A 66,677-nucleotide genomic window follows, 5' to 3' on the forward strand; every position below is an offset into this window, starting at 1 on the left:
ACCAGACTGGCCTCCAATTCACAGAGCTCCTCCTGTGTACTACCATATCTGGCCAGACCACATTTTTGTAAGTGTTTAATTAAATGTTTTTCTTTTGTGTTTAACACATTTACAGCCACTAACACTAGCTAACTCAAAGACATTTCCGAGCCGGGCGTAGTGGCACATGCCTTTAATCCCAGCACTTGGGAGGCAGAGGCAGACGGATTTCTGAGTTCGAGTCTAGCCTGGTCTACAAAGTGAGTTCCAGGACAGCCAGGGCTATACAGAGAAACCCTGTCTCGAAAAACCAAAAAAAAAAAAAAAAAAAAAAAAAGACATTTCCATCCCCAAAAAGGAAACCCTATTCTAGCTTATAGTCCTTTCTCCCCACTCATCTCTGTCACCAGCAGCTGATTGTTGTAGAGTTACCTATTTGGGGCATTTCATATACTAAAACCCTTCGGTGTGAGGCCTGAGCCTGAGTCTGGATTCTTCCGTTTACTAGACTCCTCCATGTAGTGTGGGCCATGTATCTTTCCATGCACACCCCATAGTTCACCTATTAGTGGACATTTCAAAGGTTTATTATTAGGACTGGTTCTAACCTGTTTCTGGCTTTGAGTGGCTCTGGCTGGCCTGGGACTTGTTATGTAACACAAGATGGCCTCAAACTTAATGTCTATCTTCCCGCGCTGGGTTACAAGTGATTGCCACCAAAACTGTTGATTCCAGACCATAACACCTAGTCACAGCACCAAATACCTGTCTTATTTGACCTTGACTGACTAGGATTCTCAGAACCCAGGGTAGTTAAGATCCTTTTTTTAAATGAGAAAAGTGAAGCCTGAAGATAAGATCTGTGAAGGTCCTGCAGCTTACAAGAAAATAGGACATTTTTTTTTCTTCAGAATCGGGGGCGATGGGAAGACTGGGACATATGTATGATTTCCCAAAGGAGGCACCAACCAGAGCTAAGCAAATCGTCGACGCTCCTGACTTCCGGGTTTGGGAGGTGGAAGGGAAGAAAGGTTCTCCCGCCTCCTTCTTGCAAGTGGGAGTGCTCAGCCAATCGGTGTAGGGCATCTATAGTCATGGCAACAGAGGCTTACTCTCTTAGCCGGTTGAGCAGCCTTTTGCAAAACCTGAAGCTTATTTCCACCAAATGGCTAAGCTGGGGGCATACTCCATAACGCCATCTACAGGAATCCTCCGGCTCCGGGAGGCAGAGCTGTTGGAGAGCGCCAGGATAGGCTGGAAGCCTCATTGTGCCGTCTCCATTGTGGGATAGGGAGTTCCAGAAGGTCACAAACGGCCTGGATTCCTATGCCGTGACCAGACCTAGCTAGAGAACCCGGCTGAGTCACGTGACTTGGAATCAAAGCCAGGCTTTTGTGCCTGGGAACCTGCATATTTCTCAGTTGGGCAACAATGCGTTCTATATTGAAAAAGAGACCTGGAGAAGAGACAGTCAGCTGTCTGTCCCCAAACAAGTTCGTGGCAAAGGTTTGCAATTTGAGAGGTGGAGGGTACAAACAAACAAGAAGAGTTGGATGCCAGAAGACCCATGCTCTCCGAAAACCTCCTCCCTGCCCATCTAATGCTTCGCAGTGGAATGCTGGTCTTTCTAGCCACCTTTCCAAAGCACACAGTCAGAATGTGGCAGAAACCCTGGCCAAACATAGTGGGAAGCAAACGAAAGCATCCAGGTTATGGGAGGCCCAGAAAGCCGAAGAGAGAAAAAATCGTGTGACTTTCAGCTTGACCATCACAGACGTTGGTAAGTGACAGTGCTCTTCATGGAGATGGAAAGTGTCTGGAGGACCTGGTTAGATGAGACTGGAACCAGGGGACACGTTTAATCTTAGTCGTGGACACCTAAGACCCTGTAAACTATAGAAGTGAGATGTTTTCAGAACAACTAAGATGGCATGGTTGTGCTGGAATGGGGGTACTCAGCACGGAGGTGAGTGGGAGAAGCTGTCTGGTGTAAAGTGTTGACACTTAGAAGAGTGACCAGGACAACAGGAGCCCAGGATGACGGCCAGAAAGGAAGGCAGCAGCTGAGGTGTGAGTCAGGGAAGGAGAACAAGTGTGTTTTCTGAGGCGAAGTGAGGGCCCTAAGGCAGGTGCTCCTGGGAAACACACAAGAGTCAGTAAATGGGGTTTTAGCCAGCATTCAAGGCTCACAGTGAAGTTCTCTGTGTTCCTGGGAATGTACAAACAGAAGCAAAGTCAGCCAGTGACAGCCAGTGACATCAGAAAGTGTACCTGTGCATGCAGGAGTGGAAATTCAGCACTTTCTCTTCCAACTCCACCATCTCTTCTAATGACAGGATGGTAGCCTCAGCCTGTCACTGCATGGTCATAGTCCTGAAGAGCACTAGAAAGAAGTGCTGTGAAAAGTGAGTGGGTGGTGAGCAGGCCACCGGCCTGCAAGAGGGTGGCTGGGATAACACCTGATAGGCTAGTCACTGTTCTTTGCCGTGAAGAGAGACAAGGCTTCAAGGCAACTCTTATGAAAGAAAACATTTAATTGGGGTTCTTGCTTATAGTTCCAGAGGCTTAGTCCATTATCATCATGGCAGGGAGTATGATAGCAGACAGGTATGGAAAAGTAGCTGAGATTCATACCCTGATACACAAGCTGAGAGAGAGAACACCTGATGGGGTTTTTAAAACCTCAAAGCCACTAGGTACTGGTTGTTAGCCTTTAATCCCAGCACTCAAAAGACAGAAGCAAGAAGATCTCTGAGTTCAAGGCCAGCCTAGTCTACAGAGGTAATTCTAGGACAGCTAGGGCCATACAAAGAAACCCTGTCTCAAGAAAAACAAAACTCAAAGCCCACCCTTGTGACACATTTCCTACAACTAGCCCTCCCCTTCCTCTTCCTCTCCCTCCCCCTCCTCCTCTTCTCTTCCTTCTCATCTTTTCAAACAGTTCTATTTCCTGGTGACTAAAAGTATTCAAACAAAAGAGCTTATGGGAGCCATTCTTATTCAAATTATCACACCCTTACTGTGGACCTCAGAATGGGTAGGGCTGGAAGAGAAACCTCAAGGAATACCTTACCCTTTAGAGCACACAGCAACTGGGTGAATGGAACCCAGGGGTCAGGTAAGGAGCAAGGAAATGTGACTGAGCAGAAGCAGCAGTGTAGAAAAGAGGACAAGGTGGGTGTGACATCCTGGGAGAGAACAGGGGCCAAGAGCTTTAGGCCACAGCAGGAATGAGTTAACTCCTTGAGCACCAAGAAGCCAGCTAGCTGTCTTAGGGTTTTACTGCTGTGAACAAACACTATGACCAAGGCATCTCTTATAAGGGCAACATTTAATTGGGGCTGGCTTACAGGTTCAGAGGTTCAGTCCATTATCATCAAGGCAGGAACATGATGCAGGAGGAGCTGAGAGTTCTACATCTTCATCTGAAGGCCACTAGGAGAAGACTGGCTCCCACATGATTAGGAGGAAGGTCTTAAAGCCCACACACACAAGTGACACACTTCCTCCAACAAGGCCACATCTCTAAGTAATGTCACTCCCTGGACAAAATCTACTCAAACCACCATTCCACTCCCTGGCTGCCATAGGCTTGTTCAAATATATGAGTCTATGGGGGCCACACCTAAACATAGCATAGTGAAAAATGCATTTAGTCCAACTTCCAAAGTCTCCATAGTCTATAGGAGTCTCAACAATGTTAAAAGTCCAAAGTTCAAAGTCACTTCTAAGATTCATCCAGTCCTTAACTGTAATCCTCAAAGCGAGACTGGAAACCAATTAGGCAAACTCCAAACTCTGCATCTCTATGTCTGATGTCAAAGCAGTTTTCAGATCTCCAACTCCTTTTTCATCTTTGTTGACTGCAACGAACTTCTTTCTCCTGGGCAGGTTCCACTCCGTTAGCTTTCCTAGCAGGTATCCCAGAGCTCTGGCATCTTTAACATTTTGGGGTTTCCAAGTCAACTTTAGATTCACAGCTTCCTATTCCAATGTCTGGGATCCACACATGATCTTCCAGGCTCCTCCAAAGGGCACACCACATCTCCAACTCTGCCCTCTGTAGAACTCTAGACTCTGGTTGACTCCACTCCATTGATGCTGTTCTTGGTGGTCATCTCATGGCACTGGCATCTCCAGTATACTGGGGTCTTCTGCTGCAACTAGAATTCACCAATACCCTCTCATAAGCTCTCTTCATGGTGCCAAGCCTCAACTTCTTTGCATGACCCCCTTAGCCCTGTGCTGTCAACTGCAACTAAGGCTGCACTTTCACCAATGGCCTTCCATGGTCCCTCACAGTGCCAAGGCTCAGCTGCTCTCTATGACCCCTTCATATCTTTCAAAACCAGTACCACCTGGGTGATTTTTACACATTACCAAGTCCAGCTGCAGCATGGGGTACAACTTTGGCTATCTCTAGAACATAGCTTCTTTGTGCTCTCAGAAAACACCAGAGGATTTCACCTCAGTGATACGGGTCTCTTCCTAATTACCACTAATTTCTTAGCTACAGCTAACCAGCATCAGTTGTCCCAGTAGTCCCTTCTGTTCTTGACTCTAAAGCCAGAGCCACATGGCCAAAGCTGCTGAGTTCTGCTCCTTGCTAAGGCTGGAACATGCCCCCCTTGTTCTCTTTCTAGCTTTCTGTTTCCCAATTGCCTCACTGCCTAAGCTTGGCTGTCCTGGAACGTGCTCTGTAGGTTGATCTGCCTGACTCTGTCTCCTGGGATTAGAGGTGTGTAAATCCATCACACCTGGATTTAAGCTTTTTTTTCACCTAGAACTTGCTCTGTCGCAGGCTAGCCTTAAACTCAAGAGATATGCTTGGCTTTAATCTCCTGGGATTAAAATTGTGTATCACCACGCCTGAACCTAAATTTAGCTAGGTGGGATCTTGCCCCAAAGTCCCACTCCTTTAATCTGTTATCTCCTAGAACACAGGATTTGATTCCATTCTACTTCCTGGTGCCCCTTTAATACTTGAACTATATATTTTGTATTTTTCCTTTTTCAGCTTGCTCCTTTTCATTAAAACGTTTTTCATAGGGGTGAACTTTAGGAACCACGCAACACAATTTATACCAGGCCGTTTTTGAGACTTCCTTTTTCAAAGCAATTAATCTGAATCTCTTCACCTTAGCCTCAGGCAGACTCTTAGGACAATGGCAAAAAGCAGTCACATTCTTCACCAAAATGCCAGAAAAAGAGTCTCTAGACCACATACTAAAATTCTTCTCCGGGCTGGTGAGATGGCTCAGTGGGTAAGAGCACCCGACTGTTCTTCCAGAGGTCCAGAGTTCAAATCCCAGCAACCACATGGTGGCTCACAACCATCCGTAACGAGATCTGGCGCCCTCTTCTGGAGTGTCTGAGGACAGCTACAGTGTACTTACATATAATAAATAAATAAATCTTTAAAAAAATTTTTTTTTCTCCACTGAAACATCTTGGACAAGGTCTGCACAGTTCAAATCACTCTCAGCAACAAAGTCTTCTATATTTCTGCTAGGATATCCCATTAAGCCTCAAATAAAGGCTCCCATTGCTTTCCAAACCAAAGTCCCCAAATCCACATTCTTCCAAACAAAAGCATGCTCAGGCCTAGCCCAGCAATACCCCACTCCTGGTACCAACTTTTGTCTTAGAAGGGTTTTACTGCTGTGAACAGACACTATAATCAAGGCATCTCTTATAAGGACAACATTTTTTTTTTTGAGGCAGGGTTTCTCTGTATAGCCCTGGCTGTCCTGGAACTCACTCTGTAGACCACACTGGCCTTGAACTCAGAAATCCACCTGCCTCTGCCTCCCAAGTGCTGGGATCAAAGGCATGTGCACCACTGCCTGGCATAAGGACAACATTTAATTGGGGCTGGCTTACAAGTGCAGATGTTCAGTCTATTATCAAGGCAGAAGCATAGTGCAGGAGTAGCTGAGAGTTCTACATCTTCATCTGAAGGCTACTAGGAGAAGACTAGCTACCACATGTTAAAAGAGGGGTCTTAAAGCCCACTACCACAGTGGCACACTTCCTCCAACAAGGCCGCACCTACTTCAACAAGACCACACCTCCAAATAGGGCCATTCCGTGGCCCAAGCCTATTCAACCCACCATACCAGCCTTGGTGGTGAAAGTCTGTCATCCCATAATTTGAGAAAGAAAGGCATCCTGGACTACCTGATGAGACCCTATCTCAAACCATGCTATGGTGGATCTAAATGTAGGGGCTGTAAGGGGACCCAGAGAGAGTGGAAAAAGAGCTGGGAAGATTTCAAGGGATGGTGGTACCTGATCTGGGTCTGAAAAGTAAGTTAGAGATAATTGTGTGAAGGAGCAGGAGGCAGTATATGTCAGCTAGGCTGCCTGTGTGCAGTACACCAGGCTGATCTATTGGTACAAATGCAGGTGAAGGGCCAGTTACATTGCTCTGTCCAATCCCCAGCACAGGGATGGGGGATTGATGGTGGCACAAAACCATTTAGAAATGAAAGCCTTGAGACATGAAGATCAAGTGACAGCTGAATAAGCAAATAGCTGAGATCTTGGCTCTGGGGGTTGGAGAAATGGCTCAGTGGTTAAGGTCACTGCTCTTACAGAGGTCCCAGGTTCAGTTCCCAGCACCCACATGGAGGCTCACAATTCCGTCATCACTCCAGTTCCATGTAATTCAACACCTTCTGGCCTCTGTGGGTACTGTATACATGTGGTGCACATACATACATTCAGGCAAAACATTCATACACATAAATTAAAAAGAAATCCTAAAACAAAAGTACTTGTCTATGGGACTAATTAAGCTTTGCTAATAATCAACCCAGTGACTTTGGGCCTCTCTGAGCCTCAGTGTTCCTATCTGAAAAAGGTGCCCAGTCATAGCACCAACCCTATGTCTGCATCTTGTCACTCATGAACTGTTTAGTGAGTTCCCATTACATGTAAGCACTATGGTGGAGCCAAGACTCCAGAAGAGAATAAGAGAGTCATAGGCGGGCTGGCGAGATGGCTCAGTGGTTAAGCGCGCTGACTGTTCTTCTGAAGGTCCTGAGTTCAAATCCCAGCAACCACATGATGGCTCACAACCATCCGTAATGAAATCTGATGCCCTCTTCTGAAGTCTCTGAAGGCAGCTACAGTGTACTTACATATAATAAATAAATAAATCTTAAAAAAAAAAAAAAGAGAGAGAGTCATAGGCAAGGGTGTGGTCTTCATGGAGCTTTTACTAGAGAAACATAGGCATTGCACCAGGAGTCACAAACAGGGCAGTTATTAAATGAACTGAGTTTAGCCAGTAGAAAATGTGGGAAGCAAGACAGGCCATGCCCCAGTTTACAGTACTACAGCTGGAGACCTTTAAAGTGTCCAACAGTGTGAGCGCTACCAGTGTGCGGCCCAGACTGCACGCAGTGGTGTCTTAGTCACTTTTCTATTACTGTGAGAAAACACCATGACCAAAAGCAACTTGGGAAGGAAAGGATTTATTTCATCTTACAGCTTGTATTCCATCATCCAGGGAAGTTGGGGCAGGAGCTGATGCAAAGGCCATGGAAGGAGTGCTGCTTACTGGCTTGCTCCTGGTAGCGTGCTCAGCCTGCTTTCTTATATCACCCAGGACAACCATCCCCATCCCATGAGTGGCCCCACCCACAGTGAGCTGAGCCCTCCCACATCAATCACTAGTCAAGAAAACACAACACAGACTTTTCCACAGGCCAGTCTGGTGGGGACATGTTCTCAGTTGAGGCTCTCTCTCTTTCTCTCTCTCTCTCTCTCTCTCTCTCTCTCTCTCTCTCTCTCTCTCTTTCAAGACAGGGTTTCTCTGTATAGCCCTGGCTGTCCTGGAACTCACTCTGTAGACCAGGCTGGCCTCAAACTCAGAAATTCGCCTGCCTCTGCCTCCCAAGTGCTGGGATTAAAGGCGTGTGCCACCACGCCCGGCGAGGCTCTCTCTCTCTTATAAGGGCTCTAGCTTGTGTCAGGTTGACATAAAACTAGCCAGCACAGATGAAGGTGACCGTGGCATGGAGGAACATATGGGTCAAGGTATGCAGAGTCGCCGTGGGGCCCCAACTGTGAGCTGGGGCGTGGTCTAAGGCTGAGAAGAGGAGGGGAAGGAGGAATAGGAAGAAGAGGATAGAAGATTCAGAGCAGAGGAAGCAGCAGGTAGCAAAACTTTAGACAGGATAGGGCTTCCTTCCATCACAGAGGGGACAGGAGGGGCCTAAATGAGCTTGGGCCACTGGAAGGAAAAACTGGATAGCCTGTAAGTCTGTGTGGGAGTAGATAAGGGACCTCTTGTACTGAGAACTGCAGCTGTCTGGGGAAAGGCTTCATGATGAGAAAGTAGATTTTGTCACCAGGTATTCAGGTCTGTAACCTGCTGCCTGAGAACTCCTGTGTACCAAAGCAAGTTAAGAAACAACCCAGCAGTAAGAAAAAAAAAAAAAGGGTTTATTTACAAGTTAGTCAAACTGGAAAGAGGAAATACCTCTCTCTCTCTCTCTCTCTCTCTCTCTCTCTCACTCTCTCTCCCTCTCTCTTCCTGTGGTGTGTGTGTGTGTGCACGTGTGCGTGCGCACAGGCATGCACACATGTGTGCAGACTTACAAGTTCTAGAAAAGCATGAGACAAAAGACAAAAGGCAGGTTAGCTGTGAGACTAACCAGCCAGTCCTTTCTTGAGAGGAGAGTGGCTTGGCTCCAGGGTGCCTGTCTCCATTAGCAGAACAGAGTCTGCTATAGCCCCTATGCAGATGGGTGTTTTGCCAGCATGTATGTCTGTGAACAATGTGCGTGCAGTGCTTTTAGAGGGCAGAAGAGGGCAGCAGACTCAGTAACTGGAGTTGCAGGTGGTGTGTTCACTACTATGAAGATGCTTAAAATCGAACTCACATCCTCTGAAAGAACTGGGCCATCTCTACAACTCATTTTTTTTTTAACATTTATTTATTTCAGCAGGTAGAGAAGGGCCTGTGCCATGATGCCTTTGCCATGTGGTCAAAGGACAATTTGTGGTAGCCTGTTCTCTCCTTCCACCATGTGGGTTACAAGGATTGAACACATATTGTCTAACTTGGCAGCAATCACCTTTATCCACGGAGCCATCTCACCCGCCTACCTGATATGTCATTATAAGTTGGGGCCGGAGGAACATAGTTCAGTGGCACAGTACTGCAGCAAGCATAAGGCCTTGGGTTCAAGTCTTAGCACCATGAAGAAGAGAACTTATATGTAGTGAATGTAGATGTGTATATGTATGTGTGTATGTGGATACATATATAACAGCACACTGACTACAAAGCAACTCTGATACCTCCATCACCTGATAAATTAGTAACTATTATCCCCATCTTATGGAAGAGACTGAAACACAGGCTAAGCAGGAAACAGTGTTGAAGTTTGGCCTTTTGCTATATATTGTAATGTCCAATGTAATGTAATATAATGTAATGTAATACTGTCCCCCAAGGCCTGGTTGCTCCCAGGGATAAGAGAATTCAAATGTTCAACATGACCTGGCTTCTTAATTTAAAACTATTGGTTAAATAAAGATGCTGATAGTCAATAGCCGGACAGAAGAGACACAGGCGGGGCTTGGGGTTCCCTGGCATAGTGTCAGAGGAGAACCATGGGGAGAGAAAGAGAAGAAGGTGAGGATGGAAGGATGATGACTCAGTGGTTAAGAGCACTGACTGCTCTTCCAGAGGTCCTGAGTTCAAATCCCAGCAACCACATGGTGGCTCACAACTATCTATAATGAAGATCTGATGACCTCTTCTGGTCTGTCAGAAGACAGCTACAGTGTACTTATATATAATAAATAAATAAATCTTAAAAAAAAAAAAAGAAAGAAAGAGAAGAAGGTGGAGAGGGGAGGAAGCTGCCATGGGGTAGGTGAATCATAAAAACATAACCATGAGGGCTAAACAGTTGGAGTTAAGAGCTACCCAGATGGAACATGGCAAATTATGACTTGGTTTACTGAAGGGAACGTAGATTCTAATAGCATTGATGGGATATCTACCCGGTTCTAGTGCTGATTGAGGCGTTATAAATATAAAGGTTGTGTTTCTTTTATCTGGGAAGAGGATAATCAAAGGCAGGGTAGAAGCCCCTGCTGGAGATTGAATACTTTCTACAGCAGACCAGCACTTAGACCCAAGCTCTCTGGCTCAGAGCCTTTGCCCCCACCAGAGGGTGCTATGATACCTAGGATGCTCAGACAGGATGAGGTGGATTCTTTGGAGCACATGCAGAGTGTAATAGGAATCAGACTGTAGAAAAGCCCTTGGCTTCATGTCTTCCGTGGATGTGTGCAGGTGATGTTAGCTAACACCGTTTTCCTTGCCATTGTGATGCAGTGATGCAGCCAGGCCAGGGACCAGGCACCCTGATACACAACTAGTTCCTACAACAGCCCCTTCCCTCATTTCTTCTTAGTTCTCTTCCAAAAGGGAACTCACCCTGTAACCTTCTTCTCCCAAGGGTCCTACCACTCTTTCACCTCCATAGATGATGACCTCGATGAAACCCCCAGCAAGGTTCCTGTCTTCAAACCTGAGCTAGTCACTGCCCATTGCTTCAGGCGGTTGAAGCAGAAAGACTTCCGTCTGCCAAAGAGCCGCAGGAGGATCATCATTGTGCCTGGCACAAAGGACCAAGTGCCAGCCCCACCCACAGTCCCGCCTGAAGCTCCCCTCCCAATCATGCCTAGCTTCAGAGTTCTGGATACTAGCGACACCCAGGAGCTACCAGTGGACAAGAAGGTCTGGCTGAATCAGAGGGCAAAGCTTCGGAGGCAGCTGGAGACATTCGGTGATGTCAAGACATGGCTGGACAATAAGCCCAACATCACATCATCAGAGTTCAAGGTTCTGTCCATGATTCGCCAGGAGCAGAAAACCCCCAAACATACCTTGATTTCAATCAGGAGAGCCAAGGTGAGAAGTCCTAATGGCCAGAAGGTGCTGAAGGCGTCAGGGGAGTTGTTGTCATTTTGTTTCCTTGGATTAGACACGACAAAGTGGTTTACCCCCATTTTACAGAGGAGCAAAACCGAGTCCCCAAAGGGAAGTGTATGAGTGATCTATTGCTGCATAACAAATACTCCAGAGTGACTTTAAAAAGAAAAGAACCAAATGACTATCATTCTATACAGCTGTGTCTGTGATTCTGGAATCTAAAAGGCTTTGTCTCCATATCAAGAGACTGCAGGGCAATACAGAGGATAGCCTCTGCCTCCCAAGCTTGTTCACATGGCTTCAGTGCCTACAATAAGAAGGCTAGCTGCCCACAAAGGGAGCCTTCCAGTATGGAGAGAAGGGGAGTCAGTGCTGGTTACACACTCGGCTCTGGTCTTGTTACTGCGTCGTATCAGGATGAGCCACTGAGTCCTGGCCGCACCATGGGAATAGAAAGAGTCCATCTTGGCAGGGGGAAAGTCAGGGACCACGTGGATGTGATTTCAAAGCACCCTGTCTGGGGCACACTAGCAGTCTGTCTTGATGATGGACACCTGTCTGCTGGCGTGAGCAAGTGATAAACCAGTGCTTGTGGGCTGATTTGAAGATCAAGGCTATCGGGTTAGGGAGAGGAGGAAGGCCACCTGTGATGTCATTGCCTAACTTGGAACCATGGTTTTTACACTGAGAATGGAAGGTCAGCCACCCATCCTCAATAAGTCAATGAAAGTACCCTAGTAAGAACAGGGGAAAAAAAGGAGATTTATTCAGTATGGCCACATTGAGAACAGGACAAATATATGCAGTGCATCCTGACCTTCAGACCATCTTTGGGCTTCGAAGTGAGCTTGAACTTTAACAAGAGGGGTAGGGATATGCACATCTAAGCGGTCCTCCTCATCTGCCTCACTCTTGCTTCTTCTAGGACAGAGTTCTCAGACATGTCCGCCTAGCTGCACCCCAGCTGCGGCTGCCTAAGCCCCCTGTCCTGTCTGACATGTACGCCTACCTTCGTAGTCGAAAGATCAAGATCCTAGAGATATTTAGCAAGGGGGAGCGGGGCGAGAACCAGCGCATCTCCAGGGAGGAATTTCTCATGGCTCTGAAGGCAGTAAGTATGAGCTTCTCAATGGGGCTTGGTGTATGGCCCTCCCTCCCTTCCCCAGGCTCTGCACTCCTGAGGGGCATGCCGCCTCCTATTTGCAGAACCACACTAGGAAACATGGCACGACCCACTGTCAGATCACAGCCTTAAAACAACCTCTGCACCAGGCTGACCTGGAGAGATGGCTCAGGGGTTATGAGCCTGGCTGCTCTCACAGAGGACCCAGGCTCAGTTCTGAGCCACCCACACTGCCACTACCAATCACCTCTAACTCCATCCGCAAAGGATCTAACATCCTATTCTGGCTTCCAAGTGCCCTGCATGCACAGGCTGCATAGATACACATGCAAGCAGGACATTCATATACACACCCAAGATAAGCTGCATACATTCTTTTTTTGTTGTTGTTGTTTTTGTGTTTTTGAGACAGGGTTTCTCTGTGTAGCCCTGGCTGTCCTGGAACTCACTCCGTAGACTAGGCTGGCCTCAAACTCAGAAATTCACCTGCCTCTGCCTCCCAAGTGCTGGGATTAAAGGCGTGCGCCACCACCGCCCGGCTTGCTGCATACATTCTTAACTGCTGACCCAGCCCTCTCGCCCACAGCTGTCTCTCCAGCTGGGGCTTCATACACCAGCAAGCTCTTTACTACTGAACTATATATATCCAGACTTATACTTTCAACTAATTAATTTCCAAACATTTTTATGAAATACAATTATGTGAACATCCAAAACATTTTTTTTTCAGAGCTGAGGACTGAACCCAGGGCCTTGTGCTTGCTAGGCAACTGCTCTACCACTGAGCTAAGTCCCCAACCCTCAAAACCCTTTTAAAAAGTTAATGTCTTCAACTACTAAAACAAACAAACAAAAAGTTTAACAATGAAATCCTGGGCCAGGAGAGGTGGCTTAGCAGTTAAGAGCACTTACTGTTCTTGCAAAGGACCGAAGTTCACAGCACCTGATGACAGCGCACAATCCCGTGTACGCCAGTTCCATGGTATCTGTCACCTTCTTTGAAACTCTGTGGATACTAGGCATGTTGGTGGTGCACTTACATACATACAGTCAAGACACTCATACACATAAAATAAAAATAAATCTTTTTTTAAAAAATGCTTAAGTATGAAATTCTTTAGCACCAGGGCAGTTCTGAGCTGACCCAAGGACAGCTAAGTAAGCAGCGACTGTTGTCTAAAGAGAATGGAGATATGATTATGCTCATAATCACGTTTCCTTTAAAACTTGGCTTTATGAACATTCATTGTTTCTGGGTAAGTACAGCACACCTCCAAAGATGTCTATTGTCCTTTGTATTAGCCAGGGTTCTCTAGAGAAACAGAACTGATTAAAAAATGTATGTATGTACTGTATGTATGTATGTGTGTATGTGTGTATGTTCGGTATTTATTAGGGCAGCTTACAGGTTATGGTCCAACTAGTCCAACAGTGGTTGTATCCAGATGGAAGGTCCAACAATCCAGTAGTTGTTTGGTCTAGATGTCTCAGCTGGTTTTCAGTATATGTTGAAATCCCAAAGGGAGAGGTAGCCTTTAATGCCAGTGAAGGGATGGATTTGCCAGTGAGAGTGAGGGCAGGCAGAGAAAGAGCAAAGGCTTCCTCCATCCATTTCTTCACGTTGGCTTCCTGCAGAAGGTGTGGCCCAAATTAAAAAAGACCTCTCCACGAGTATACCCAGCTACTTAGGGTTTAGTTAATTCCATATGTAGTCAAGTTGACAACCAAGACTAGCCAACATATCCTTAAAATAAAAAAGTATGGATTTCTAATACTTTAGTCAAGGAGGGCGTACTTGTTCCTCGTGTATAATGATGGATGTACGGCTTTCTTCCTGACTAGAATGTTAATCAACTGAAAGAGACTGTGTAAAGATAGAGGCTTATCTGGCCTGAGTTTTTAAGGAGGGATAGGAGTTTTTCAGGCAGAAAGAGGGAGCTGCCTGTGCAAAAGTCAGGTGTGATAAATTCCAGAATGCATCAGGGGCCTGACAAGGGCTCTGCACTACATAGCAGGGAGTTCAAGAGTGGAGCCCAGCCTGCTGGTAAGGAGGAGGTGGGCCTTGGTAACTTCTTGTGCCTCCTCAGGTAGGAGTTCCTCTGAAGAACCAAGAGCTGGAGGACATCATCATCTACCTCGGCTCTCTTGGCAAGCAGAACGCCATCACCACAGAAGCCCTGGCCAGTACCTACAAGCAGTGGTCGCTGGCCCAGCAGAAAAGCACCATACCTAGTGCCAAGGAGTGTGCGTGCCCCCCACCCCCAAACCCCGCCCTGGGAACCAGCCTGGCTTTCTCCAGCACTACATCCTCTAGTGGCTCCTCCTTCTCTGACTTGCTATAGGTTTGCCAAGCTCTGGAGTTTCCAGACACAGAGACCAATGAGGAGATGGATATTTTCTCAAAGGCCCAGCTGCCCTTTTGTCTATTCAAAGATGAAGTCCAGCCCCTGTCCTTAGAGGGTCATGAACTATTGCTTTAAAACAAAATGGAGGGCTGGGCATGTAGAGAAGTTGGTAGAGTGCTTGTCTAGCATGTTGGAAGTCTATTCCCAGCACAGCATAAACTAAGCTTTGTGTTGCATGTCTACAATTCTACAATTCTAGCGGTCGGGATGGAGGCGGGACATCCTGGGCTGTGTAGAGAGTTTGAGGTCAGTGTGGGATACAGAATAGTTTATTAGAGAGAGAGGTGGGGAGGCTAACTGAAATCTCTTGCTCAGAAACTGAACATGTTTGGCGTTAGCTGCTTTGGGCTTCCTGTCATCATGGGTTCTCTGGGTTCTGTGCATTAGGCAAGCATTCAACCAACTGAGCTACACCCCCTCAGCCTTTGTCTTTTCTTTTAAAAATTTTATTATTGTTATAGGAAGAAGAAAAAACAAACAGTTGCAACACTCCCCATCCCAGCTCCCATTCAAATAGAGCAACATTATTCTTTAAATGGAATGAATAGGTCTTGCTCTGCCCCTATCCACCAGGCTGGCAAGAAATTAACTTCAGACACATTTTAGGGACAGGTGGGGTTCTCTCTCCTTTGAGATGAAATAAAAGTTGCCAGGAAGTAGTGGACGGGTTTTCTTGCAGGGGTGCCAAGCCCAAGCAGGGTTTCTAGGGTCAGGGTGAATGGCCACACCAAGAGTGTGTAACATCCTCCCTGGTATGTGTCTTAGGCAGCTCTTGCATGGTGTGTATTCCCCATTTCTAGATGTCAGACTTCCTGTCTGTGGCTGTCCTACAGACACATTGGCACCCAAGCCCAGCCCACTCCCATGAGGGTCCCTGACACATCAGAACCCAGGAAACCCAATCACCCTCACAGTTCTGATGGCCCAGGGTCAGCACCTCGTAGATTGCACTTTCCCCCTCTGCTCCTTCCATAATCTTATGACTGTCCAGAGCTGCTGTGATCTCACAGCTGGCTGGAGTCACTAAAGCACAGTTCCTCTTATCTTGATTTGAAGTCAGGTAGCAGTTATTTCAGCATTGTCAGATGCCACCCTGGAGGGTGGCAGTTGCTAAGACAGGTGGACTTGTCTAAAAGGAGCAAGCATCTGGGGCCCTGGAATCCGAGGAAAGGGGCACCATGTGGGCTGGCAGCATGAGCTGCTTGTCTGGAGTCTCAGGAGGAAGGGAGGCCAAGATTTCACCTCAGCATGAGGCTGCCACCAGGGCCATGGCAAGGTGTCAGAATCCTTTCGTTGGTCCCCATTTGGCAGTGTCTTCCAAATAGGCCCACTTACAGGAACTGTGAGAGTGCAGTGGACTAGCCCAAGCCTGGCCTTCATCAGTTTACACATGATAAGGTGCTTGCCCACAGAGATGGTTGCCTTGGAGTCAATTGGCCAGAGTGCCAGGATGATAGTCGGGCAGAGCCCTGAGCCGACCGTTCAGTGCCTGGTGCACAGTCAGGGTCTGGAAAGGGCATCCAAGGCAGGTGGAGCTGCCAAGGACTTTTGAGATACAGTAGATGAGGATGGCATGGATGAGGGTGACTAGTGGGTTGACAACTGAAGCAGATTCCCACTGGTGCTTGTGGTCTAGGGAAAGGAGTCTGTTTTTAGTGTGTGTTCCCTGGGAAGTCAGGACTGCGTTGAGTTGATCTTGTTTACATTTGTTTGTTTGTTTGTTTTTGTTTTTCAAGACAGGGTTTCTCTGTGTAACAGCCCTGTCCGCCCTGGAACTCACTTTGTAGACCAGGCTGGCCCTGAACTCACAGAGATCTGCCTGCCTCTGCCTCCAGAGTACTAGGATTAAAGTGTGCTCCACCATTCCCAGCTACCATTTTATAAGAGTTCTGTTTGCCGCTTGGTGGGAACATGGTCACAGAGGATGGGAAAGGTGCAGGAAAGGTGTGTGGGGTGTGCAGATGTGGGGCTTCATAGCAATGGAGGAGACAAACTTACAATGCCCCTCAGACGGATACTGGCTGGACATGAGGATAAGGAGCACAAGAACGTCTGCCCACTGACATCGCGTGTTGAGGTCCACAGCTTGGTTGCCCTCTTAGTCCCTCCTTCATCTTTCCCTCCCACCCTAGATTACAAATTGTCTGCAAAGAGAACTCCCCTGAAGCACAGCCCTAAAGAGCAGCAAGCTACTTCACCCTCACAGCCTCGCAAGATGGATCTGCTGAAGGTGCCTGAGGTTGATACAAAGATGGAGGGGCGGCCCATGTCAGAGGAAGACATGGAGGATGTGGGCAGACGGTACCGAGAGAGGCGGAGGCAGTACAAGGTACCTCTCTAGCACAGGCTTGGGTGGGGGGCAAGCCAGGGTTTAGGACTTGGCACTGACACCTGCTAGCTGAGGAGTCCTCAGGAAGGCCTCACCGCCCTCAGCCCTTGTCTGTCATCTGTACAGTCAGCTAGGTGTGCCAAAACACCTCTATAATCCAATCACTCAGGAAGTCCAGGTAAAAGGATTGTCAGTTTGAGGGCTGGTGAGATGGCTCAGAGGTTGTTCTTCCAGAGGTCCTGAGTTCAATTCCCAGCAATCACATGGTGGCTCACAACCATCTACAATGGGGTCTAATGCCTTCTTTTGGTGTGTCTGAAGAGAACAATGGTGAATACATAAAATTTTTTAAAAATTAAAAAAAAAAAAAGACTATGAGTTTGAGACCAGCCTGAGTTATATAGAAAGACTCTGTCTCAAATACCACAAATGAGGTACAGACCTTTAATCCCAGTACTTGGGACGCAGAGGCAGGTAGATCTTTGTGAGTTTGAAACCAGCCTGGTCTACATAGTTAGCTCCAAACAAACCATTAGAGTCACACGACGAGAGTCTGTCTCAAAAGCAAGCAAACAAACAAAACCCCAAAACAACCCACATAAACAAACCAAACAACAAAACAAAAACAAAAACAAAACCCTCAACAGCCAGCGATGACACTGCTGCACTGGCAATGTGACTCAGGATTACACACAAATGTAATCTACCTGATTTAGAGTCCCCCTGCAGCCAAAGACTCAAATATCACTTTTCAACAAGACACCCCTGGGGCACTTACTGCTACTGTGCCTTTTTATAGATATTACACATTACAGAGCACATGGGCACACCCAGTATGAGCTTGTTCTGAGGATTCATGAGCCAAGTGCTCAGTGCCCCTGAGGGGGTAACCTTGACCTCCATGCTGCTCCTCTAAGCTGATAGCTTTGGAACAGGAATTGAAGCCCCGCTATGCACACATTATTTTTCATGGAGGCCTCTTTGAGGAGGTAGAGAAGGTGTGATGCTGCCTCCTGGCCAAAACAAATGTCACAAAGACACAAGACAGAGCATCTTCTGTTCTCTCTGCAGCTCTCTCTCCCCTCCATTCAATACATGGAGAACTGCCGGCTGGTTCGATCTGGGACGAAAGAGTTTGACAATCACTGCCTGCCTACTACCATCTCTGGGGAGATGGAGGAGTTGCTCAATGTGACCCGCAGGGATAACTTCCTGGTCTACCTGCAGTGCTGGGAACTCTGTGAGGCCTACGGGCTCCCGCTGACTGAAGAGATCCTCATGAGAGGTAGGGGCTTGCTTCAAGGGAGAGCCTTGGCTATTGTGCAGTTGGCCCTGATAGTGGCTACCCTATCCATGTACCTAGCCAAGCCACTGTGGCCTTTGATGGGAACACTGGGAAGGAGGAGGAAGAAAGGCAGACGTCCTGGCTGCTAGGCGGGCTTCCTAGGACACAGGCTCTGAGACACATGGGCTTCTTGGGTGAGAGTTGGGAGCTCTGCCTTCACACACATGTAATTTACCTACCCATCTGTCCACCCCACATGTACACCCCCTCCACAGCTATGAGACAAACTCAAAACAATGAGAAAACCACCATCAAAATAGTGGAAGCAAGCCCCTACCCACTCATCAAAGTAGCTCTAAGGGCTGGGAGTGGCGCTCCGTGGGAAACTCTTGCTTATCAAGTATGATGTCTTGACTTCATACTTGGCTTGTGCGAGCGCACAAATGCATGCACACACATTCATGCAGACACACACACACAGGCATTAATGCAGGCACATACACACACACACGCGCGCATGCGCACATTCATGCATGCACACACACGCGCGCACATTCATGCAGGCACACACACTAATTAACCTAGTGAAGTGTAGTTTGATTCTTCCCACCTCCAACCTCAGCTTGCTAAGTAGCTCCATCCTGATTTGCTGTTCCAAATTGGTCTCCCTGCTCTGTCCCCTGGTGAGCGGGGTCCTCCGAGGTCCCTTTTGATACGGAGCTGCAGCTGTACGCCATGGTGCATCATGAGGAACTGTGGGAGAGTTCAGGGGAACGGTATATCCTAGTATATTTTGCAATTTCCAAGGAACCTACTACCAACTAAAAATAAGAAGTTGGGCTGGCAAGATGGCTCAGCAGACAAAGGCCGTTGCTGCCAAGCTTGATAGCCCAAGTTCAATCCCTGGGACTCATGTAGTAGAAAACGAAAACCCGCTCCTCCAGGATGTCCTCTGAGCTCCACGTGTGGATGGGGGTGTTCTCTGCTGTTTCTCTGTCTCTGTCTGTCTCTCTGTCGAGTAGTAGCAGAGAGAGAGAGAGAGAGAGAGAGAGAGAGAGAGAATAATCAAACCAACAAACATATATTTACAGAGTTTGGAGTGAGCTGGTTCAGTGGAAAAAGGCCCTTGCCACCAAGCCTAATGACCTAAGTTCAATACCCAGAATTCACATAAATGTAGAGAGAGAGAGCCGACTCCACAAAGTTATATTCTAGCCCCCACATACACACTTTGCCACTCTACCTGCCAAGCCATCTTGATAGCTCAGAAAAAAAAAAAAAAAAAAAAAAACAGAAGTGGGAATTGTTTTAAATAGTTTCCACGTGGCCCTAGAGTAGGTGGTAACTTTGGCTAATGGACTCTGCTGTCTTCCTTGCTTCTGCCCACAGCACTGCTGTATCCAGGAGACAAGATCATTACTCTGAAAGAAGAGGTCCGCCCAATCCGGCAGCCTGGAGGCTATTATATAGACCAGAGGATTGTCTACAGCCTGGCTGCACGCAGGAGCCCCCGCAGGCATGGGGGAAAGAAGAGAGACAAGCTGAGTTTCAAGTTGTCCCTTCAGTTGCTGTGGCTGGGACATTGGCATGCATGTAGTGTCGGGTTACGCCAGTATCTGTGTCCCTACCTAGTCACTTCTGGCTGGCCAGTCCAAAATGTCACCCTCAGTGCATATCTTAGGTTCACATAGCTCCCCTCCTGACCACAGGCTTACATAATCATAAGGCCCGTGGGAAAGAGCCAAAGTGGGTGTTATCCTGCCCTGTTATCAGAAGTTGAGGAATTCTGCAAAGGACAAGGACTAGTCCCTTCCCTGTGCTGCCACCCTGTGGCAGGCACATTCATTTTCCAACAAGAGGCAGGCTGGTAGCCCCTGGGAAAACAAAATGTTGCCCTAACCATTAGACTATCCCCCTTTGAAGTGACCCAAAGTCACTCCCCCTCCATTTCCACTGGATGTGGGCCAATCAGAAGGCAACCACTGAGAGTAGCATCAGTGGTGACTGCTGAGGGGAGGATGAGATAGCATCCCCGCAGGGGGTCAGGTGGAATGTGGTGTGGTGTGGTGTGGCAGAATGCCCAGGGCAGGCTGCAGTACAGTGCAGTGGATGCTGTCTGGTCAAGAGGCAGGTTACTGCATTCCAAACCTCAGCACTTTCATGTATAAAGTAGACACAGCACTCCTAACACACACAGAGGGCTTGACAAGGGCCGCAGGTTGTCCTCAGCACTGCCAGTGTGGCTGTTGCTTTTCCTTGCATTTGTTCTTATGTTTCTGAGTACAGGGCCAGTCTAGGCCCACAGCAGTTGTGGTTTGCAAAGTGCTGAGTATGATCCAGCCAAGTGGTAGCTTAGAGGGCCTCTGAAATAGGCCTTCTAACCTGTGGCTGGCTGGTACCAATTACTAAGCCATGAACCCAGGAAGTGGGTTTGAGGACCAAGTTGTCAAATACATAAGCCTATGGGGTACAAGGAAGAGAAGGGCCGGGCGTGGTGGCATACTCCTTTAACCCCAGCACTTGGGAGGCAGAGGCAGGCGGGTTTCTGAGTTCAAGGTCAGCTTGGTCTACAGAGTGAGTTCTAGGACAGCCAGGGCTACAGAGAAACCCTGTCTCGAAAAGAAAAAGAAGGAGGAGGAGGAGGGGGAGGAGCACACTGGTGAATGAGCAGACAGCTCACTACTGCAGCTTCAGGATTCACTGCTGGAAAACTGCCAGGAGAATTGGACTAGACCCTGTGCATGCCAGGTGCCCAGCAAAGAGATTTTTCCTTGTGTTTGACCAGTCACATCTGTAAAAGAGAAAGAAAGGTCCCTTAGCTAAAGGAGGCACATTGACTCTCTCTCACCTGTAGGAACTAAATTGTAAAAGATCCTGAAGCCAGGTGCTAGGAGTAGAGAGTGGACAGGCTCACAATTCAATCCTTTGTTTTCTGTTTTGTTTTTGTTTTTGTTTTGTTGTTTTGTTTTGTTTTGTTTTGTTTGAGACAGGGTTTCTCTGTGTAGCCCTGGCTGTCCTGGAACTCACTCTGTAGACCAGGCTGGCCTCGAACTCAGAAATCCCCCTGCCTCTACCTCCCAAGTGCTGGGATTAAAGGTGTGTGCCACCACTGCCTGGCCCAATTCAATCCTTTGTATCAAAAGAAAAAACCCAGAATTCTGAGGCCAGATGTGGGCGGGCTTGGGAAGGAATCCAGTGGTCAGTTAGGGAAGTCTGCCAAGCAGGCCAGGGTATGGAGGGTGAGTCTTTTATCTTGCTTGCCCCACAGAGTTTGGCCTCTGGCAAGGGAAGTGGAGTCAGGCTCCGCATCTAGCAGCTGCTGAACACATCTAACTGTTTCAGAGGCCTCCATCCCATGAAGAAAGGGAACCAACGTCAGGGTTTTCCTCGCCCTACCAGCCAGAAGTAGGAGACACAGCTAGGGCCTCCACAAAAGGAAAACGTTCAGAGCTCTGCTCTGAGACTCAGAAATGCATCTCTAAAGCCCACTTTTCCTGATGTTTCTTTTTTTGTTTGTTTGGTTTGGTGTTTTGGTGTTTTTATTTTTGTTTTGTTTTGTTGACACAGGGTTTCTCTGTGTATATCTAGCTGCTCTGGAACTCTTTCTGTAGACCAGGCTGGCCTCCAACTCACAAGAGATCCATCTGCCTCTGCCTCCCAAGTGCTGAGATTAGAGGCATGTGCCACCACTGCCCGGTTCCTGGAGTTTCTCTTTCCTAACGATACCTCTCTCTATTCCCTGGTAGGAAGACATCAAAAAAAATGAAGAAAATGCACTTTGACGATTTCGAGGAATTAACTGGGTTTGTAGTGGTCCTTCGTGTCTGCTGGGAGGGCAGGGGATGAGGATGGGAGGGCCGGCCTCTCCTCTACTCAGAGGCAACTCTGGGGCCTATGCATATTGAACAAAATCCCAGCATTATCATGGGGTTCACGCCAAGGGCCTAATGGGCAACAGAAGAGTGTTCAGAGAGTGCCTGGCATGGCTGCTCTGGAGCCTCCCGGGAGTGAACTCAACTATATTGTCACCAACAAGCCTGAGTTACTCTAGACATATGGCTTATAGGAGACGACCCTGACACACAGTCCCACATCTGAAGCATAGCTAAGTGAGGCTGGCCCCAGAAACTAGATACCAGACCCAAAATCCAAATGCCTCCGTGGGGCTGGGCTGTAGCTTAGCAGCTGGGTATTAGCCTAAAACGCGTGAGTGAGGCTCTGGATTCTATCCCCAGCACCAAAAGGACCAGGCCAAGCCGGGGTGGGGGAGGGGCGGAGCGAGTCCTCTAGAACATTGGTTCTCAAATTGGTCTCAACATTGGACCCCTTTGAGAGTTGAACATCCTTTTCACAGGGGTCACCTAAGATCATTGGAAAATAGATATTTACATACAATTCCTAACAGTAGCAAAATTACAGTTATGAATTGGGAAAAAAATAATTTTATGATTGGGGAGTCACCAAAACATGGACTGTATTAAAGAGGCAAAGGGTTGCAGCGTTAGGAAGGTTGAGAGCCACTACTCCAGAGCTAGGATGGCACACGCCTTAAGTTTGGGTTTAAGAAGCAGTGCCTAGGGCTGGTGAGATGGCTCAGCAGGTAAGAGCACCCGACTGCTCTTCCAAAGGTCCTTAGTTCAAATCCCAGCAACCACATGGTGGCTCACAACCATCCTTAACAAGATCTGACTCCCTCTTCTGGTGTGTCTGAAGACAGCTACAGTGTACTTACATGTAATAAATAAATCTTTAAAAAAAAAAGAACCAGTGCCTAGGCACGTAGCCACTCATTCACTGTATGATCTCGAGATTTCTGGCTCTCCAGGTCCTCACTAGTGAGGAGACTAGAGGAGTTTAGTGTTTTTCACACTGGACAGAGTGGTCACGGCTTATGTTCTCTGCTGAGAAGGAGCCCTGGGCCTGGTCCCTCTGCCACAGCAACCTTCCCTATGCCTTTTTCTTTTCCAGGAAGCTGAAGTTGCAGAGGTTAAGCCCCTCAGGCACCCATCCCAATCACTTCTGGCCCGGTCACCTTCTGGACAAGCTGAGGCTCTACCTGCCCACTGTGGCCAAGGACCAGAGCCTGGCGATCTTCAGCTGTGTGGAACGCAAGCCCCCTGTTTACCCTGCCATCTACCACTCTAAGAACTGGTGGCCCATGAAAAACTTTTCTTATATGACCCAGGCCTATTATGATGCAAACAAGGTGTACTCCATCAACTAGAGTGGCTTGCAGGATGCTGGACCAGAAGACAGTGCAGCCAGAAGCCCCCAGCTGCAGACATGAGATACCAAAGAGCTATACGGAAAAAAAAAAGCCAAAACATTCCCAGGGAAGGTCTGGGGATGTGTCCCCTGATGCCACAGTGTCCAGTGGGGTGTGGATGTGTCCATACACACATGCTGTTTTCCTATCTGCCATGACCTCTGCCATTTTGAAATAAACTAGGTTAGAGCTGAACTAACCTTCACTAAACTAGCCTTGCTCATGTGATTTCCTGCTTAAGGGCTGGAAAACTTGAAGGTGTGAGTATGTAAGAGACAGATTCCCCAGGACACCTCCCACCTCTCATCCTGGGACATTAATGCCTACAGGGACACAACAGACAGCAAGAGTGTCCTCTGTTAAATGAAGTAGCAGGCCCTCAGCTGGGGAGACCCTTAGACTGAGGCCCCCAACCCCTGTGAGTCTTCAGAAATCAGAGCCATACTCTCTAGTTCATGGGCCTCTGTATAATTCACTCACTCGCCTTTCTCTTTATGTAATGTACTCTGTAAGGTGCCATTAGCCACACACTTCCATGTTCCATTGGCCTTTGCATAGCCTGTAGGCCAAGCAGCATTTGGGAAGGGAGGGCAAGACACAGACACAGGAGAGCAACAGTCCTGCCCCGCTGTTTGTGATCCAGCCACTCCAGACAAGACACTCTACTTATTTGGGTCTCTACTCCCCCTTTACAGCAAGCACAAGGGTTGGGGCAGCATACCCAATTCAGCATTTATCCCCACCTCCTGGAGCCACTGTCAAGATCACCAGTGGTATCTCTTGTGTCTGAGTTTGCACAAGGTTTGAAAAAATTTTAATTTATTCTGCTGGGCAGTGGTGACACCTTTCATCTCAGCACTTGGGAGGCAGAGACAGGAAGATCTCCAGCCATCCTGGTCTACAGAGTGAATTCGACCACAGTCAGGGTTACACAGAGAAACCCTGTCTTAAAACAAAACAAAACAAAACAGGGCTGGTGAGATGGCTCAGTGGGTAAGAGCACCCGACTGCTCTTCCGAAGGTCCAGAGTTCAAATCCCAGCAACCACATGGTGGCTCACAACCATCTGTAACAAGATCTGACTCCCTCTTCTGGAGTGTCTGAAGACAGCTACAGTGTACTTACATATAATAAATAAATAAATCTTAAAAAAAAAAAAAACAAAAAACAAAAGGGTGGGGCTGGGGTAGGACCTGGAGAGATGGCTCAGCAGTTAAGAACACTGATTGCGCCGGGCGTGGTGGCGCACGCCTTTAATCCCAGCACTCGGGAGGCAGAGGCAGGCGGATTTCTGAGTTCGAGGCCAGCCTGGTCTACAAAGTGAGTGCCAGGACAGCCAGGGCTACACAGAGAAACCCTGTCTCGAAAAACCAAAAAAAAAAAAAAAAAAAGAACACTGATTGCTCTTCCAGAGGTCCTGAGTTCAATTCCTAACCACATGGTGACTCACAAACATCTGTAATGAATGGGATCTGATGCCCTCTTCTGGTGTGTCTGAAGACAGCTACAGTGTACTCATATACATAAATCTTTAAAAAATGAGATTTATTCTATGTGATTGAGTGTTTTGCCTGCATGAATGAGTATGTACCACATGCATGTAGCGCCTACAGAAAAGGGTATCTGATCCCCTAGGGCTGGTGTTAACGTTGTGAGGCAACGCTTGGTTCCTGGGAACTAAATGCCAGTCCTCTGAAAGAGCAACAGTGCTCCACCAAGCCACCTCTCCATCTCTGGTTTGGTTTTATTTCCTCCTAAGATTAGAGTTTTCACAATGATCTGAAAAACAAAAGATAAGCAAAATAGACTAAACTCAGCCTGCCTCTGCTTCCCAAGTGCTGTTACTAAAAGGCGTGCACCACCACACCCAGCCAATAGACTATTTTCTTAGCAATATTATCAACCTATCACTTTTTTTTTTCCCGAGACAGGGTTTCTCTGTGTAGCCCTGGCTGTCCTGGAACCCTCTCTGTAGCCCAGGCTGGCCTCGAACTCAGAAACCCGCCTGCCTCTGCCTCCCAAGTGCTGGGATTAAAGGCATGAGCCACCACTGCCCGGCTAACCTATCACTTATTTATACATTAGGTACATACCATAAGTAGAGAAGATTTAAACATACAGAAGTCGCGAGAAGGCTCAGTAGCACTTCATAAGCAGGGGTTTGCACATCTGTATATTTTATATTATATATAAGTTTTAGGACATTTGCTCAACCAACTGCCTAAGGATCTTCGAAGAGTCTCTTTTGCTACCTCCCAGCCTCAAGGAGGCACACTCGGGAACCAACAATTTAAAAAGCTATTGGGCTTCCACTTAGGGCGGAAATAAATGTCCACCTAGCAGGTCTTAGCTCAAAAAAAAAAATCCCAAATTTCTTAAGTAGTCCCAAGAGAAAAATAAATTTTAGTTCACTCGAAGATGTTAATGTCTACTACAGAGCACTAGTCCACTAGGGTTTTTTTTCAGCATCATTTCTCAGGCACATCTTAGTTTTCTTTAGAGGACCCAGAGCCGGAAGTGCTTCCCTTTTCTCTGCCAGGACCTAAGACTCCGTCCCATCATACCTTGCGCACCGCCGCCGCCTCTTCCTTCTTCCTCGGCGCTGCCTACGAGGTGGCTGCCATCTGTTTTGCGGTGAGTCTGCATCGGCGGCCATCCGCCGCCTGCGGCTTCGGCGGGACCACGACTCCGGGTGGGGAGGCCTCGGCGGCGGCCTCCGCGCCGGCATGATAGTGGCGAGCGCGCGTGGGCCTGGCCACTGGCGCTGCTCCGGAGTCTGCCCGGGGGCCGGCATCGGCCAGGGCGGGCTTGCTGCCATGCGGCCCGAGGGTTTCGGACCGCACCCGCCGCTTTCTGCTTAGCTTGTTAGCAGCCTTTTTCTGCGGCGAGTCCGAAATCCTGAGTCAGGGAGCTGCCGCCGCTCGCCGGTGAGCAGAAATGCTTTCTGAACGTGAGTCCGTCGGGTACTCAGTGTAAGCCCGGCGGAGCAGGTTGTCTGCGCCGGGAGCAGAGAAGGCACCCTTTGGTTGATGCTCTGAGACGATCCGGGAGGGACAGGCGGACTGGTGGCGTGTTAGGAGTGCATGGTGGCTTTGCGTATTTAAGGGCGCAACACTTCAAACATAACGAAGCTTAGTGGAGTGGGATTTGCCGCTCCTTCGCCGCCAGAGAGACCTGGCTGGGGTTCTGTAGGTCGGTTGCGGTTCTTCGAGGTTCGGAGTGGGTGAGATGACCCACTGACCTCTTGGGATCGCGTCTGGAGAGTAGCTAGTATTCTTCCAGCTTCGGAAGCAAGAGGGAGAGCAAGCCTAGCAGAGGTACCCATTCCATTCCCAGTTTGCTCGGTAGCTGGTGATTGGAAGACACTCTGCAACATTACTCACTGGAGGCCTGAGACGCAGTCTCCCCCCCCCCCCCCCCCCCCAGTTTCTTTACTAACTTGGGTCTGACTTTTGTCAAAAGGCATCATGGCTGCCCTCCGGCCTCTGGTGAAGCCTAAGATCGTCAAAAAGAGGACCAAGAAGTTCATCAGACACCAGTCAGACCGATATGTGAAAATTAAGGTATGTGGTTCTGGGGTGGGGGTTAAGACCTGAGCACACGTTTCTTGTTATCGCTTGTCTCCGTATTTTAAAACGTTCATTTTTTTTTTTTTTTAAAGATTTATTTATTATATGTAAGTACACTGTAGCTGTCTTCAGACACACCAGAAGAGGGAGTCAGATCTCATTTCGGGTGGTTGTGAGCCACCATGTGGTTGCTGGGATTTGAACTCTGGACCTTCAGAAGAGCAGTCGGGTGCTCTTACCCACTGAGCCATCTCACCAGCCCTAAAACGTTCATTTTTAAGATGACACTTTCTGTTTTATATTTATGTGTGTGAAGGGCAGGGAGAATCACTTTAAGGAGTTCTCTCCTTCCTGTCTTGTGGGTCTAGGTCAGATTTAGTTTATCTGACAGCAGGCACTTTTAAGTCAGCTCTGCACCCTGACCCTGTATTTTAAAGATCTTTTGGGGTTTTGTCTGCACACCAGGCACATGCATGGATGGAATTGAACCTCTGGAAGAGCAGCCAGTGCTCTCAACTGCTAAGACTTCTCTCTGGGTCTACAGATCACCTGTTGGCTGGATGGGCATGCACACCCAGCAGTTAACTGATCCCTCCTCCCTATCCCTTTTTTGAAACTTAATTGCAAGGGAAGATGATGTTGAAATTCCAGTCCAAGTGCTAGGGATGGAGCCCAGGGCCCTGTGCATGCCAGGCAGACACTGCTAACTGAGCTACACCCTCTCAGCCTTTGGTGTGTGTTTTATGACATGACCCCATGAATTCTGCCCCCTTCCTGCACACACATACAAGAGCTGCCAGTTTCCACAGAGACTAACTTGCCTGTGTGTCTTCAGCGAAACTGGCGGAAACCCAGAGGCATCGACAACAGGGTGCGGAGAAGGTTCAAGGGCCAGATCCTGATGCCCAACATCGGTTATGGGAGCAACAAGAAAACCAAGCACATGCTGCCCAGCGGCTTCCGCAAGTTCCTCGTCCACAATGTCAAGGAGCTGGAGGTGCTGCTGATGTGCAACAAGTGAGTTGGGCCCCTGGCCAGGAGTGTGCCTGCCTCCTGTGAGACTGGGGCCACTGCAGTGGCCATGCTTATGAGGAAAGGGGATGTGTTCCCTTGGTTGAAGCCTGAGACTGGAGAAGAGGGAGGTCTTTTTACAGTGGGTTGTTCAGTGTCTTTTATGGTCCTGTGTGGAACACTGCTATAGTATCATGAGACTGCAGGGGCCTGTGTCTAACCTGGGACCTAAGCTGTGCTTGGCTCTGCTCTGACAGGTGGATTTGCAAAGCAGCTCAGGTCTTTTGGGGCTAAGATAGAGAAAGAGTCTCCAGGCACAGCTGTAGAGAGAAGGTTGTGGGGTATTCTGGGTACTTTGAGCAAGTTACAACCCTTAGTGACCTCTGAGATGCAAGACCAAGGCCTCCCAGGAAATACTCTTGACATTGGATATGAGGGTGTGGTAGGAATTGTTTATTTTTCCCAAGTAAACTAGGACTGCAGAGAGTGTATGTGTTTTCTGAGGTGGTTGTCATGCAGATGGAGGAGGCCGCATGGGGAGATTATGTTGTGCGTTTAACCAGGCCTTGAAGTGCTACAAGTCCATTTGGGAGGATGGATGCAGTAGTGTGTGTGTGTGTGTGTGTGTGTGTGCGCGCGCAGGAGCAGCAGTCCATGAGGCAGTGTTGATGGTGCAGTGTTATCGGGGCTGCATTTCTAATGGGTACATCTGCCCCAGGAGAGCTGCTTGGCCTAGTTAGACCCTGCAGGTGCACCGCTCACTGAGTTCTGTCTCTGGGCATTTTCCTCTGTATAACTGGGGAGCAGGGGAAGTTGGAAGGTAGTTACAGAAAAAACATTGGTAGTAGTTCCTGAGTGGTAAGAGTCCTGGGGTGGGGTATGGCAGCATGTGACTTGTGAATGGTGAGTGTGCTAGATGGTTATAAATGCATGTGGCCCGGGACGGGTACTTCAGGTTAGAACCTGATGCACTCTGTCCCCAAATCTCTGTCAAGTGGGTGTTTGTTTGTATTCGGTATTTGCCATTTGTATGCTTTCCATAGCTCTGCCATCCTGCTTCTCTAGGGGTTTTTCCTCAGCTCCCTGTCTATGGCTTCACGGTCATCTCCATGCTGAGAATGTGTTCATTAGGACAGATTGTCAACACTTTGAGGGGACACGGGCTTGACGCTACTTGAACTGTGTACCTTACAGTGGTTGCCCTGGAAGCCTTTGGCTCCTGTGGAAGAATTCTGGGTTACTCACTCAGTGTGAGGAAGAACCTGAGCCTGCTGTGTGTGGATTAGCACCTGGTCACTACTGTAGACCACTGCAGAAGCCTCGGTGCCTGGGCCCTTGAGCCTTTAGTGCTCATTAAGCCATTTCCCTGGTGACCTTTCCTGGTTTGCTTCTCTTTCAGATCTTACTGTGCTGAGATTGCTCACAACGTGTCCTCTAAGAACCGAAAAGCCATTGTAGAAAGAGCAGCACAGCTGGCCATCAGAGTCACCAATCCCAACGCCAGGCTACGCAGCGAAGAAAATGAATAGATGGCTTGTGTGCATGTTTTATGTTTAAATAAAATCACAAAACCTGCCATCGTATTTTCTATCTTTTTGGTAACTGGAGATTGTTCTTTGCTGCTTGTTCTGGGGAGGCAGCAGGGTTCAGAATCCCATGCTAGTCTTGGTTGGCTGCAGGTGGAAGAGGGGAAAGCTACAGTGTAGGCACACGTGAGTCTGGGGACCAGACAAACCTCTGCTCTCAACCCTGTCCCAACTGCTAGCATGGGCTCTAGCTTAAGGCACTTTTTTGAGGAAGCCTTTGGTTTCATGGAACTGGCCTGCTTGTCCTCAGTCAGGATTGACAGTCCTGTCTTTGGAGGATTTAGAACTTCATGAGACTGATAAACATTTCTGCCACTGAGATACTACAAGGGCAGTGCCCTCTGTAGCACAGGCCAGTTTCTGGCTCTCTGGTCTTTTGAAACAGTAATGGAGTTCAGAAGGGCTGACTGTCAAGGGTGACACTTAAATGACTGGAGAGAAAGACATCCCAGCCTTTTTACTATTAAGCTTTTGTTCTCATTGTAGAAATACGGTTTTATCGTCTTGCTGTAGTGGTGGGGAGTGCTCTACAACTGAGCTATTAATAAACTTTGGTGTTTTGCCTGTATGTATGTCTGCCCTGAGGGCATTGGATCCTTTAGGACAGGAGTTAGAAAGCTGTTGCTACCAGGAGGGCCTGGAAGAACAGCCCATCACCGAGCTAACCTGCCCTGTTGCTTTTAGGTAGATCTTATAGTTGTTCACTACGACCCGAGTGTGTGGTCCAGCCTCAGCCTCCTAAGGAATTAGGATAACAGGTCTATGCCATTGGCCTTAATATGGATAAGAATCCTGTGAGGAGAGCTTTGTATATGTTATTAACTCAGATAAATGGCCTCAGCTGGCTTTAATTCCAGGTAGGTGGATCTGAGTCTGGGCCATATGTGGCTACAAAGAGAAACAATGTCTTAAAAATCAAAACCTGTCATTTATACTTAAATTTTCAGTACTAACAACTACATACACAGGAAGAGCACAAGCCAACTGTTACACTCCTGGGTGATGGGATTAGGGATGTTTGAAACAGTGGACCTACACCTGGCCAATGAGCCACACTATCTTCCCTGTAAACAGTTCTCACTCTGCTAATTAATGAGGCACTAAGTATAAATTGGTTCTCTACATACCCTACCCATGGCTAGGTTCAGGGTGCTGACATTTGGAGTTCAGAGTAAGTGAAGTAGGAAGTCAGCCCCCTGCTTGCCTTCTGGTCTTGGGCACAGGCCAATGCTGGCTTCTAAATGAGTGGAGGGGTGCAGTGTAAAGGTGGTGGGACATCACGCTCGTGAATGAACGTCCTGAGTTGATGGGCCCGGCTTTGGCACTGGGGCTGTGAGCAGGGGGCCCTAGCAAAGGCACTGAGGCTGACAGGGAAGGACAGGAGAGGCCAAGGCCTATTGGGATAAGAAGGGAGGCTTGTGTTGGGGACAGCTAGCTGAGTTCCATAGAGTCCGTGCTGGGGCCAGAGGCTGTGTCCTTTTGTATGCTCTCGAAGAGGGTGGTGAGTTCTGGGTTGGATCGGATCTGGGCAGAAAAGTCAGCTACAGTGGGGCTCTTGCGCACCTCAGGGTTGGTCAGCAGGGCAGCCACTGCCCGCATTGCTGAGCGCTTCAGCTCCTCCTGCTTCTCCAGCTCTTGCTTCACAGAACCAGCCTTGACCTGCAGAGGGAGACAGTGTCCTTACTGAGTCTGTTACCCATTTTAAACATAGGTTTCTAATAAAGGCCTAATTTCAATCTGATTCATAATCAGATTTCATTTTTTTCTACTACTGTGCTGCTATTTGAAGATCAAAACTTAGGGGCTGGGTATGTGGCTCAGTTGGTAGAGTGTTTCACCTGGCCCGCACAAAGTCCTGAGTTAGATATCCACATCTGAGTAGGGAAGAGGGGACCAGATCCAGCATCCACCAAATCTGCTGTACTACACAGCTGGTATTCCCAACACTTGGGGGCAAGGGCATCAGGGCCAGAAATTCAAGGCACCTTTGGCTGTATACTGAGTTTAAGGCCAGCCTGGGCTACCAGAGTGTCTGTGTTTTGTCCCCCCTCCCCCAATACCCCCTACATACACACAAAGAAAATGAAAAAATAACAATATGTGCCTCAAGACACAAGCTACATGGAAAGCAAGACAGGAGGAAGGACTCACTTAAGTTCAGGAATTTGATGCTAACCTGGAGAACAGTTTGGTTTTTTTTGTTTTTTTTTTTTAAAAAAAAGGGTAACAAAACCACTATTCTGAGTCTTGCCTAAAGACTGAAATTCTTGGTCCTTTAAGTAAATCTTAAAACTCCAATCAGGGACGAGGGAGATGGTTCAGTGGTGAAGTACTTGCTGTACAAACCCAAGTTCAGATCCCACAAGAGCTGGATGTGGAAGTTTGTGGGTGTAGACACAGGCAGATCCCTGCAGCTCATGGTCACCCAGTTTAGCAATAGTGGGGCACACCTTTAATAGGCAGAGGCAGTCAGATGTCAGTTCTAGACCAGACTGGTCTATAACATGAGTTCCCAGACAGCCAGGGTTACACAGAGAAACCATGTCTGGGAAGGGGGAAAGAGAAGGAAGAAGGCAGAGAGAGAGATCAAGGAAGACCACTGAAGTCAACTTCTGGCCTCCACAGATACACAACACATAAACACCACACACACACACACACACACACACACACACACACACACACACACACACACAGACACAGTTCTTTCATTCAACAGGTCTCCACCAGGACCCCGAGGGTGCCAGGCTGTTCCCAATATTACAACTTTCCAGAAGACCTTCCACACTGTGTTAGCAGTTGCTCTGTAGTAGCAGGAGTAGCCAGCCAATCAATCAACCATAAGAGGTAGGCCCAGCTCCCAACTGGGATCTGCATAGACTGTGTGGGGAAGCTAGCATGTGGAGTGTTATACCCTGGATCCCTCTCCCAGGCCAGCACCCAGGAAGTATTTAATGAAGGAATCTCACAGCCCAGCCCAGGAAGCTTTGTAGACTGGGGCAACAGCCAGCCCAGCACTGCAGTGCACATGGTCCAGTGAGTGATGACTAAAGCCAACAGGCACTCCAGGGTCCAGGCAGGGCAGGGCTTACCTTGGCAGTACAGGTGGCTCTGAGTGGCTCAATGAGCCGGTCCACCCTCTGCAGGACAGGTGCAGGACAAAGAGTGGCCAGTCGGGCCAACATGATGAAGGTCAGCATCTACCCAAGGAAGCAGATGGAACTCATGGTGAAACAGCACCCAGACAGAGCAGCAGACCCAATGGAAGCTCTGGCTTGTACCCCACAAACTGACAACCAAGTCCCTCCAGGCCCCTGCGCAGGGCTCCCACCTCTCTGGGTCTCAGGTTCCTATTATAGATGTACACCATGACGCTGAATGTTGCCAGCTAACTTTAGTTGTGTGAGGATGGCTGGATAACAAAAGGCACGTGTTCACATGCCTCTGGCACAGGCCTGGGCAGGAACTGAGCAGCTCCTCGGTTTCCACTGACACTGGCTTGGACATGCTGCAGTTGAGATACAACTTGAGTGTGTATCACAAAAGCCTGTGTATAGCAATGCTGAGGGGTGATGGAGTCTTCAGCAGGAGGTGGCTAGGTCACTGGAGGTGGTCCTGCTGGAAGGGGTTAGTTCAGGTCTCAGAGGACCTCAGTTCCCACAAAAGTGAATAATAAAATGAACATGCCTCCATCTTTAATCCCAGCACTTGGGAGGCAGAGGCAGGCAAATTTCTGTGAGTTCAGTTCCAGGCTGCTCTGATCTACAAAGCGAGTCCAGGATAGCCAGGGCTCTGTTAATACCAAGAAACCCTGTCTGGATAAAACAAAAACAAAAAACAATACAAGAACACGCCTCATGCCTGATTCTACCATGTGAACTTCTGCAGCTGCCGGCCATTGTGATGCCGCCAGAGCAAAAACAGATGCCAGCCAACACCAGATTCTGAGTCTCCAGAAAGATCTAAAACAGCCTTTTAAAGGAATACCCGGCCATAGATTTTTTTTTTTTAATAGCAACAGAAAACAGGTCAGAGCCGGGCGTGGTGGCACACGCCTTTAATCCCAGCACTTGGGAGGCAGAGGCAGGCGGATTTCTGAGTTCGAGGCCAGCCTGGTCTACAAAGTGAGTTCCAGGACAGCCAGAGCTATACAGAGAAACCCTGTCTCAAAAAACCAAAAAAAAAAAAAAAAAAAGAAAAAAAGAAAGAAAAAAAGAAAACAGGTCAGGTGTGAGAACACGTGCCTTTAATCCCAGAACTCAGGAGACAGAGGCAGGTGGATCTCTGTGAGTTCAAGGCCAGCTTTGTCTACATACTTCTAGGACATACAGAGCTATATAAGAGAAACTTTGTCTTAAAAAACAAAGCAAGGGCTGGACAGATGGCTCAGTGGTTAAGAGCACTGACTACTCTTCCAAAGGTCTTGAGTTCAATCCTCAGCAACCATATTGTGGCTCACAACCATCTGTAATGGGATCTGATGCCCTCTTCTGGTGTGTCAGTGACAGTGAACCATGTGGGAATCCCAGATGTGGACATGCCCATAATAAATGCATAAAAATAAATAAAAAACAAAGCAAAATGAAATAATACTAACCAGAAACAGACTAATATAATGGCAATGTGGGAATTTACCTAGCATTATGGATCGTTTTCAAAAGAAATACTATTTTTCATATACATTTTTTAAATTTTTAAAATGTTGGTAACATTTAAAACAAACACTACAACAGACTTGGACCTAATGTGCCCAAAGTGTACACCCTAAGAAACATCCAAGACCTGGTTCCTCGTTCTTTTTTTGTTTGTTTATTTGAGACAGGGTTTCTCTTTATAGCCCTGGCTGTCCTAGAACTCACTTTGTAGACCAGGCTGGCCTCGAACTCAGAAATCCGACTGCCTCTGCTTCCCGAGTGCTGGGATTAAAGGTGTTGGCCACCACCCGGCCGGTTCCTTGTTCTTGACAGAAAGCACAGCTGCTTTCATGGGGTGCCAGGAGACGGGGAGAACAGCAGGGGCCTAATGTTGCCTGGTCCCTTGCTCTGAGCTGGGCTTGCATCTGGCACGGTGCCACCTACCCGAATGTCATAATGGTCCTTCAGCCCATCCTCCACGTGGTTCAGAAACTCGCACATGTCCAGCTGGCCCAGGCAGCTCTCCAGCAGCGAGTACATGCACTCGAAGGCAGCCTTCCTCACATCCAGCCCATCATCCACAGTATGCTTGAAGGGCCCCATCTCCACCTGCAGGAAGGAAGGACATAACAAGGAGGGTTTGCAATACTCACCTCACCTGCTCAGCACTGCATCCTGGCCCCAAGTCACACTCTATGCGCTCAAGTCTCAGGTCTCAACTCAGCCTGCAGCATCCTCTCTCTGGACTGTCACACCTGCTAAGCAGGAAGTGTCAGGTTCCGTGTGTGCGTGTGTGTGTGTGCGTGTGTGTGTGTGCGTGTGTGTGTGTGCGCGCGCTTGTAGGACCTCGTGCACACTGAGCACATGTTCTGTAACTGAGCATCTTTTGCCTGACAGACAACATCTTACTTGAGTACTAAATTAGACACCTTGGGAAGGTCTGGGCATATGGCTTGGCTAGCACACACACAGACCCAAGTTTGATCTCTGGCACTGAATAAACATCACGATGTCTGTAACCCAGCGCTCAGGAGGTGGAAGCAGGTCAGAAGCATTCTTAACCTAGACTACACAAGATTCTGTCTCAGGAAAAAACAAAATCCTTAGGAATAGGTGCTACTATCAACCCTACTCAACATCCCACTAAGGCTCAGAGAGGTAACCTGACATGCTGGAGGACACACAGCTGGTAAGTCGCAGAACCAGACTCAAAAACCAAGTCCTCTGAAGCTTGTAACCATGGAATCTGGCTTCTAACAGTAAAGTCTGAGCCCCAAAACCCAACTGAAGAGATTACACAGATTAAAAATAATGCCTTGTGGGTAGGCAGAGCTTCATGGAATGGCATCGCCTGCCAAGCAATGTTGGTGACCACAGGAACTGCAAGAGGTCTGTAGGCACCCTGGTTTCAGCTCAGGGGTACAGATATTAGATTTTTGGCCTCCAGAACTATATCTGATACCAGGTACAGTAGCTCACACCTTTAATCCCAGCACTCAAGAGGCAGAGGCAAGAGGATAAATCCCTGTGAGTCTACATAAGTGAGTTCCAGGATAGCCAGGACCACACAGAGAAACCCTGTCTTAAAAAGAAAGACAAAACCAAAAAATCTTCAAATGTCCTTCTTTCAGAAAACTTTTTCAACCCCTCTCAAGAGCACTGCTTCCTCCTCAGACCTTCGTGAGGAGCTGTAGGGCAACTTGGCTGTCAAGCTCAACCCCCTCTGCCCCTTCAGCTCTCTCTCCAACCTGACTCTCCTGACCACCGCTCTCCTGGAGGTCAGGCTGAGCATCTTGGTGGCAGAAGCCAACTATGAGTCCTGGGACTTTAGACTCTGGCTGAGTGACAAGAGTTGCTGACACTGTAGTCCAGTGCCACAGGCCTGACACCTTGAGGTTCAGGAGGTTCAGTGTTTGGACTGTGGGTTTTAAAATGCTTGCATTATTCAAAGAGATGTACTGGGGAAGGAGCCCAAGTCTAAATACAGAGCCCATGTATGGGGAATAAGCGTTCCTCTTCATATGCCTGAAGGTAGTTCAGGTAGTATTTGTAGGGTGCCTGCATTTTAAATAGAGCCTGTCACAGGGGGTGTCACATTTGGGGACTAGGATGCTCATGCTGACCATGAGCTACTAAGCATCAGGGCTGCCTCCCAGTGCTTAGGGCACAGCCTTGTGGTACAGGCACAGTGACTGTCCTCACTTAGCTCCAGGGAAAACTGAAGCTAACGGGGCACTGGATTGCCCAGTCTGGGCCCCCGCTGGGGAGTGGAGAGACATGGCATGACTAGGGCCATGTGGCCCTTGTGCCTGGGTGGGCCTCACTCTTGGTTTTCAATGAGCCTTGACTGTGAGGCACAGAAGGCTCAACAAGGGCTAGCCATACAAGGTGTCCATGCTACCTCATACCTCTCGGATGAGGTCCCGGCGGATCTTGGTCTCCTGGTAGAGGAGGGGCAGGATGTCATCCAACAGGTCCCGGACCAGCGATGGTTTGTTGTGCACAGCTGAGTTGAAGAAGGTGAGTGTGGCCCGGCGCACGTTCAGGTCTGGGTCCTGCAGGCTTTCCATGAACTCCGCTGCAGAGCGACAAGACAAAGGACATAGAAGCAGGACATAAAGCCACCTCTATGCTGTTCCTGGTGACCTGGGCACCACGAGTTATGTAGAACTAAGGGCAGACATGACCCGAACATCTACCTTAAGCCAGACACAATGCCGTCACAGTCCAAATAAGAATGCCTAGCTTCCCACTGACTTTGGGTTCTGGCAGCCGTGACCTCCTCCAGGGCTTTTAGGAGTGAGCCATGACAGCAGCTGTGAAGCCCAGGGCTGAGAGCTGGCACAGAGGACGGCTCTGCTCTCAGACAGGGCCTCGCTGACTACACCAGGTCCGGGCTCTTCCTGCCCTAGTCTCTTGTGCACAGGATAACAAGGCCACCCACAGCACCAGGTCTGAAACACCAACCCAACACGGTTGCTCTGAGGATTAGTGCTGAGGACGGAACCCAGGGCCTCGCATATGCTGAGCATCCGTGCTACCACTGAGCAACGTCTTCAGCTAGAAGAGTAGGACACAGAAACTTGAGTCTCCACCACAAACCACATGACCAGAGTGGCCATCGCACCACAGGGTATGTTACTGTCACGGGATATCGATTTCCTTGCACTGGGAAAAACTGCAGTCTTCAAGCAGATCAGGACTCAACCACACTAGGACATAGGACCCTTCCCACAGTGTATGCTGGCTCTTAGAGTCCTGCTTCTGTAAGGATATAACCTAGGAGTAGGACAAGTCTGAACCCTCTCTTGGGACTCAGTTTCCCCATTTGTAAAATGGGACCAGTGTTCTTTACCAGGCTGGGAGGGACTATTAGAATTAACTGATGAGTTTTATCAAAGGGCATCTCATGGTATCCATCCTAGGGAGCCCAGAACTAAGGGTCAAGCAGCTAAAGGTGGTAGTGCATGCCTATAATCCCAGGACTTGGGGGATAAAGGCAAGATCAGGAATTCAGAGTCATCCTCGGCTATATAGAGTTTGAGTCCAGCCTGGGCTACACAGATTCTAACTCTAAAAACAAACTAGCTTTGGGGACTGGAGAGATGGACCAGCAGTTAAGAGCACTGACTGCTCTTGCAGACGACCGGAGTTTGGTTCCCAGAACCCACGTGGTAGCTCAAAATCATCCATAACTCCAGTTCCAGGGGATTCAATGTCTTCTTCTGATCTCTATAGGCACCAGGAACACATATAGTGCACAAACATGTTCAAGTGAAACACACACACACACACACACACACACACACACACACACACACCAACTAATAAAAAAAAAAATCAAATTACAAAAAGAAGTAAACTCTGAAGTAAAACCAAGACACCACTGTTGGGCCCTGGACCCAACCACAGCAACCACAGCAACTCATCAAGGCTAGAAATCTGCCTATGGCCATCAGGGTCAGTCCAGGCTGCGACAAGGATATAGTTTCCAATTCACTGCTCTTTGGTCTGGCACAGTGCCTTTGCATGCATCAGCACCCCATTTTATAGTTGAGCTTGAAATGGCCTGCCCACACTTCTAAGTCAGTATTCAAAGCCAAAGGCTGGAGAATTCCAGCCTCCCTCTACATTCTGTAGGGCCACTTTTGTTGAGAAGAGGGCTGAGATTCTGGTGTGGCCCCCTGAGAAGATGCTGGCACTGGGCTTTGAAGGCAGGAAGTCTGGTCCTGCAGGAGGCTTGAAGGGAGGGCCTAGCCTACCCCATGAAGGCTTCTCCAGCTAAGACCCCCTCAGACTTGGTCAAGTTGGTGCTTGCAAGTTTGTTTTCATCCTCAGAGCCTGTACCTTTAAAGAGCATTTCCCACCCTATTAGCTGTTTCCAAGAGAGCGTTCTCCAGAAATGCCTCATGACCATTTGACAGATAAAGAAGCAAAACTCATCAGTAAGGGGCACGTGAAGCCCACCGGAGCCCTGGTGGTGACAGGGGTTTGAAGGCACAGCTCCTCACTCAAGAGGCTGACTCCCTTGATTAATTTGTAAGATGTGCTAGCCACGCTCCAGACCCACGGTGAGAGGCACTAGTCGCACCTACCGATGAAGCTCTTCAGGAGAGGGTCGATGGAGTGAGGCTGGTCTGAGATGAGGAACTTGACTGCAGTGATGACCGTGCTCCGGGTGTATGGCTGACCTGCAAGACAAGAGGCAATAGTGTGGGGCAGGGGACCACCCATAGACCCAGCAAAACACAGTACACCCCCTCCCTACTTGAGGAACAACCCCCTCCCAGGAAGTATTAATTATTATAATTATGTGATTATTTCCCATGGCAGCCTTGAATCTGCCCAGTTCTTCCTCCTGCTGCTAGAAGAGTTAAGTGGCTGGGTCTTGGTAGGTCCAAACAGAACACTAGGACCTCAGAGAAAGTTCTGCCCTCAGACTGAGACTACACTGCATTTTCAGACATCCTCTCCATTCAAACTCCATAATAACAAAATGTTAGTTAAAATAATGAAGCTGGTGTGGTAGTGCAAACCTGTCATCCCAAAGTCCCAGGAGTATCTTCAGGAGTTGGAAGTCAGCCTGGGCTACAGAGTGAGTACCTGTCTCAAAAACAAACAAAACTGTGAACAACTATTGGCCTGCACTTTACACAGGAAAGGGGGACTCGGCAAGGCCAGGTTCACATTTCAGGCCACAGAGAAGAGGCCAGGGGGGCTTTTGGCAGGCTGGCGGCCAATGGGATCCCCCAGAACTCAGGTCCCCGAGCACGAGGTCATGAAGGACGCACTTCATTTCACCTTGTTACTGACTTTATAGAAGCTGGAGAAAGGGGGGTGGGGGCTCACCGAGATCCCTAAGGATGGAGGGGTCATGCCAGGACATGGTCCTCACCTAGAAACTGGTTGTGCATCTTTGGGACTGGGGCCCAGCAGACAGAAGTAGGCTGCAGAAGGTGAGCCCTGATGGTTATGTTTGCCTTTGATTCCAGCCTAAACTGTGTCCTGATCCACCAAGGTGTGAACTAGCCGCTGTGCAGGTTCCTGCTGCCATGACTGCTCACACGAGGCCTTCCCGTCTATGGCTGACTGCTCCCTCTAAGCAGGGGCCTCCCTAAAGTTGCTTCTATCAGGTATTTTGTCACAGCAGTCATGACTCTAGCAGATTATGAAAATAACATCATATGGCTTTATTTCTATGATGATGTTTTTTTTTTGTTGTTGTTGTTGTTTTTGTTTTTTTTGGTTTTTTTCGAGACAGGGTTTCTCTGTATAGCCTTGGCTGTCCTGGAACTCACTTTGTAGACCAGGCTGGCCTTGAACTCAGAAATCCGCCTGCCTCTGCCTCCCGAGTGCTGGGATTAAAGGCGTGCGCCACCACGCCCGGCTTATGATGATGTTTTTAAAAGCAGGGTTTCTCTATGTTGCCATGGTACTCAATATGTAGCCCAGGCTGGTCTATTTCAGAGTTCCTCCTGAGTGCTGAGACTAAGGTGTACACCACCACACCCAGCTCTATGTCACCTCTGATTTGTGTGAGACGGTAGGAATAGAACCCAGGGCCTCGTGTGTCAGAAGCAAACATTCTACCAGCAAGCAACAGCCCCAGCCCCCAGGCCCTTATCTATCTATCTATCTATCTATCTATCTATCTATCTATCTATCTATCTATCTATCTATCTATGTAGAGTCTCAAGGCCTTCAGTATCTCTAAGCAGGTAGACTTTGAAGTAATCCTTCTGCCTTCTGCCTCCTAGTTATATACTTCTAATCCTGTCTGCCTAATGCCATCTTTAAGTTGTATTTTTACCCCTTAGTATCTTCAGAGGACAGGATTCAGGAGCTCTTTGTATACTAAGCCCTTCCACAAAACAGCATGGTGTTTACACAGAACCTATACCTGTATTTTCAGTCTTCTTCATGTTATTTACATTAAACATGCCATCAGTAGTTACATCTATATTGTTGAGGGAGAAAAAGCCTTGCAAGATGGTTCTTGCTATAAAAGTAGCTATCACCAAGCCTGGTGACCTGGCCCTGCCACCTGGCCCACCTCAGCCAGTGACAGGAATGCCAAGACTTTGACCCCTGTGCTTGAGTGGGACGACTTGGCATCACAGACCAGGCGGCTGGCAGTGCAAGTCCTTGGAATCTACATGACAGAAGGAGAGACCTGACATCCCTAAGTTGTCTCCATGGCATGCCATGGCAAACACACAACAAAAGGAAATAAAGACAAGAAAAGCTTTCACATGTTAAATACAGACACAATATTTTCTTGGGTTATTTTTGATCCAAGTGAGTTGAACCTATGATGCAGTCCCCTTCAGTGAAAGGTCTGATTGAAATAAGGACACATCAAAAACCCTGTCCTCTTGGATTGGAGAGATGGCTAAGCAATTAAAAGCACTGGCCACTCTTGCAGTGGACCTAGGCTTACTTACAAGTACCCACATGGCAGCTCACAGCTGTCTGTAACCCCAGTTCCAGGGCATCTGATGCCTTTTTCTGGCCTCCGAGGGCATTGCCTGTATACAGTACACATACATCTATGCAGGTAAAACACCCATATACATAAAACAAAATAAAAATTGAAGAACCCTGCAAAAAACAAACAAACCAACAAAACCAAAAAGAGACCTCCACCCCAGAGACCACTAGGAGAAGCCTGTACATCTGCGAAGCATCGTTCGTCTGACTGGCTTCTTCTTGACTAACACCCACACACTCACTCACACCCACACACCCACAAACTCACTCACACACACACAGACCCACTCTCTCTCTCTCACACACACACACACACACACACACACACACAAACTCTCATCTCCAGTGATCTGCATAAGTTGTGTGGATGCTTGGGGACCAAGTTGGCCAGCCCAGGCCACTGTACTCTTACCTGCAGCGAGCTGCTTCCGGAATCGAGGCAGGAGGTAGGGAGGGTTCACAAACACTAGCTTCCCGATGCACTCCGCCACCACACACCGAGTGCCTTCCTCGGGGCTCTCACAGCGCTGGAAGAGCAGCGCCCACACATCCTCAACATAGGGCTTCAGATTGTCAGGCTGCGCAGCCCCCAGGGCCTCCCTGAGTGCATGTAACAGCAGGTACTGTCGCCGGGGCTGGGCCTCAATTTGTGCCAGCAGGAAGGGCAGGAAGTCAGGCAGGTTGCCAGCACCCACACGGCCCAGGGCATATGCGGCTGCAGCCCTCACGTCCTCACTGGGAGACCCCAGGGCTTCCAGAAGCACGGTCTTCAGCTCCCTCTGGGGGCCTGGCCCTGCCACCTGGCCCACCTCAGCCAGTGACAGGAATGCCAAGACTTTGACCCCTGTGCTTGAGTGGGGCGACTTGGCATCACAGACCAGGCGGCTGGCAGTACCTGCGGCCTCCTGGGGGCAGGCAGCTGAGAGGGCAGCTACACACCGGGCCAGCGAGTGGAACACCTGCTTGTGCAGGCCGGGTCCCCCGTCCCCAACCTGGTTGTAAACAGGTGCAGTGAGCAGGCTAATGAGCTCCGAGTACTCCACACAGGGAGGGCGGGTTCCCACCAGCGCCTGCAGGAAGCCTTCAGTGGCTGCCAGCACCCCGGCAGGCAGCAAGGGTGAGTGCAGCAGCTGCAGCAGCTCCTCCAGAACGGGGCCACTGACCTCAACCAGAGAGCTAGGCTGCGTCTGGGTCACTGTGGTGAGGAAGTCGACAGCCAGCTGGGCCACATGCATGTCATTCTCGCTGACCAGAGCAGGCAGCTCGGCTAGCACAGTCCTAACGGCAGGCGGGGGCAGGCCAAGGCCCTGGCTCTGAGCCAGGGCATCAAGAGCAGCCAGTGTGGCCAGCCGCAGGGCCCGCTGATTCTTGCGCAGAAATGAAGCCAGGATGGGCAGTGCCTCAGCCAGGATGGGCTGCAGGTCAAGTCGCAATGGGGACACAGCCACCAGGGTCAGTGCCTTGACAGCAGGCAACCGGGTGATCTCATTCCGTAGGCGATCCAGGAGAAGCATAAGTGTGGGTTCTAGGTCATCCCCAAGTCGATCACCAAGGTGACCCACAAGGTGGCCCACACAAGAGATGGCCCGTTCCTTCACCTCCTGATCCAGGTCAGTGGCTCGGAGTCGTGCCAGGGTAGCTGTGGACATCTCTCCGACGTATGGCTCAGGGTCCAGCAGCCGAGGCCTATCCAGTGGCCACAGGGTCCGCACCAGCTCCTGGAGCACCAGTAAGGCCTCAGCTGCCACCTTATAGAAAGGGTCAGCCACACAGGCCATCACAGGTGGTAGGAGGGTAGGCAAGTGTGGGTGGAAGGCCTCAGCCGGCTCTGTACCCAGAAGCCCCTGCAGGAAGGCCAGGGCATCCATCCGAATGGTGGAGGAGCTTGAGTAGTCGGCCAGTGAAAAGACAATGCCTGCAGGTGGGAACCAAGGTTAGGGGCTCTTCAGCCTGGCTCAGTCTGGGGCTGTAGTGACCAATGTATCTGTCCTGAACCAAGCATCCAAAGCTCCCAGAACCCACCAGAGTTGAGGAAAACAAGGCCAGAACTCATCTTAAGTTAAAAGCAGCCTTGTTCTCCCTGTGGCCAAGGGGTGGGGGGCACAATACACAACCACCATGAGCCATCTTCGCACAGGGCAAGCCCAGGAATACTGCTGGGCTCTCAAGGTTTGAGGACTCAATATAGGGTAGGGGTCTGTATTCTAGAAGAAGCCCAAAGAGAGCCAGCTGAAGCCCAGCGTACCTGACACCAACACAGCCATGTGCTCTGCCAGGCTGCCAGGGAGGACGCCTGCCAGCTCGGTGAAGAGGTTGAAGCAGCCTTGGCGGGTCCGAACGTTCCTGTCTTTAAGTTGTCGCTGCAGGGCCTTTATCACTAGGGGCACCTGTGAATAGGCGGGGAGATCAGGAACCAGCAAGGAAGCCACCCCAGGGAGGGTTCCAACACAGACAGGTGGCCTTAGTGCCCATCAGTCCCTACTAGTCACCTGATTCAGACTCTGCAGACACAGTGACAGCTACCTCCATCTTATACATGTGCACAAGGAACTGGCTCAGGGTGACCCAGCAGCTGGCTGTCACCTCTATCTCTATGAAGGGAAAGCAGAAGCTTAGTGTCCTCAGCGCATGGCCCCTTCTTGTCCTCTACTCTCCCCAGATGGTCCTGAATCCAGTGGCCCGGGTTCCACCCTGAGCTGTATCTCTGATCCAGCTTGCGCATTTCCTGCCCACCTAAGTGGCTCAACCTAGGCATCTGCTACAGTCTACATAAAGTTTGTGTCCCACAAGGACTTACGTATTGGAAGCTTGGTCCCCAGTGTGGTGGAACTCAGAAGAGGAGGGCCCTTTAAAAGGTGGCGTTATCCGGAAGTCACTAAAAAGCATGAACTGGTTCTATTGGACAGGTTAACTATAAAATGGGGGCCTAGTCCTCATCATTCTGGCTTTGTGTCGTACCACGGGCTCTCTTTTGTATATTCAAGCTATCTGCAAAGATGTCACACAGCTAGGGCAAGCCACACCAGGGCACAGTCCATGGTTTTTGGACTCAGTGTTTCAAACCTGAGCTAATTAAACCTCTTTTCTTAGTAGGGACCAGGCCTCTGGTGTTTTATTTATTTATTTATTTGTTTGTTTGTTTGTTTGTTTATTTATTTATTTAGATTGGTTGGTTTGTTTGTTTTTGAGACAGGGTTTCTCTGTGTACTCCTGGTTGTCCTGGAACTCACTTTGTAGACCAGGCTGGCCTCAAACTCAGAAATCCGCCTGCCTCTGCCTCCCAAGTGCTGGGATTAAAGGCGTGTGCCACCACATCCAGTTTATTTATTATACTAACAGAAAATTCACTACTTACAGCCAATGAGGACTTCAACCATAAATGTACAAAGATGTAGATGTTCCCTCCTCCTCAGTGTCCCCTATCTCAAGAAGCCAAGAAGTCAACTGATCCCTGCCTCTCCCAGACACAAGCAACCTATTACCAGCAAGATCTGGCAGTTCAATCCAGCCCACTTCTCAACGACCATCCCTTTCAATCCCTCTGCTTTCTCTGAGTCAAAGGTACCATCTCTTGTCACCTGACACAGCTGCAATGTCCTCCTGTTGGTCCCCAGCCATGACTCTTGTTCTGTCACAATCCATTCCCCACCCAGCAGCCAGAAGTGATTTAAACTAAGCAAACAAAGGTCTCCTCACTCCTGCAAGCCCTACTTGTGTTGCTGCTGTGTCCGAACTTGCACCATGCAGACCAAGGATGAGGCAAGGCTCCATCTGAACACCCAGGCTGGGCACAGAGAGGTGCTCACACCACATCCCTCAGCAAGTGAAGAGATGGGGACAGAAAGGAAGAACGGAAAGAGGGAGTGGGTAAGGACACAGTCTACCTGTGCTCGCAGCATATTGAGGTTTCTGCCAGTCTGGGTGGGCTCCTCCACAGCCTCCAGCCAGCCTTTAGGGGGCCGTGTATGTCGCAGCAACATGATGTAAGCCCCGAAGATGTCTGCCTTGACGTTCTCCTCCCGCTCCTTGAAGCGGCGGATGAGTGCAGGTGCCAGAGTGCAGTGGAAGTCGGGCAGGAGGTCGGGCCGAGAGCTGATGAGGGCTGCCATGCACTTGGCCGCGGCTCGGCGTACCTTCCAGCTCATGTCGTCATCATCACTGTACTCGTCCTCACTCTCTGGGGAGGAGGAAGACACACAGAGCTGTGTCTCTCCACTCAGGAAAGGAGACAGTGGAAGCCCCGCCCTGGGCTTCACATCCTGATGATCAGTATTCAGCCCACTGGGAACGCCACCACCCTAGTGAACACCTGTGGCACTCGCAGGATGGCACCCACGGCTTTGATCCACACTCTCTCCTATGGGCAAGGACCATTCCCTATCGCAGAGAAGAAAACTGAGACCAAGAGACAATAAGTGGCTTGATCCACTGTACAACTGTCTGCTATTGAGCCACAGCCTGTAGCCAGATCCTTGTCTGACTACATCAAGGATGAAATGGGCTGGTATGCTGACACAGGCCTGTAAATCCCAGTCCTGGAGAGGCCAGCCTGGAATACTTAGTGAAACATTGCCCTCTTCCAAAATAGAATGACATGGCATCCAAGTTTGCAGTGGACACATGGAGCTTTCTGGGGCTCAGGCACATCCTCTGGGTCAGGTCTGGCCCTTTCATGTACTGGGATTTCCAAAGAGAAACGCAGACTTCCTGTGCCCTCAGTGCTAGCCCAGCCCCAGTCAGATCTCAAAGGTGTTCAGAGAGACAAACACCAAAGAAAAAATAGGTGTGTGAGGCTCTCTGCTGACAGGCCTGAGAGTCAGCAGATAAACAACTCCACCAGAACAAAGGGACTACTGGCCACTGTACAGATGTTGTCAAGGCCAAGGTTCAGAGAGTGCAAGAGACCGCCTCAGGGAACATAGTTAGGAAAATTCAATGCAGAGATTCACTCCATCTATCTTACTATGGGAGAACGTAAGAGCCAGAGGTGACAAGGAGCAGCTCTGCACTCTGTATCTGAAACCAGGTGTTCCTTCTGTACCACTCTGCTGACAACTAAGGCTTGAATGGCAAAGAGATCCGGACCAGCTACAACGGGCCATGGCCACTGGGCAACTCAGTACACATCTCCTTTAATGGACCCTGTGCCACCCCTCCAGAAATATCCTGAGCCCTGTATCACTGGCAAGAAAATGGCCTACTCTTAGCTCAGCATTCAAGGCCCCAGGATGCCTGTCTGATTTTGTTTCAGGTCCCTAGTCTCCATGTGCACCCCACTTGTAGGAATCTGAGTGATGGAGAGGCCCTCAAGCCACAAGGGAAGAAGCCACTGAGCCCCCGTCTGGACTTGTCTCCTCCAAGTGCCCACCATTCTCCCTCTAGCTTTGGTGCTGGGCTAGAAGCATTATCTTGAAAAACATTTATAAAAATGGTAGCTTAGGGACTGGAGAGATGGCTCAGCAGTTAAGAGCACTGACTGCTCTTCCGAAGGTCCTGAGTTCAATTCCCAGCAACCACATGGTGGTTCACAACCATCCGTAATGAGATCTGATGCCCTCTCTTCTGGAGTGTCTGAGGACAGTTACAGTGTACTTACATATATAATAAATAAATCTTTTTTTTAAAAGATTTTATTTATTTATTTAACCATGATTTTATTTATTTATTTAACCATGAGGTTGCTGGGATTTGAACTCCGGACCTTCGGAAGAGCAGTCGGGTGCTCTTACCCACCGAGCTATCTCACCAGCCCCTAATAAATAAATCTTAAAAAAAAAAAAAAAAGGGTAGCTTAGAGGTGATGTCTATCAGAGCTCACCCAAGTCCTACCTAGGTCACTTCTGGGTGTTTCCTTGATTCCTTGTCTGAAATACGAGTATGATTCCCCCTAGGTTTTAGGGTCACTATGAGGAATATGAGGGAAGAGCTTAGAATACCAGTGGATAATCAGGAAGTGACAATTAAAAGAGTTGTCCCTTGGGACTTGTGGGAGCCTGGATGACAACATCTGAGGGTAGTCACATATACCCTACACACCCCACTCCCAGCCTTAAATATTTATAACACCTGATACAGCATACACATCCCAACACCAGCTGTCACATCACTGTCTATGTGAGGAATACAGACTAACTTCTTTCCCAGGTATTTTTGGTCCGGACTGTTTAAATGGGCAGCAGGAGGATGACTGCACTGCCTTCCCTATAGCTAGAGAAGAGCAGCATCCAGCCAGGCAGGCCTGCTGTAACCCCTGCTTTGGCCGCTGTGCCCTGCTCTCCCTCAAGGCTGTCCACCTACCTTGCTCACTGAATTCACTGTCCTCGGTCTCCATCTGTTCTTCGTCGTCACTGTCATGGTCATAGTTGGGGTCATACTTCATGTACTGCAGGCAGAGGCTGGTCACATTGGGTACGTGAGGGTCCATCTCCTTGGGGCACCTGAGGGACAAGGAGGGGAGGCCTCACTGGAACTCAACGTGGAAGAGCAGGGGTGGGGCCCCAAAACAAGTCAAGAGCTGTCACCCCATCCCTGCCTTTTGTCTGGCACAACTGCCACACTTACTTTCTTAGGAAGGCCTCAAAGGCCTGGAGGCAGGACTCTCTTAGCTCATCGTCATCCAGGTTGCAGAACTCCTCCACCATGGGCACCAGGCGGTCCAGGTGGGCCCCTGCAGAGCCAAAGAGTCACTGAAGTAACCAACCTTCCCTCAGTCACCAGCTTCGCCTCAGCCCAACCTTGCCTTTGCAGGGCAGGTTCAACTTAGAAGCTTTAGAGGCAAGCTGACTGGGGTGTAGCCTGGTTGCTATGTTATGGGGCTGTGGGCCACTTGCAAAGACGTCCTGACTCAGTCTACTGATGGTGATGGTGTGGGAACCAATGAACAATGCAGGTAGAGCTAAGCTCTGGGCCCTGCAGGTTGGGTAAATGTGGTTGAGGCATAGTCAGGAATGTGCCTTATTCCTACACTAGGGTGTGAGCTGCAGATGTGAGAACAAGAGGGTCCTATGCCTGGTCCCCACCCATCACCTTGTAGTGACTGCCGGCCATACAATTATTTTCATTGCTACTTCATAACTGTAATCTTGCTAGATATGAATCATAATGTAAATATTTGTTTTCCAATGATCTTAGGTGACACCTATGAAAGAGTCATTTGATCCCCAAAGGGGTCTCAACCCACAAGCTTTAGAGGATCTATTAGTCCTTTTCCAGCCATACCCTTCCCACTGTGCAGGAAAGAACATGCTAAGCTGGAGAGCCTCAAATATCCCTTCTAAATGTATTTTCTTATTTGTGTGTGTGTGTGTGTGTGTGTGTGTGTGTGTGCACGCGCGCACACACACATGTTGCCTGCAGAGACCAAAAGAGGGTGTCAGATCTGTTGGAACTGAAATTACAGGCATTTGTTGGCAGCCTGATACTGGTCCTCATGTGCAGCAAACGCACTTAACCACTGAGCCATCTCTCCAGCCCTAGACAGTCCTTTATAAACTTTTTTGGATCCTTGGGAACTCAGTTTCCTGCCCAAAAAAACATGAACCCTAGAGGGGAGCCAGGAGTAGCTGCTAAAGAGCCCTGGCTCACCAGGATTTAGGAGGGCTGATTTATGCTACCTCCACTCACACTGTCTTGTTCTAATTTGCAACACCTAAGGTGTCTGTGGCTAACAGTTTACCTGATGAAGCTGCAGTGGTGATCTGAGGAGAGGTAGAGATGGAAATGGGAATGGTGGGAATGCTGAGTGGGTTTCTTTTTCTTTCTTTTAAATTTTATGTCCATTGGTATTTTGCCTGCCTGTATGTCTGTGTGAGGGTGTCAGGTCCCCAGGAACTGAAATTACAGACAGTTGTGAGCTGCCATGTAGTTGCTGGAAATTGAACCTCGGTCCTCTGGAAGAACAGGCGATGTTCCCAACCACTGAGCCATCTCTAATGATGAGTGATTTGACTATGATGTGAGCTCACAACTGTATGCTGGTGTGTACATTAAATACTATGGCTTCTGTAGACCTATTATTCTCAATAAAAGCTGAAGGATTCCAAACCTGGCTCACAGGTTAAGGTGTGCCTGTCAAAGTAGACGGCTGGAACACATTCTGAATAAGGATTTCATATCATAACTTGCAAGGACTATCCCTAAGCCTCTAGGCCACAGAAGTCAGTCCCAGGAGACCACCCAAGAGGCAGAAGACTCAGAAAAGGAAGCCAGTTTATGCTCCTGCTAGGAGCATATCCCCTACCTCCACCCACCAGCGCTTTAGCCCTGCCCTCTCACCCAGGCGATGGCCTGCCTGACGGCCCACGCTGCCCAAGCACTGGATCAGGGTTCGAATGGCTGCAGGGCTGGCGGGTGCCCGTGGCCCAGGCAGCCGGTCCACCAGGTGGTCAGCAAGCTCCACGAAGAGGTCAGTGCTGCAGGCGGCTGCCAGATGACCAAGTGCGACAACAGTGCGCTTGCGCACAGCCAGGCGTGGGCTGCTCAGCTGGGGCAATAGGCAGTGCAGCAGGCTTGCATGGAAGGTGCCCAACGGGGCACCTAGCCTGGGGACAGGATGGGAGGGAATGTCAGGCCAGGCATTGCATTCAGGCAGTCAGGATCTGCATCCCCATCCTCTCTGTACCTCTTACTCATGATATTCAAAGAGCCTTGGAAAGTGAAAAGGTACCTCTCCAACCATGGAGAGTGACTCAACTGCATATTATAGGGCAGCCAGTGAAATGAGACTGCCTTCTGAAGGCTCTGAAGTCAATAGTCTAAGACCATGACCTGAGACCAGGTGTCCAACCTCTCAGCTCAGGGAGAAGTGCAGTGGGCATGGGGGCTCCAGGGAGGATGCTCTGAACTCTTGGGAGCCTGAGGTTTGCCTCTATGCCCATCCCTGCAAGTCTATCCTCCTTACTGAGATGCAAGGGGAATAAAACCCAATAAATTTGATCACTCTGCTTAATCCTGCCATGGCTCCCCAGTGTCCTCTAGATAAACTGAGCTCTGAACGCAAGACAAGCGGCAGCCCTCATATAGTCTTCCCATGGGTGGAACCAGCTCTCAGTGCCCCCAGCTCCTCTCCCACAGTCAAATAGCTCTCAGTGACTCTGACCCCAGTGTCCTAAGGCTGTTCTCTTCCTGCTCTGTGCCCTCCACGACCTCACTCTCCTGTGTCCGGCCCAGGTCACTCTGCTGCAGCCTTTATCTACTAATTCATCTACCATGTCACAGGTTCTATGCTGGAAGTCGAGCCATAAGGACAGACTCTGGCCCTTGAAGCCTGTGATTGAGGGGTGCCGTTCAAGTTCCAGAAACTAAACACATAATCTCCTACTGTACCCTTCTGCTCCTGGAGCACCCCCACCCCAATTCTCTCATCTCCTGGTTCCTAAAACAGGCTTGTAGGGTCATCCTCTAGTCTCACCACCCCATATTCTGTGGAGTCCACCTCTTCAGACAACTCATGGAAGTCAACCCAGCTTAGGGGCACAGGCCTATAATCTCACCTGCTAGGAGGGCTAAGGTGGAAGGATTACAGGTTTAAGGTCAATCTGGGTTACAGAGTGAGTTCAAGGCCTGCCTGAGCAACTCTGAGAGATGGAGTCTCAAAAATAAAATATGACAAGGGTTAGAGACATAGATCAGTGGTAGAGCTCCTCTCCAGTATGAGTGAGACCTAGGACTGTACAATCCTACCACAAATGTAAAAACAAAGACACTCCTATCTAGCCCTGCTTGTCCAGACTACAGAAGGAAAGAGCAAAGGAAGACAGGGCTGTGTCCTGGGCTCCTGCCCAGCTCTCCAGCCTCACTGCTGCACACCAGCTCCCACAATCAGCTCACCATGCACAAGCCTCGGGCTCAAGTCTGTTAGGACCCAGAGCAGAGACTGCTTAGGTCACGATCACATGCTGCGGACACTGTATTAGGTCCCAGACTAACCCCTGAACGTTGCATACATATTCATCAATGGGTCCCTCTTCCCCTGAAGGTCACTCCTTCCTCCAAATACAAGAATCCTCCCCCGACCCCTGCCATCCTGGATCAGAGATGGCCTGATTACAAACACCAATTAAGGACAGCTGTCACCCACATGCTGTGAAACCTCTCAACTCTGAAACCTTTAAGGGACCTCATCTGCCATAGAGGCCTAAACTCTGCTTGGAGCCCACCATGTTGGGACCCCCTCCCCCACTCCCAAGATAGGGTTTCTTTGTGTAACAGCCCTGTCTGTCCTTGAACTCATAAGAGATCTGCCTGCCTCTGCCTCCAGAGTACTGGGACTAAAGGTGTGCACCACCACACCTGGCCCTTTTAATCTTTTAATCAAAAAGGCAATCTGCATCAGTGTCCCCTTGAGCCCCAAACCTTGAACCCTTTCACAATCCTCTCCTGCCTCTGCCCTCTGTGATGCCCTAGATCTGCTGGGCCCATGAAGACTCAGCTCCAGTAAGATCCCCTTGTCCGGCACCTGGGCTGGGGCTCCAGTAAGATACCCTTGCCTGGCAGCTGGGCTGGGCTGGGCCTTTTCAGCTTGGGACCTATACCTGACCTAATCACTCTACTTTATATTTAGTTGGCCACCTGCCTGTGAGTTCCTCTCCGGGAACAATGCAGACGCACCAATAATGCTAACACCTAACCTTTCCTGCCCCCAGAATAAATGCACAAGTCACCGGAAGTTTACTGACTGTGTGACCTTGGAGCTAATGACCTCCCAGAGCCTGTTCCATAGAGTGACATTGCTGCTTTCTTTGCAAGGCTGCTGGGTGACTAAGCATAGGACCTGGCATACAGTCCACTCATCTCAATCTTGCCTGTCCCCATCTTTCTTGCCTAAAGTGGCCTTGCTCACCTGCTCAGCATGTCAGAGAGGATGTCCAGGGCTTCCAGCTGCACAGCCACATCCTCCTGCTGGGCGATGGCACTGGTGAGTTGGCCTGTGATCTTTCGGCACACATTGATAGCCAGCCCTGAGCCTATGCAGGGTGCAAGTAGAAGGGTAAGGCCCTGGGTTGGGAAGGCAGCTCCCAACTCTGGCCTGCTTGTGCTTCTGAACCCATATGCCCCACATATCTGTGGTTTAGGGAAGCCTGGGCTTCAGTGGTCCAAGGCTGACCCAAGTCTTAAGGAACAACTACAGGGATCAGCTCTAAGGAAGGTGACAAACCAATGGCTGAGCTGCTGGCTGGCTCACACACCAGGGAGGGAGATAAACACTTCTTTTCCCAGTCCCTTGCTACTAGCAATGGCCAGGTGCCCTGCGCTGACCTGTGCAATCCACGGGGAAAATGCATCTTTTCTTACAAAGAGGAGAGAACATGGATGAAGAATGTGACCCTGTCAGACTGAGTTACAGAACCACTACCAGGATGGGCAGGAGTAGCTGGGCCTAGCCCACCTAAGCCCCTGAATTTAGTCTCCAGCACTACCACCAGAAAAAAAAGGAGAGGGGAAGAGGAGGAAGAATGGGAGGAGGGGTGGAGAAGATTGGCAGCTGCAGTCATCCCTTCAGAGAGATCACAGTAGGTCTTTAAGCTGCCATGACTTCGAGCTCTTTCCTTGTGGCTGGAAGCATTCCTGACAAACAGGCAGCTACAAATGTAAACTGATCCGTGTCTGAAATCTTTACTACTGAGGGACCCAAGTAGGTCTTTTTATTTTGCTGAGCCCTCTCTCTTTTTAAATTTGAGACAAGGTCTCACTATATAGCGCTGGCTGTCCTGGATCTATGTAGATCAGGCTGACCTCAAACTCATACTGATGCATTGCCTCTACCTCCAGGATGCTATGCCACTACTTATTAAAGATACTTAATATAGGCATAAGCACTGGGTGAGGGGAAACACACACACAGAAGGCACACTGTGATGTGGTGTGGGCATCCCAGAGAGGAGTCGCCTCAGTATCTGAGACATTGGTGGGCTGAGGAGCAGCACCAGGCCTGGGTACCTGTGGCAGCAGGAGGCAGCTCTGAAAGCACCGTCTTCAGGCCAATGCCAGCGATGTCCCGGAGCTGCTCCTTGTCTGACCGCATATTGGCACAGAGGGTGTCCACAATGTTCTCCACTTGGTACTCCTTCACCTTGCCCACCAGGGGACCCAGGCTGAGACAGAGGAAGGGAAAAGGGTCCAAACACTGCAGACATGCCTTAAGCCAGGCTGCCTGCTGCGTTCCTCTCAATCTTTTGGGGACACACATACTGAGGAAAGACCTCAGCTCAACAGGAAACCCTTTCTTGCTAGGAATGCGGTTCATCCCCAAGTTTGTGATTTGCATCTTATCCTGGGGTCCCACAGAGCCCCAAAGCAAGGGTCCTCACACCCGAGCTGGTGCCACATCTCCCAGGGGACTACTAAACAGTTGCTGAGCCACCCCAGAGGGTATAGGTGGGGCCTTCCAATGCACATCTAACTGGTTCCCACTTTCTGATGCTGGTCATCAACCTGAGATCTGGAGCCTCATTTCTCAAAGCCTGGTTCAGATCATTACTTAGGGACCTCTCAGGGTCACAGAACTAACTCCCTCCCATCTCCTCTTCCCTATTTCCCTTCCTATTCCCTAGATCACCTCCTACAAACTTAGATTTGAACTCTTGGCATAGGGTCAACCTCTGAGGAATGATGCTTAAGCCACCATCTGACCCTGCTATGGGCCCAAGAACGGCCTGATGATTCTCACAGGCTGCATCCTAGGGGCAGTGGCCCTCCCCCAAGTCACCCCCACTCCACTCACCACTTGACAGCCAGGTTCTGCACCTCACCACTCCTGTCCTCCAGGAGCCGCAGGAGCGTCCTCACCACCTTACGCTCGCTGTCCTCATCCAGCTGGATGGAGTCTTTCTGCAACTCTGACATCAGGTCACTGGTAGCCATGAACCTGGTGTAGGGGCAGGGGAAAAAGAGGGCTGTCCAGCAGCTTCAAGGCCCTGATAATTTGGTGTACTCTCTCAGATTCCCCAGAAATAAATCTCAGTGCAAGGGTTCAAAGGCAGGTGGGTAATCAGGACTGTGGGCAGGGCTGAGCCACCTCAACTAGGTGAGCTGCCACAAGGTGGGACACTGAAACAGGAGGACTGGCTAAATCATTCTCTAACCTTCCTAGTGCTGCAACCCTTTAACATAATAGGTTCGTCAAGTTATGGTGACCTCCAACCATAAAACTATTTCATAACTTCATAACTGTAATGTTGCTACTATTATGAATCATAATGTAATATCTGGCATGCAGGATATTTGATAGTGACCCCCAAAGGGATCACGACCCACTTGGAGAACCACTGGGCTGGAAGCCCATGGTCTGGGGACTGGGGGCTCCTGCCACTGCCACTTCAAAAGCTGGAATTCGTGTAAGTCACTTGCCTGCCAGGCAGTGGTGGTACACACCTTTAATCCTAGCATTTGGGAGGCAGAGGCAGGCAGATCTCCAGGTTAGAGGCCAGCCTGGTCTACACACTGAGTTCCAGGACAGCCAGGGCTATACAGAGGAATCCTATCTCAAAAGCCAAAAGCAAAACCAAACAGAAACCAGACACATAATGCTCTTGCAGAGAACCTGGGTTTGGTGCTCAGCACCCGCACAAGGTGACTTGCAACCACCTGTAACTCTAGTTCCAGGATCCTGATCTTCTCTTCTGGCCTCCAGGTACACTGGATGTATGGTATAGGCACTACTACACAGAAAATAAAAATAAATAAATCTTCTTAAAATATCTTTTTAAATTGAGGGGGAAACTGAATTAGGCTTTGATTATAGGGTTGTGGGATCCACAACACATAACCAGTTATTGTCATGTGTCCTTCACATTTTACAGTAACAGCTTTATGGCAGTCAGTTGTGGAGCAGAAGCACCTCTAGATGCAGAGATACACCTTGTTCAGACACCTGCCCTTAGCAAGTATCTGAATTTGTGCCCCTCATCCAAGGGACTTGTTCATCACAGCTAGGACCAGCCCAGCTTCTCAGACCATGAATAGAGGCTTTGATCTAGGAACATATATTTCCAAGTCCTTAGGTGGTGTTCAGGGACACAAATCTGGTTATTTATTTGTTTGGGTTTTTGTTTGTTTTGTTTTGTTTTTGAGACAGGTTTCACTATGTAGGCTGGCCTGGAACTCACTCTGCAAGCCAGGCTAGACTCAAACTCATAGAAATCCCCTTGCCTCTGCCTCCGATGTGCTGGAATTAAAGTCACAGGTCACTATGCCTGACTGGTCATGAACACTTCTAAAAACATGCATATTTTGGAGACCAGAGCTAACAGTTGACCAATACTCTCTTAGTTATAGGACTGGGCTTCACCCATCCCAGGCAGATGAGGCCTTGAGGCCTTCTTAAAAAGGCCTGCTGCTGCCGGGTGTGGTGGTGCACGCCTTTAATCCCAGAACTCTGGAGGCAGAGGCAGGTGGATTTCTGAGTTCCAAGCCAGCCTGGTCTACAAAGTGAGTTCCAGGACAGTCAGGGCTATACAGAGAAACCCTGTCTCGGGGGGGGGGGGGGGGGCTGCTGCTGTCCTGAGCATCTGGCTTACCCTGGGAGTTCAAGTCAGAAGGCAACAGAGAATGGAATGAAGGGGCCTCATGAGGCATCATTCCTGCTAAAATGAAGAGGGCAGAGCAGAGGACATAGCTGGCTGCCCTCAGCTGTGTGCAGCTTACAAACATGTTTTCCCCTGGGTAAATTACTCATCAATATCTGAACAGCATTAAAGTATTCTTCTAACTCCTAGAAACAGAAGATCTAAATATGACTTGGGTCTCTACCTAGTGCACTAACTGCAGAAGACTTCTCAGGGTACTGGCTCCCACAGGCCACCATGAGTACTAGCTCCTGCTCACACAGGAACGGGGTCTTGAGTGGAAATGAGCCAGAGCAGAAGAGATGCTACAAAGAGGAGTCCACAGAAAGCCTGCTTCCGGTCTGTCACCACTAGAGTGGGGTCCCAGCCCTTACATTGCTGGCTCAGGTCTGCTGTTTGATATCATGGCGGCCCACAGAACCTGGAGGGACCCTGTCCGTTCCACCATTTCTTAATTTTAACAGCTGGATCAGCCTGAAGCTGCTGAGAAAAGGCAGGAAGCTGAGCTGAAAGAGAGGAAGGTACCTATTGCTATCCCATCTACCACCCAGGCACTTCAGGATAAAGGATGTTTGCTTTTGGACCTTGCTGAACTTCTGCTGCATGGGGCCCCAATGGGCCTGCCAAACTCCCATGCTCTCACTGTCTCAGTTAAGGTTTCTTCTGCTATGATAAAGATCATGACCAAAGCAACTTAGGAAGGAAAGGGTTTATGTCAGCTTACACTTTCACATCACAGTCTGTACTGGCTAGTTTTGTGTCAACTTGACACAGCTGGAGTTATCACAGAGAAAGGAGCTTCAGTTGAGGAAATGCCTCCATGAGATCCAACTGTAAGGCATTTTCTCAATTAGTGATCAAGGGGGAAAGGCCCCTTGTGGGTGGGACCATCTCTGGGCTGGTAGTCTTGGTTCTATAAGAGAGTAGGCTGAGCAAGCCAGGGGAAGCAAGCCAGTAAAGAACATCCCTCCATGGCCTCTGCACCAGCTCCTGCTCCCTGACCTGCTTGAGTTCCAGTCCTGACTTCCTTGGGTGATGAACAGCAGTATGGAAGTGTAAGCTGAATAAACCCTTTCCTCCCCAACTTGCTTCTTGGTCATGATGTTTGTGCAGGAATAGAAACGCTGACTAAGACACAGTCTATCACTGAAAGCCTGGAACTGAGACAGAGGCCGTGGAGGCTTAAAAGCGTGTGCCACTACGCCCGAAGAGGCCATGCACATACACACATATATGAATACATATACTTCCACACATGTACACACAAACATACATACATATATAAATACACGCACATACATCTTGCACACACATAAACACATGTGCGTGCACACATACCCTTGCTCAGGAGGCTCACATCTGATACTCCAAGCTCAGCAAGGAACAGGTTTGACAAGGAGCAGGGTGAGGGCAGGAGAGTTTGTGTTCAACAGACCTTGAGCAAAGGTGTGGATCGAGGCCCCTTTTTGGAGGGAGGGTGTGTGTGTGTGTGTCACACATTAGATATCCTGCATCAAATATTTACATTACCATTCCTAACAATAGCAAAATTGTAGTTATGAAGTAGCAACCAATTCATTTCATGGCTGGAGGTCACCACAACACAAGGAACTGTATTAAAGGTGTGCAGTATTAGGAAGGTTGAGAACCACTGGCTTAGAGCCAAGCAGCCTCGTGGAAACCCAAACCCAGAAATCAACATTCACAAATAAACCGCAGCATTCCAAACACCTCAGGTCTGCAGACACCACTCTCAGAGGAAATGTCATGGTGCTGGGGTGGTGGTGATAATAATTTGACAAGCAAGAGCTCCAAAGCGGAGCGAGGCTTTAAGTAAACATACTTGTCTTGTCTTATCAGTGAGGTAAAATTTGGCCAGCTGCCTCCTTAACCCCGAGCCTCGGTTTTTCCATGAATAAAACAGAAATTGTCTTTGCCCCTCTCCCACAGCATCCATGAGGGTTTTAATAGGTCAATCTGAGACAAGCAGGCTCAGAGAGGTTATGACACACCAGCGTTTGAGCTAGGTCACCTGAATCCTCAAACAGCATTGCTGATCCCCAAATAAAACTGAGAACCAGGGCTGGCTGTCCCTTGTCTGGAACCCCAGTCAGACACTCCCCGCTGGGAACCATAAGCCGTGGTCTCCTGTCATGTTGAGAGGCAGCACCATAGGACACTGGGACACATGGTGCCTGGACAGCTGGTGGGGAGGGGAGGGGGGAGGCTCAGGCTCTTGGTATTCAGACTTTTAAAAATAGAAACCATTCTCATATGCTCAGGGTGGTTTTAGATGTCCTCAACGCTGCTGGCAGGGACAGATTTAAAGGGCTTCTCAGGCCCTGGGTGATAGGGCTAACTCCCTGATAGGCCCAGGAGTCATTCCCTCAGCTCTGGAAGGCCACGTGATTTTGAGTAAGTCAAAGCCCCCTCCAGAATTCTGGAGAACAGAAAGAACCTGGGCCCAAAGAACAGTCTTCCAGGACCTGCCCCGTTTCCCTGCACAGAGTCAGGACAACCATTCACAAAGCACTTACCTGCTACCTAAAGCACAAACAGCTAAGCTAAGGCTCAGAGGGGGTGGAGCACTTTGCCCATCACTTACAGATCTAGTTAGTGATGGCTGCTGAGATCTGAAGCCAGGGCAAAGGATCCGCAGCCCTACTACCACTGGGGGCTTGGGGCTGCACAGAGATTTTTGAGGACTGTATTTACAGGACACGGAAGAGGTCAGACCACACAAATAGACTTCTGGCCCCTCCGGACTGGCTAGATTGGGAATCCCACCGACACCTCCAACTCTGCTTGGCCCTACCGTTAGCATTGTATCCAGGCCCTTCAGGTTCCCTGTTTGTAAACGGAGGGATAACTACTGTGACAGAAGACTCAGATTGGTGCAGTGTCCTGTCGACTTGAGGGTCCACAACTGGGTAACAACCCCTTTTTGTCACTGAACCTCAGTTTCCCCTGTAAGATGAGGGGCTGCACCAGATATTCCCATCCCTGCCAACTCTGTTCCCGTGTTTCTGTGGTGTTTGGAGAGGAGGATAGGAGAAAAAGAATGGGGGAGAGAGATAGCCCTCACCCCAACCTTTGCTTCCTGCTCTAAACCATCTTGGGAGAGGAGGGGATGAGGAAGATGGGGTGGTGATGAGGGGCCAGGGAGAAAAGGCACGGGATGAAAAGAAAGAGATGAAAGAAAGTAAAGTTAGGGTTAGGAGACCCGGCAGGGGTACAGGACGCGGGGGATGGGGTAACCTAGAGACCGTGCAGAAGTGTGGGTCACACAGAAGATAGCCTTGGATGGAGGTTGTGCAGGGAAGCGGCCCGTTTCAATGAGGGTCAGAAGAGGACTGCACTGGGTTCCAAAGAGAGGCCAACGGGGACTTCATTAGAGAGCCTGGGGGGCGCCCAGTGTTGGGGACTTGAGAGGCCAGCACAGCAAAGGCGGGAAGAGGCTGGGGGCGGGGCTGCAGGCCCAGCCAGGCCCAGGCGAAGAGGCCGGGGGCTCCCACAGGGGTCCGCAGAGGGGGCAGGGGAGCAGAGGGGCGGCCGGGACAGGCTGAGAGCCCTGAAAACGAGTCCCGAGCCGCCACAGGGCGCACCTGAAGTCTTTGTCGCTGGACGTCATCTTCTCCAGCAGGCTGGAGATGTAGAAGGCACCGGTACTCATGCTGGCTGCGCCGCGGGGTTGCGGGTCGAATCGAATATGGCGGCGCGGCCTCCCCTCCCCTCCCCCACGCCCCCTCCCCCACCGGCCACGCCCCTTCGCTCTCCCTCACCCCTCCTGTCCCGAGAGTAACGGGCCTGGCCCCCTCTCCTGGCCAGCTCTGCTCAGCATGGGCTTGCACACTCCAGACACCAGCAGCTCACCGGTGACCAGGCACTGACAACACCTTCTCCCGATTGTGCCTTGAAGACCCCTTGACTTTGCTCTCTCAATGGCACTCATGCAAACAGGGACATGGGATGGCAGTTCCAGATTCTACCAGGTTCCACACAGCCCAAAGAACCTGACATGAATTAAGGATGGACTTCAGGTTCAGGTTCCCAAAGCCGAGAGCAATAGCGGTTCCCTGAAGTTGATCACAGTTTTCCCCAGTTAGGAGCTCTGTGTGTGTGTGTGTGTGTGTGTGTGTGTGTGTGTGTGCGCGCGCGCGCGTAGATCTTTAGGAGGACTCTTTAAACTGGAAAGGAAGTGTGGCTTCAAATCTCTGCTACCTAGCTTGGTGGCCTAGGGGGAGTCACACAACCTAAGCTGGCTATTTTTAGTTACTCAAAGGAATAAAAGAAACGTTTATCTTTTGTTTTGTTTTGTTTGTTTTTGTAGTTTTGGGGTTTTTTTTGGTTTTTTTTTTGTTTTGTTTTGTTTTGTTTTGAGCCAAGGTTTCTCTGTATAGTACTTGCTGTCCTGAAACTCACTTTGTAGACCAGGCTAGCCTCAAACTCAGAGATCTGCCTGCCTCTTTCTCCCAGGCATTGAGATTAAAGGCATTCACCACGACCCCTAGTTAAGAAAGTTTTATCTTTTTTGTTTGTGTATTTGTTTGTTTGTTTTGTTTTGTTGAGACAGGGTTTCTCTGTAGAGCCTTGGCTGTCCTGGAACTGTCCTGGAACATATGTATATGTATGTGTGTGTGTGTGTGTATGTGTGTATATACACAATATATATACACTAATATATATATATATATATATATATATATATATTGTAGTACCCATGGAGGACAGAAGAGGGCAATAGAATCCAAGAAACTGTAGTTACCCACTGTTGTGAGCTGTCACATGCATACTGGGACCCCAGGACCTGTGCAAGAGCACTTAATGGTTTTAACTACTGAGCCATCTCTCCAGCCCCCTTTTTCACTTTTTATAACAATAGACTGATTTGGGTAAAGGGTGCTATTTCACTCCTCTGGTAAACCCTGTTTACAGTTCAGAGTTTCAGATCCTATTCCTTGAACACTTGGTGGGATTCTGGAAGCCATCATGTGTTGGACGAAAGCATGTGTTTTCTAACTGTAGAGTGCATCATCTTACTGTATTTCAATCAAACTTTTTTTTTTTTTTTTTTTGGTTTTTCGAGACAGGGTTTCTCTGTATAACCCTGGCTGTCCTGGAACTCACTTTGTAGACCAGGCTGGCCTGGAACTCAGAAATCTGCCTGCCTCTGCCTCCTGAGTGTTGGGATTAATCAATCAAACTTTTAAAAGTAATTTAAAGGTTTGTCTTGTTTTATGTATATGAATGTTTTTGCTTGCATGTATGTCTGTGCACCATGTACATACAGTACCCAAAGAGGCCAGAAGAGGGCGTCAGATCCCCTGGAAATAGCATTATAGATGGTTGTGAACCACCATGTGGGTGCTGAGAATTGAACCCAGGTCCTCTGCAAGAGTAACAAGTGCTCAGGGCTGGCGAGATGGCTCAGTGGATAAGAGCACTGACTGTTCTTCTGAAGGTCCTGAGTTCAAATCCCAGCAACCACATGGTGGCTCACAACCACCCATAACGAAATCTGACGCCCTCCTCTGGTGTGTTTGAAGTCAGCTACAGTGTACTCATATATAATAATAAATAAATCTTTGGGCCTGAGCAAGTGGGGTTGACCAGTGTGGGTGTGAGCAGAGGTCCTAAAATTCTCTTCCCAACAACCACATGAAGGCTCACAGCCATCTGTACAGCTACAGTGTACTTTCATACATAAAATTAACAAATAAATCTTTAAAAAAAGAATAACAAATGCTCTAAACCACTGAGCCATCTTTCTACTCCATTATTAATTAACTATTTAATTTTGGTTTCTCAAGACAGGGTTTCTCTGTATAGCCTTGGCTGTCCTGTACTTACTCTGTAGGCTAGGCTGGAGTCAAACTCAGAGATCTGTCTGCCTCTGCCCCTGCCCCTGCCCCTGCCTCCTGAGTGCAGGGCTTAAAAGTATGCAACACCACCACCCAACAGTAAAATCTATTCATTTTATGTGTTTTTATGTGTTACAAAATTTAAATTTCCATCATCATTCTTCCTTAGAGACTGTTGCTGTTTGTTTGTTTGTTTGTTTTGGGTTTTTTGGGGGGTTGGTTTTTGTTTTTTTCGAGACAGGGTTTCTCTGTATCGCCCTGGCTGTCCTGGAACTCACTTTGTAGACCAGGCTGGCCTTGAACTCAGAAATCCACCTGCCTCTGCCTCCCAAGTGCTGGGATTAAAGGCGTGTGCCATCACGCCCAGCATTTTGGACGTTTTTTTTTTTTGTTTTTTTTTTTGTTTTGTTTTTTTGTTTTTTTGGTTTTTTTTTTTTTTTTGAGAGACAGGGTTTCTCTGTGTAGCCTCAGCTGTCCTGGATCTCACTCTGAAGACCAGGCTGGCCTCGAACTCAGAAATCCACTACCTCTGCCTCCCAAGTGCTGGGATTAAAGACATGTGGCACTACTGACTGGCTCAAGACTGTTTTTAATGGAACTTCTGGGTGTTCAATAGCCATGCTTAGGATTTATTTATTTATTTAATAGTATAAAGAGACAAAAAGGACAGCCAGTATTCAGCCCGGGCCCTCCAAAGTCAGTTAGGTTTCAAGGACAAGAGAAGAGAGTGACACCTCAAAAAGGGTTCTAAATAAAATACCACTAAGTGTGCTGCTGTGAATGAGAAATGTCTCCCGTGGCCTCAGGAGAGGCCACACTTGGTCCTCAGTTGGTAACCTGCTTGGGGAAGTTTAGGAGGTGTAGCCTTGATGGAGACAGTATGTCGGGAGGGGTGGACTTTGACAGCGCATAGTCTCTCTGAAAGATGTGACCGCCGAATTTCCTGCTCCTCTTGCCAGATCTGCCGTTTGCTGTCACTTTCCAGCCAGGATGGACTCTTGTCCCTCTGGGACGGTAAACCCTAATAAACTCTTACTTCTATTAGTTGTCTAGGTCATGGTGTTTTAACACAGCAACCGAGGCCTAATTAAGATCGAGGTCCAGCCTGGTCTACAAAGTGAGTTCCAGGACAGCCAGGGCTACACAGAGAAACCCTGTCTCGAAAAACCGGAAAAAAAAAAAAAAAGATCGAGGTCACAGGACTAAACCTACATCTGGAGACTATGGGGATCAAACTGTATCCAATAGCAGGTGACTAAATTTGACTTGTGGGAAAGTCAGAAACTCATCCTCCTGGAACTATTTTCCATTCTTTGTTGCCTATGTGAAGACACCATGATGAGTGCTGTAGAATTTGAAGGTGAACAGGTGTGCTTCCACCCCTGATGTCTCAACCCTGAAGATTCCAAGCGTCCTGCTGGTAAAAGGCACATGTGGAGCCTAGAGTTTTGAGGCACAAGAAGGAGCTATTGAAAGAGGTCTGCTAGCCCAAGGACTATGGGGGTCCCTGGAATCTGAATACAGTCCTCAGCCTGCTTCTAGCCCGAGCTGCACCTGAAGGAACTTGCTAGCCATTGAGGAATGTGTTCCACAATGGTTACGGTCCATCATGCCAGCAGGAGTCTATCAGTTAGGAAGCAAAGAGACCACACTTCATACGCACAGGAAGCAGAGAGCCCTCCTCCTTCTTAATAACCAAGGTTCTATGGTGTATTCAAAGATGCTTTGGGCCGCCGCTCTTCAACGCCAGCGCCGCCTCTGGCTTGCTGAGCTCCAGCCGAAGGAGAAGGAGGGTACGTAAGGAGGTGTCCATACCATGGCTCGTACAAAGCAGACTGCTCGCAAATCCACCGGTGGTAAAGCACCCAGGAAACAACTGGCTACAAAAGCCGCTCGCAAGAGTGCGCCCTCTACTGGAGGGGTGAAGAAACCTCATCGTTACAGGCCTGGTACTGTGGTACTCCGTGAAATCAGATGCTATCAGAAGTCCCCTGAACTTCTGATCCGCAAGCTCCCCTTTCAGCGTCTGGTGCAAGAAATTGCTCAGGACTTCAAAACAGATCTGCGCTTCCAGAGTGCAACTATTGGTGCTTTGCAGGAGGCAAGTGAGGCTTATCTGGTTGGCCTTTTTGAAGATACCAATCTGTGTGCTATCCATGCCAAACCTGTAACAATTATGCCAAAAGATATCCAGCTAGCACTCCGCACACTCAGAGAACGTGCTTAAGAGTCCATTATGAGGGGAAACATTTCATTCTCAAAAAAATTTGTTTTTCCTCTTCTTCCTGTTATCAGTAGTTCTGAATGTTAGATATTTTTTCCATGGGGTCAAAGGTATCTAAGTATATGATTGTGAGTGGAAACATAGGAGACAGAATCAGGTATTGGCATTTCTCCACGTTCATTTGTGTGTGAATTTTTAATATAAATGCAAGATGTAAAGCGTTAATGAGAGCAAAATGTTTCAGTGAACACATTTCAACAGTTCAACTTTATAACAATTATAAATAAACCTGTTAAAATTTTCTGGACAGGCTGGAGAGATGGCTCAGCGGTTAAGAGCATTGACTGCTCTTCCAGAGGTCCTGAGTTCAAATCCCAGCAACCACATGGTGGCTCACAACCACCGGTAATGAGATCTGACGCCCTCTTCTGGTGCATCTGAAGACAGCTACAGTGTACTTATGTATAATAATAAATAAATCTTTAAAAAAATTTTCTGAGCCGGGCGTGGTGGCGCATGCCTTTAATCCCAGCACTCGGGAGGCAGAGGCAGGCGGATTTTTGAGTTCGAGGCCACCCTGGTCTACAAAGTGAGTGTCAGGACAGCCAGGGCTACACAGAGAAACCTTGTCTCGAAAAACCAAAAAAAAAAAAAAAAAAAAAAATTTCTGGGGGGCTGGCGAGATGGCTCAGTGGTTAAGAGCACCGACTGCTCTTCTAAAGGTCCGGAGTTCAAATCCCAGCAACCACATGGTGGCTCACAACCATCCGTAAGGAAATCTGATGCCCTCTTCTGGAGTGTCTGAAGACAGCTACAGTGTACTTACATATAATAAATAAATCTTTAAAAAAAAATAAATTTCTGGACAATGTCAGCATTTGGATTTTTTTAAAAATAAGTAAATTTCTTATTGTCGGCAACTAAATGGTGTTTGTAGCATTTTTATCACACAGTAAATTCCATCCATTCACTGTACTTTTCTAACTGAGTTGTCCTACATACAAGTACATGTTTTTAATGTTGTCAGTCTTTTGTGCTGTTCCTGTAAATTTGCTATTAAAATACATTAAAGTATTTTTAGGCCAGCCTGGTCTACAAAGTGAGTTCCAGGATAGCCAGGGCTACACAGAGAAACCCTGTCTCGAAAAACCAAAAAAAAAAAAAAAAAAGATGCTTTAAATGTTATTATAATCTGAAAAAGTAAAACCAGGAGCCACTGGAGTTCCACAAAGGATTCAGGACCTGTCCTTTACTGTGGAAAAGCTTTCTGCTGTGATCCTACAAAATGTAGATTTATGAAAGGCCTCCTTAGGGGGCTTAAGGGACACACTGAGGTGGATTGTTCTCTTGGTTAAGAAGTTTGTTGGGGGGCTGGTGAGATGCTCAGTGGGTAAGAGCGCCCGACTGCTCTTCCGAAGGTCCAGAGTTCAAATCCCAGCAACCACATGGTGGCTCACAACCATCCGTAACGAGATCTGGCGCCCTCTTCTGGAGTGTCTGAAGACAGCTACATTGTACTTACATATAATAATAAATAAATTAAAAAAAAAAAAAAAAGAAGTTTGTTGGGCTGCCCAGTGGTGGTGCACACCTTTAATCCCAGCACTTGGGAGGCAGAGGCAGGTGGATTTCTGAATTCAAGGCCAGCCTAGTCTAAGTCTAGAGAGTGAGTTCTATGACAGCCAGGGCTATACAGAGAAACCCTGTCTTGAAAAACCTAAATAAATAAATAAATAATAGAAGAAGCTTGTTAGAAGAGTTATTTATGCTATGGGAAGGTACACAGATAGCATGGCAGAAACTCTGGTGAGAATTCTGGCTCTGGAGGCAGAGTGTGTGCTTCATATAGGTCTCAGGGGAAGAGGCCAGGTTTCACCCTGATTCCTAAGCAGCAAGGGAAGGAAGGAATGTGCTGCTCTCAGGAGCTCGGGAGGAGGGGTACACCTAGGTGAGGTGTTTTCATCACATAGATGGTGATGTGCCAGGCCAGGGATGTGCGGTAGCTCTCTGATACCTCTGAGTCTGGCAACTTGAGGTCTGCGTTTACACTTCCTTGAGGAAGTGCAGTTGGTACCTGTCATTCTCCTGGAATCTGGGCAGCTGTGGAGTCTGTTTACAGCCTCACAGACAGGATCTTGGAGGAGGCCTTGTCATTTCCTGTATAGTAGCTACAAGAAAGGCTGCTGCTGCAAGTGGGCATAGCCTGATAAGGCCTAGCTTCAAGGCTCACAGTGTAGAAGAGCTTGCACGATGGTTCCACTGGTAAAAGTTCTTGCTGTGCAAGCCAGCAACCCGAGAGCCCAGCCCTGGAGCCCACATGTAGTTGTTTGAATGAGAAATGTCACCCATAGGCTCACGTATTTAAACACTTGGTCTCCTATTGGTGATCCTGTGTGGGGAGGTTATGGACATTTTTTTAAGATTTTAATTTATTAGCCGGGCGTAGTGGCTCACGCCTTTAATCCCAGCACTTGGGAGGCAGAGGCAGGCGGATTTCTGAGTTTGAGGCCAGCCTGGTCTACAGAGTGAGTTCCAGGACAACCAGGGCTATACAGAGAAACCCTGTCTCGAAAAACCAAAAAAAAAAAAAAAAAGATTTTAATTGATTTTACTTTATGTGTTTGCGTGTGGTACCCGCATGTCTACCATCTGAATACCTGATGCCAAGGAGGTGAGAAGAAAGCACCGGATCCTTGGGGACCTGAGCTATGGATAGTTTCTGAGGCACCATATGAATGCTGGCAACTGAACCTGGGCCCCCAAAGGAGCAGCACATGCTCTTAACTGCTGAGCCGTCGCTCCAGGGCAGGTTAGGGACTTCTTAGGTCATGGAACTTGGCTGGAGGAAGTGTGTCTGTCAATGGGGTCGGGCTTTGAGAGTTTCTGGT

The 66,677-nt window shown here is 48.8% G+C and overlaps 4 protein-coding genes and 1 non-coding gene across 9 annotated transcripts; 4 read left to right on the forward strand and 1 right to left on the reverse strand.

Moving 5' to 3' along the window:
• Positions 1–1,005: 1,005 nt before the first annotated feature.
• Efcab12 (EF-hand calcium binding domain 12) lies at positions 1,006–23,510 on the forward strand. 5 transcript variants are annotated; one of them, XM_021164721.2, is made up of 9 exons: positions 1,008–1,759; positions 10,467–10,921; positions 11,868–12,053; positions 14,153–14,309; positions 16,603–16,799; positions 17,871–18,084; positions 19,474–19,624; positions 21,831–21,887; positions 23,053–23,510. In XM_021164721.2, exons 1-9 carry the CDS (start codon positions 1,411–1,413, stop codon positions 23,306–23,308), a joined length of 2,022 nt encoding a protein of 673 aa, XP_021020380.1. In that variant the 5' UTR covers positions 1,008–1,410; the 3' UTR covers positions 23,309–23,510. The 5 variants fall into 5 exon arrangements, with proteins under 5 accessions (XP_029334339.1, XP_085696271.1, XP_021020380.1 ...); XM_085840144.1 differs by lacking the exons at positions 1,008–1,759; positions 10,467–10,921 and adding an exon at positions 11,090–11,784; XM_029478479.2 differs by lacking the exons at positions 14,153–14,309; positions 16,603–16,799 and having other exon boundaries at positions 1,006–1,759.
• Positions 23,511–25,898: 2,388 nt separating this feature from the next.
• Rpl32 (ribosomal protein L32) lies at positions 25,899–29,513 on the forward strand. Its single transcript, XM_085840147.1, has 4 exons — positions 25,899–25,984; positions 26,813–26,913; positions 27,755–27,936; positions 29,330–29,513. Exons 2-4 carry the CDS (start codon positions 26,818–26,820, stop codon positions 29,457–29,459), a joined length of 408 nt encoding a protein of 135 aa, XP_085696273.1. The 5' UTR covers positions 25,899–25,984; positions 26,813–26,817; the 3' UTR covers positions 29,460–29,513.
• LOC115031375 (small nucleolar RNA SNORA7) lies at positions 26,589–26,728 on the forward strand. Its single transcript, XR_003837016.1, has one exon. It is a non-coding gene; the product is annotated as a small nucleolar RNA SNORA7 (small nucleolar RNA).
• Positions 29,514–30,424: 911 nt separating the features above from the next.
• Positions 30,425–59,418, reverse strand: Cand2 (cullin associated and neddylation dissociated 2 (putative)). The gene is made up of 15 exons (XM_021165450.2): positions 59,310–59,418; positions 53,862–54,005; positions 53,078–53,232; positions 51,981–52,104; positions 49,415–49,680; positions 47,702–47,807; positions 47,438–47,577; positions 45,025–45,317; positions 43,386–43,527; positions 41,553–43,055; positions 38,746–38,841; positions 36,559–36,728; positions 34,595–34,759; positions 32,609–32,716; positions 30,425–31,175 (listed from the first exon to the last, which is right to left on the reverse strand). The coding sequence occupies exons 1-15, from the start codon at positions 59,375–59,377 to the stop codon at positions 30,948–30,950; spliced, it is 3,708 nt and encodes a 1,235-aa protein (XP_021021109.1). The 5' UTR covers positions 59,378–59,418; the 3' UTR covers positions 30,425–30,947.
• A 3,882-nt stretch (positions 59,419–63,300) lies between these two features.
• Positions 63,301–64,091, forward strand: LOC110296051 (histone H3.3A-like). Its single transcript, XM_021164560.2, has one exon. It carries the CDS (start codon positions 63,382–63,384, stop codon positions 63,790–63,792), a length of 411 nt encoding a protein of 136 aa, XP_021020219.1. The 5' UTR covers positions 63,301–63,381; the 3' UTR covers positions 63,793–64,091.
• Positions 64,092–66,677: the final 2,586 nt, after the last annotated feature.

The sequence above is a fragment of the Mus caroli genome, unplaced genomic scaffold (assembly GCF_978045245.1).
Source record: "Mus caroli unplaced genomic scaffold, Mus_caroli_1 scaffold_7, whole genome shotgun sequence".
Lineage (NCBI taxonomy): Eukaryota > Metazoa > Chordata > Mammalia > Rodentia > Muridae > Mus > Mus caroli.

Coding starts and splice junctions, on each gene's coding strand:
- Efcab12 (XM_021164721.2), top strand. CDS start 1,411: ATGCGTTCTATATTGAAAAAGAGACCTGGAGAAGAGACAGTCAGCTGT. Junction 1,760..10,466: donor CTTGACCATCACAGACGTTG/GTAAGTGACAGT, acceptor TCTTCTCCCAAG/GGTCCTACCACTCTTTCACC. Junction 14,310..16,602: donor CATACCTAGTGCCAAGGAGT/GTGCGTGCCCCC, acceptor CTCCCACCCTAG/ATTACAAATTGTCTGCAAAG.
- Rpl32 (XM_085840147.1), top strand. CDS start 26,818: ATGGCTGCCCTCCGGCCTCTGGTGAAGCCTAAGATCGTCAAAAAGAGG. Junction 26,914..27,754: donor ACCGATATGTGAAAATTAAG/GTATGTGGTTCT, acceptor GTGTGTCTTCAG/CGAAACTGGCGGAAACCCAG. Junction 27,937..29,329: donor GTGCTGCTGATGTGCAACAA/GTGAGTTGGGCC, acceptor CTTCTCTTTCAG/ATCTTACTGTGCTGAGATTG.
- Cand2 (XM_021165450.2), bottom strand. CDS start 59,377: ATGAGTACCGGTGCCTTCTACATCTCCAGCCTGCTGGAGAAGATGACG. Junction 49,681..51,980: donor CTCTCTGACATGCTGAGCAG/GTGAGCAAGGCC, acceptor TCCTGTCCCCAG/GCTAGGTGCCCCGTTGGGCA. Junction 32,717..34,594: donor AGGACCATTATGACATTCGG/GTAGGTGGCACC, acceptor TTCCTTGGGTAG/ATGCTGACCTTCATCATGTT.
- LOC110296051 (XM_021164560.2), top strand. CDS start 63,382: ATGGCTCGTACAAAGCAGACTGCTCGCAAATCCACCGGTGGTAAAGCA.